The sequence below is a fragment of the Acinonyx jubatus genome, chromosome C1 (genome assembly GCF_027475565.1).
Source record: "Acinonyx jubatus isolate Ajub_Pintada_27869175 chromosome C1, VMU_Ajub_asm_v1.0, whole genome shotgun sequence".
Taxonomy (NCBI): Eukaryota; Metazoa; Chordata; class Mammalia; order Carnivora; family Felidae; genus Acinonyx; species Acinonyx jubatus.
The window spans coordinates 184,078,945-184,133,298 of record NC_069381.1 but is presented as its reverse complement, the minus strand read 5'-3'; the positions used below and the strand labels follow the sequence as shown (position 1 = coordinate 184,133,298).

The following is a 54,354-nucleotide window of genomic DNA, read 5'->3' as shown; positions in this document are numbered from 1 at the left end:
GCTACTCTGTCCCTCCCTAGTACCAACTTGAATAAAGGTACACCTCAACTACATTTGAAGTCTCTCCCTTTCATCTCCCTTGCCTGAAGCAATAATGTGACTAAACTATCATTAATTTGGAGTATGTTATTTCTTTATTGGCTTATTAAGAGATATTATCCTGTATGCTATTATTGGCTTGTGAAATTCCCATAGTGAACCTGTGTTAAATAAACTATTGGCAAAGATAATCTCAGTCTCTGATATTAATTTGTCCCCAAACTAAAACAGGGAACAATGTACTTGGTGGAAAAAGTGAACTCTAGATTTGGAGAAGAAAAGAAAGTGAAAAAAAATACGCTTAAAAATCAAAATGATTTAAGCTATACATTTATGACTCTTGTGCATCTTCAGTATTTATGTAATATTTCAATGAAAAGTTTACTTTTAGGGACACCTGACTGGCTCAGTCGGTAGAGCACGTGACTCTCGATCTCAGGGTCATGACTTCAAGAGCCACATTGGGGGTGAAGCCCACTTAAGAAAGAAAGAAAGAAAGAAAGAAGACGGAAAGGAAAGGAAAGGAAAGGAAAGGAAAGGAAAGGAAAGGAAAAAGTAAAGAAAAGAAAACTTTACATTTAAAAAAACCAACATGGAGAGGAATTAAGATGGCAGAGGAATACAGAGACCCTAGGTTTGCCTCATCATTCAAACACAGCTAGATAAATATCAAATCATTTTGAACACTCAAGAAATCAATCTGAGGACTGAGAGAGCAAAAATGCACACCTAGAGGTGAAAAAACTGCCACATTGTGGAAGGTAGGAGCTGTGGAGAGTTGATTTGGGGGAGAGAAGAGCAGTGGATACTGCAATGTGGAGGGAGCCCTAATCACAGAGAGAGGAGCAAGAGGGAAAGAGAGAGAGAGAAAGAGTGAAAGTGCATACAGGGAATTGCACAAGAAAAACTCTTCCCCAAAACCACTGACTGGGAGAAGGAGAAGGGTTGGATACTGCAAGTTTTTATGAACAGCAGAGTACAAACCCTGAAGTTTTGGAGGTCTGCACCATCACCAGAGTTACACCTGGTGGTCTTAGCAATGCTCCATTGGGGAAGAAGGGCTGAGGGAGACCCAGGATCAGGCAGCATGGTCTGAGGATCCCCTAGGTTGTACCGGGAGAAGCAGTTTCCCTGCTTGGGCTGCATTTGGGAGATGTAAAATGGCCTTTCTGGGAGCAAAAGACCCAGTGGGCACCAATGAGCTGCCTCAGTCACTAACATAGGAATGGGGATGTTGGCTGGGGGCAGCGAGCCTTGGTGCCAGCATTCTGCAGTGCTTTACCATAAACTCTAAAGCTCTGTGCAGTCACACAACCAATTTCTGGGACAAGCCAAAACCAGCCACAGTACAGCAAGTCGCTCCCCCAGAGGATCTGCTCGGCTCTGTGTTGCGCAAATTTCTAAAATTTGGACTTTTGAAACCTAGCCACATGCCTGAGACAAAACACAGGAGTACTGTGCAACTTGGCAGACAGAACTGAGATGCAGAAAGGTGAAGGCAGGGATCTGGCAGATGCTGGGGACACAAAAGAGGTGATTATTTGCTCTTCTGCCAGGGCTTCCTGAAGAGTTGCAGGTGCAACCTCCCTGCTCCAGGAGGAGAGAGCAGGGCAACACAATTTTCACCATGCTCATCAGCACTGACAGACTTTGTGACCAAAACAGTGCCACCAAGTGGAAGCTGGAGCCACTTACACCAAGCTCTGCCCACCCCCATGCACCTTACAGGTTCATCTCCATTAGAGCAAGTCCACCCAAGAATCAGCACAGCAGGCCTCACCTCCAGAAGACCCCCACAAACCTCTTGCACACACCAACTCTTTTGATCATAGAGTGCTACAAAGCTTCAGCTCTAAGGTAAATGGGATGTAGCTTCTTTTGTGTTTCTTTTTTTCCCTCTTGGGATGCAGAAAAAGCAATTTTTAAAAATTTATTTTTAATATTTTTTAAATTATATATATCTGATCTAGTTTCTTTTAACAAGCAGACAAAAACACACCTAGGACCTAGCTTCCTTTTTTTTTCTCTTGACAAATGACAAGATGGAGGAATTCACCCCAAAAGAAAGAACAGAATGAAGTACGGCCAGAGCTTTAATCAATACATTCATAAATAAGGAGTGCCTGGGTGGCTCAGTTGGTTCAATGTCCCACGTCAGCTCAAGTCGTGATCTCGTGGTTCTGTCAATTTGAGCTGTCTATGGTGACAGCTCAGAGCCTGGAGCCTGCTTTGGATTCTGTGTCTCCCTCTCTCTCTGCCGCCCTCACTTGCACTCTTTTTCTCTCTCTCAAAAATGAATAAACATTTAAAAAAAATTTTAAATACATAAATAAGATGTCTGAACTAGAATTTAAAACTACAATTATAAAGATACTAGCTGAGGGGGAAGGAGCCAAGATGGCAGAACAGCATAGAAGTTTTTTGTGCATCTTGCGTCCATGAAATACAGCCAGACCAACACTAAACCATCCTGCACACCTAGAAAAGTGATCTGAGAATTAACACAACAATCTCTACAACCTGAACCACACAATTCAGCAGGTATGCAGTGCGGAGAGGTAAACTGGGGAAGAGAGCAGCCACAGAGGGCAGGGAGCCGCTTTTGCATGCAGAGAGAGGATGGAGACGGGGGCGGGGGGGGTGGAATATGGGAAAAGCTTCCCCCCCTCCTCCCACCGCAAAAGCAGCTGGAGAGAAAGTGGAAAAGTGGAAACAGCCGCAGGGACTGAACTAAAAAGGGAGAAAGGAGATGGTTTAAATTCCATAAAGACTATAAACAGTGAGAAGGCAGAGACTGAAACTCCACAACTCGATACCTGGTGGTGCTCTGGTGGGAAGGGTGAATCCCCAGGAGCAGAGTGGAGTCCAGAGTTCTTCAGGCCACACAGGGAGAGGCGGTTCCCTGCTAGGAGGACACTTGGTATAGTCTGTGTGGGTCCCCCAAAAGCAAGGCCCCGGTGGACCTGGGAGAACAACCATATTTGCTGGTGCTGGAACAAGGTCATTAAGGGTGAAGCCTGGTGCCAGATGTGGGTTGTAATTTTCCATAATCCCTGAAATGCTGCTGCTACACTATCTCGCGAACTTTTTCTGGGACAGGCTGGCACCCAGCGGCAGTCTCTGGGCATTGGCAGCAACGTGGTCCCACAAACATTCCTGGGTGTGGCCGGCACCCAGCCATTGCTCTGTGAGACCCTCCTGCAAAGGGGCAGAACAGGTCAAAGCCACAGTCCCTCAGAGGTAAGGGGTCAGGAAAAACAGCCACATCTGAGACAAAACTCAGGACGGAGGTGCTTCCTGGGACTTGGTCACGGACTGTGTAAGAGCGGGGGGTGGACGGAAGCTGAAGACAAAGGACAGGTGCATGATTGCTAAGCAGGGAGAACAGAGTTCTGATACTAGAGACTGGGTAGCTGGGTGATGCCATTTTCACTGCTCCCGCGCATGCACATATGGACCTACAAGCGCCACAACGATCCACCCAGTAAGCCAAGCAGCGCCATCTAGTGGAGAACAGAGCCGTTACACTAAGCCCTGCCCAACTGGGCCAACCTCGCTCTTCAGGAACACAAGTCTCTCCGCCTGCTTAGTTTATGGACTATAAAGCGCTTCATAGTTTGACTTCTAGGGGAAAACAAAGTAATTTCAGTCGTATTTCAGTATGTTCACCAGTCCATGTATTCAATTTTCTTTCTTTCTGTTTCCTTTTTCCTTTTTTCTTTTTTATTTCTTTTCTTTTTCTTGAACAGAAAGAGAAAAAATTCATTTTTATTTTGAATCCTTATTAAAAATATTTTTCTTTAATTTTTTGTACTACATTTTTTAATTTTGTGTAAGTTTTTTCAAATTCTTTTTTACTTTCATCATTTCATTTTAGTTTACTTCAGTGTATTCATTTTTTCAAATTTTCAAAATACTTCCTTGTTTTCTTCTTTACACCATTTTCTCTAATCTATCAAGCCCCTTTCAACACCCAGACCAAAAAACACTTAGGATCTAGCATCATTTATTCGATTTTGTGTGTGTGTCTGTGTGTGTGTGTGTTTAATTTTTAAATTTTAATATTTTTAATTGTAATTTTTTTACCTCATTAATTCCTTTTCTTCATTCAAAATGATGAAACAAAGGAATTTACCCCAAAAGAAAGAGCAGAAGAAACAACAGCCAGGGACTTAACCAAAACAGATACAAGCAAGATGTCTGAACCAGAATTTAGAATCAAGATAATAAGAATACTAGCTGGAATCAAAAATAGATTAGAATCCCTTTCTGTGCAGATAAAAGAAGTAAAAGCTAGTCGGGATGAAATAAAAAATGCTGTAACTGAGCTGCAATCTCAAATGGATGCCGTGGCAGCAAGGATGGATGAGGCAGAACAGAGAATCAGTGATATAGAGGACAAACTTACGGAGAATAACAAAGCATAAAAAAAGAGGGGGATTAAGGCAAAAGAGCACGATTTAAGAATTTGAGAAATCAGTGACTCATTAAAAAGGCAACAACATCATAATCATAGGGGTCCCAGAAGAGGAAGGCAGAGAAATAGGGATAAAAGGGTTATGTAAGCAAATCATAGTGGAAAACCTCCCTAGCCTGGGGAAAGACACAGACATTGAAATCCAGGAAGCACAGAGGACCCCAATGGGATTCAACAAACACCAACCATCAACAAGGCATATCATAGTCAAATTCCCAAAATACTCAGGGAAGGAGAGAATCATGAAAGCAGCAAAGGAAAAAAAGTCCTTAACCTACAAGGAAAGACAGATCAAGTTTGCAGCAGACCTATCCACAGAAACTTGGCAGGCCAGAAAGGAGTGGCAGGATATATTCAATGTGCTGAATCAGAAAAAATATGCAGCCAAGAATTCTTTATCCAGTAAGGCTATCATTCAAACTAGAAGGAAAGATGAAAAGTTTCCCAGACAAACAAAAATTAAAGGACTTTGTGATTACTAAACCAGCCCTGCAAGAAATTTTAAGGGGGATTCTCTGAGGGGAGAAAACATAATAAATAGACAGATAGATAGATAGATAGCAAGCAAAAGCAACAAAGATTAGAAAGGACCAGAGAACACCACCAGAAATTCCAACTCTACAAGCAACATAATGGCAATAAATTCATATCTTTCAGTAGTCACTCTAAACGTCAATGGACTCAATGCTCCAATCAAAAGACATAGGGTAACAGAATGGATAAGAAAACAAAATCCATCTATATGCTGTTTACAAGAGACCCACATTAGACCTAATGACACTTTCAGATTGAAATTAAGGGGATGGAGAACCATCTATCATGCTAATGGTCAACAAAGAAAGCCAGAGTAGCCATACTTGTTTCAGACTTTAAATCTAGACTTTAAAATAAAGACTGTATCAAGAGATGCAGAAGGGTATTATATCATAACTAAAGGGTCTATCCACCAAGAAGACCTAACAATTGTAAACATTTATGCGCCAAATGTGAAAACACCCAAATATATAAATCAATTAATCACAAACATAAAGAAACTCATCCATAGTAATACCATAATAGTAGGAGACTTCAACACCCCACTCACAGCAATGGACAGATCATCTAATCAAAAAATCAACAAGAAAACAAGGGCTTTGAATGACACATCGGACCGGATGGACTTAACAGATATATTCAGAACATTTCACCCTAAAGCACCAGAATATACATTCTTCTCCAGTGCACATGGAACGTTCTCCAGAATAGACCATATACTGGGACACAAATCAGCCCTAAGTAAGTACAAAAAGATCGAGATCATACCATGCATATTTTCAGACCACAACGCTATGAAACTCAAAATCAACCACAAGAAAAAATTTGGAAAGGTAACAAATACTTGGAGACTGAAGAACATCCTACTAAAGAATGAATGGGCTAAACAAGCAGTTAAAGGGGAAATTAAAAAGTATATGGAAGTCAATGAAAATGATAGCACCACAACCCAAAACCTCTGGGACACAGCAAAGGCAGTCATAAGAGGAAAGTATATAGCAATCCAGGCCTTCCTAAAGAAGGAAGAAAGATCTCAGATACACAACTTAACCTTACACCTTAATGAGCTGGGAAAAGAACAGCAAATAAATCCCAAAACCAGCAGAAGACAGGAAATAATAAAGATTAGAGCAGAAATCAATGCTATCAAAACCAAAAAACAGTAGAACACATCAATGAAACCAGAAGCTGGTTCTTTGAAAGAATTAACAAAATTGATAAACCACTAGCCAGTTTGATCAAGAAGAAAAAGGAAAGGACCCAAATAAGTAAAATCAAGAATGAAAGAGAAGAAATCACAACCAACACAACAGAAATAAAAACAATAATAAGAGAATATTATGAGCAATTACATGCCAACAAAATGGGCAATCTGGAAGAAATTGACAAATTCCTAGAAACATATACACTACCAAAACTGAAAACAGGAAGAAATGGGAAAATTTGAACAGACCCATAACCAGTAAGGAAATTGAATTAGTAATCAAAAATCTGCCAAAAAACAAGAGTCCAGGGCCAGATGGCTTCCCAGGGGAATTCTATCAAATATTTAAGGAAGAGTGAACACCTATTCTATTGAAACTGTTCCAAAAAATAGAAATGGAAGGAAAACTTCCAAACTCTTTCTATGAAGCCAGCATTACCTTGATTCCAAAACTAGACAGAGACCCCACTAAAAAGGAGAACTATAGACCAATTTCCCGGATGAACATGGCTACAAAAATCCTCAACAAGATATTAGCCAACCAGATCAACAATATATTAAAAAAATTATTCACCACGACCAAGTGGGATTTATACCTGGGATGCAGGGCTGGTTCAGTATCTGCAAAACAATTAATGTGATTCATTGCATCAATAAAGGAAAGGACAAGAACCATATGATCCTTTCAATAGATGCAGAGAAAACATTTGACAAAATACAGCATCCTTTCTTGATAAAAAACCCTCAGGAAAGTAGGAATAGAAGGAGCATACTTCGACATGATAAAAGCCATATATGAATGACCCAACACTAATATCATCCTCAATGGGGAAAAACTGAGAGCTTTCCCCTTAAGGTCAGGGACAAGACAGGGATGTCCACTATTGCCACTGTTATTCAACAAAGTATTGGAAGTCTTAGCCTCTGCAATCAGACAACACAAAGAAATAAAAGGCATCCAAATCAGCCAGGAGGAGGTCAAACTTTCACTCTTTGCAGATGACATGATACTCTATATGGAAAATTCAAAAGATTCCACCAAAAAACTGCTAGAACTGATCCATGAATTCAGCAAAGTGGCAGGATATAAAATCAATGCACAGAAACCGGTTGCATTCCTATACACCAACAATGAAGCAACAGAAAGAGAAATCAAGGAATTGATCCCGTTTACAGTTGCACCAAAAACCATAAAATACCTAGGAATAAATCTAACCACAGAGGTGAAAAATATATACACTGAAAACTATAGAAAGCTTATGAAAGAAATTGAAGAAGACACAAAGAAATGGAAAAAGATTCCATGCTCCTGGATAGGAAGAACAAATATTGTTAAAATGTCATACTACCCAAAGCAATCTACATATTCAATGTGATCCCTATCAAAGTAACACCAGCATTCTTCACAGAGCTAGAACAAATAATCCTAAAATATGTATGGAACCAGAAAAGATCCTGAATAGCCAAAGCGATCTTGAAAAAGAAAACCAAAGCAGGAAGCATCACAATCCCAGACTTCAAGCTACACTACAAAGTTATAATCATCAAGACAGTATGATACTGGCACAAGAACAGACACTCAGATCAATGGAACAGAATAGAGAACCCAGAAATGGACCCACAAAAGTGTGGCCAACTAATCTTTGACAAAACAGCAAAGAATATCCAATGGAATAAAGAGAGTCTCTTCAGCAAGTGGTGCTGGGAAAACTGGACAGCGACATGCAGAAGAGTGAACCTGGACCACTTTCTTACACCATACACAAAAATAAACTCAAAATGGATGAAAGACCTCAATGTAAGTAAGACAGGAAGCCATCAAAATCCTCGAAGAGAAAGCAGGTAAAAACCTCTTTGATCTTGCCTGTAGCAATTTCTTACTCAACACGTCTCCAGAGAGAAGGGAAACCAAAGCAAAAATGAACTACTGGCACCTCATCAAAATAAAAACCTTCTGCACAGAGAAGGAAACAATCAGCAAAACTAGAAGGCAACCGACAGAATGGGAGAAGATATTTGCAAATGATATATCAGATAAAGTGTTAGTATCCAAAATCTACAAAGAACTTACCAAACTCAACACCCAAAAAACAAATAATCCAGTGAAGAAATGGGCAAAAGACATGAATAGACACTTCTCCAAAGAAGACATCCAGATGGCCAACTGACACATGAAAAAATACTCAACATCACTCCTCATCAGGGAAATACAAATCAAAACCACAATGAGATACCACCTTACACCTGTCAGAATGGCTAACATGAACAGCTCAGGCAACAACAGATGTTGGCAAGGGTGTGGAGAAAAAGGATCTCTTTTGCATTGTTGGTGGGAATGCAAGCTGCTGTAGCCACTCTGGAAAACAGTATGAAGGTTCCTCAAAAAACTAAAAATAGAACTACCTTACGACCCAGGAAATGCACTACTAGGCATTTATCCAAGGGATACAGGTGTGTTGTTTCAAAGGGACACATGCATCCCCATGTTTATAGCAGCACTATCTACAATAGCCAAAGTATGGAAAGAGCCCAAATGTCCATCGACGGATGAATGGATAAAGAAGAAGTGGTGTATATATACAATGGAGTATTACCCAGCAATCAAAAAGAATTAAATCTTGCCATTTGCAACCACATGGATGGAACTGGAGGGTATTATGCTAAGTGAAATTAGTCAGAGAAAGACAAAAATCATATGACTTCACTCATATGAGGACTTTAAGAGACAAAGCAGATGAACATAAGGGAAGGGAAACAAAAATAATATAAATACAGAGAGGGGGACAAAACAGAAGAGACTCATAAATATGGAGAACAAACTGAGGGTTTCTGGAGGGGTTGTGGGAGGGGGATGGGCTAAATGGGTAAGGGGCATTAAGGAATCTACTGAAATCATGGCTTCACTATATACTAACTAATTTGGATGTAAATTTTAAAAAATAAAAAATAAATTTAAATCAAAAAAAAAAGAAAAGAAAGGATAGAAACCATGTGATCCTCTCAATAGAGGCAGAAAAAGCATTTGACAAAATACAGCCTCCATTCTTGATATAAACCCTCAACAAAGTAGGGATAGAAGGAACATACCTCAACATCATAAAGGCCATATACAGAAGACCCACAGCTAATATCATCCTTAATGGGGAAAACCTAATAGCCTTTCCCCTACAGTCAGGAAGAAGACAAGGATGTCCATTCTCACCATTATTATTTAACATAGTACTCGAAGTCTTAGCCTCACTAATTAGACAACAAGAAAAAATAAAAGGCATTGAAATCAGAAAGGAAGAAGTCAAACTTTCACTATTTGCAGACAACATGATACTCTATGTAGAAAACCCAAAAGAGTGAGCATGAGCCTTGCTTTGGGTAAGCACAAGCCCACCTTTGGGTGAGCCCCACTTCTCTCTCTCTCTCTCTCTCTCTGTCTTTCTCCCTCCCTCCCTCCCTCTTTCTTCTCCCCTCACGGGATTCTCTCTCTCTCTCCCAATCTGTGTCTGCCCTTTGCACACTTACACCCTCTTCCCTCAAAAAAAAAAATAAAAGAAAAGAAAAAGAAAAAAAGAAAAGGAAAGGAAAGAAAAAGAAAAAGAAAAGGAAAAAGAAAAAGAAAACCTGAAAGACTCCACCAAAACTAATACACAAATTCAGCAAAGTCACAGGACATAAAATCAAAATACAAAAATCTATTGCATTTCTATATACCAATAACGAAGCAGTAGAAAGAGAAATCAATGAATCAATCCCATTTACAATTGCATCAAAAACCATAAGTTACTCAGGAATAAACCTAATCAAGGAAGTAAAAGATCTATATACTCTGAAAACTATACAACCCCTATGAAAGAAATTAAAGAGGACACAAAGAAATGGATAAGCATTCTATGCTCATGGATTGGAAGAACAAACATTGTTAAATGTCTATACTACCCAAAGCAATCTACACATTTAAGGCAATCCCAATCAAAGTACCACCAACATTTTTCACAGAGCTAGAACAAACAATACTAAAATGTGTATGGCACCAGAAAAGACCCTGAATAGCCAAAGCAATCTTGAAAAAGAATAGCAAGGCTGGAGGCATCACAATTCTGGACATTAGGCTATATTACAAAGCTGTAGTCATCAACACAGTATGATACTGGCACAAAAACAGATACATAGATCAATGGAACAGAATAGAGAACCCAGAAATGGACCCACAACTATATGGCCAAATAATCTTTGACAAAGCAGGAAAGAATATCCAATGGAAAAAAGAGAGTCTCTTCAACAAATGGTGGTGGGAAAATTGGACAGCAACATGCAGAAGAATGAAACTGAACCACTTTCTTACACCATACACAAAAATAAGTTCAAACTGGATGAAAGACCTAAATGTGAGACAGGAAACCATCAAAATTCTAGAGGAGAACACAGGGAGCAACCTCTTTGACCTCAGCCATAGCAACTTCTTACTAGACATGTCTCTGGAGGCAAAGGAAACAAAAGCAAACATGAATGGTTGGGACTTCATCAAGATAAAAAGCTTCTGCAACGTGAAGGAAATGGTCAACACAACTTAAAGGCAACCTTCGCAATGGGAGAAGCTATTTTCAAATGACATATCCGATAAAGGGTTAGTATCTAAAATCCATAAAGAACTTAAACTCAACACCCAAAATACAAATAATCCACTGAAGAAATGGACAGAATGGGGCGCCTGGGTGGTGCAGTCGGTTAAGCGTCCGACTTCAGCCAGGTCACGATCTCACGGTCCGTGAGTTCGAGCCCCGCGTCGGGCTCTGGGCTGATGGCTCAGAGCCTGGAGCCTGTTTCTGATTCTGTGTCTCCCTCTCTCTCTGCCCCTCCCCCGTTCATGCTCTGTCTCTCTCTGTCCCAAAAATAAATAAACGTTGAAAAAAAATAAAAAAAAGAAATGGGCAGAAGACATGAATAGTCATTTTTCCAAAGAAGACATCCAGGTGGCTTACAGACACATGAAAAGATTCTCAACATCATTTATTATTAGGAAAATACAAATCAAACCATGATGAGATCCACCTCATTCTGTCAAAATGGCTAAAGTTAACAGCACAAGAAACAACAGGTGTTGGCGAGGATGCCAAGAAAGGGAAACCCTCTTGCACTGTTGGTGGGAATGCAAACTGGTGCAGCCACTCTGGAGAACAGTATGAAGGTTCCTCAAAAAGTTAAAAATGGAACTACCCTATGATCCAGCAATTGCACTACTAGGTATTTATCTAAAGGATACAAAAATACAGATTGAAGGGGTACCTGGACCCCAGTGTTTATAGTAGCATTATCAACAATAGCCAAACTATGGGAAAAGCCCAAATATCCATCAACTGATGAATGACTAAAGAAGATGTCTCTTTTGTCAAAACGGGAAGTTAGCATGTTTTGAGATGTATTAAAGATATATTAGCGTTGACAGTGGAATTTTTGCCCTGATGTTAGAGAAGTATAAAAAGAATAACTTTTCACTATATGATCCTCTGTTGTTTAGTGCATAATGACCATGCACTGCCCAGTATTGCCAGTGGGCCCCATGCTATAAGGGAACATTGCATTAGCTCGTTAGCACAGGTATCTATACTGCTGCCTCCATGCATACCCAGACTGCAGGTAAAAATAGTGGACTAATAATGAAAGAGAGGGTGGGTAGGTCCCAACTGACACACTTTTAAAGCCAGGCCATTGGGCACCAGTGCTCATCACTTCTCTTGTGCCCATCTTGGAAATTCCAGGCTCACCTCAGTGTTCCCAAAATTCAAGTGCCAACTACACTTAGGCTGTCCAGACCCAGCCTCACAGTCTGAAAATAGATGTAGCCCAGGGGCCACTCCTAAAAGGAAGGAGAGATGACCATGAGTTGAAAACCAGTATCAGCACCTCTGCTCAGCTCTCCCTCTACTGACGCTTTGACCTGCACCCCTTTATCTCAGAGAAGGATCTAAAGTTGCTGATCAGCCACAAGGGGCGCCTGGGTGGCTCAGTTGGTTAAGCGTTCCTGAAGTAGGCCTTTAGGGAAAGTGACCTAATCTTTCACCATCTGGAAAGCAGATGGGTGTGGTAGACTGAGCTTGGGCTTTGGAATCGGACAAATCTGGATTCAAACCCTAGCTCCTCCTCTTGCTGAGATCCAGATACCTTCCTTTGCTTCACTCAGCCTTGGTTTTCCATATGGGAAATGGCAATAATGACTTGCTTGATGAGGGTGCTTTGGAGGGCTGAATAAAGCAGTATCCGTGGTGCTTGCATGTATTATCTCACAGAGAGCAGGTGCTGCCCACGTGCTAATTCCCCCTCCCCCACCCGCATCCCTCAGGCAGCCACTAGCCACCTTTTCCTGGAAGCTGTTGAGACAGAGGAGGGCAGGCGGCTCAGGGTAGGTAACCAGCCACTGATCAGACCTGACACAACGTGAGCCAGAAACCAACCGCAGGGACTGTGTGACTCACCCTCTTCTAAACCTTCCCTCAGGCCCCTGACACACCCTCCAGATATGACTTCCTCCTGCTGAGAGTTCTCACCTGGTGCCCATGGAACACTTGATTCTTACCGCCTGGCACAGACAGTTGTCATTTTTCAGTTATTTCAGTTTCTTTGGAAAATAACCCCCTCCCCAAAGGAGCCCTCCCGCATATACAAAAACGAAATAAAAAACAGTAGTTTATTACTGTATTTATTTATTAAAGCACTGTTAAAAATAAATAAATAAAATCCACTTCCATGACCTCTTTAATCCTGTCTTGAGAGGTAACACTTATTTTGATTCTTTCCGTCTATTTTTATGCTTATAAAGCCATTATGATTCTTGCTCTGCCATTTACTAGTTGTGTGACCTTGGGCAAGTTACTTAAGAGCTGCGTGCTTCGATTTCCTCATTCATAGAATACAGATATTAATAACTCTTTTGAAGAGTTGGAGACTTAGTGTGAAAATCAAATGAGTTAATACATGTAAAAGAATTACAACACCTCCTGGTGTACTGAGTAAACACATAATAAGTGTGAATGTGCACATATATCATATATGCCACCTTGTATCAATCCATGTACTGCCTCTGAGCACCAAATCCACTCTCCTACTGCCTGCTTGATGACACTGTAGCTACATCCTATGAAAATGGCTCCTCCACCAGCTGGCACAATTTTAGGTTTTGATCCTAGAGGACACTGGAGAGACAGCACAAGGCCAAGCAGAGGAAGGGCTTCTCTTCCTAGTTCAGCGGGCTTTTCTTTCCTGCTTCTATGGCAGAGCTGCCAGCAGCTTGCAGGAGACCTAGTGGTGCTCACACTCCAGGAACTTTGTCAGCATGCCCACAGGAAGCCTCCTGCTCACCAGCCTCCACCTGCAGACTGCAGGTGAGCCTATGACACTCCCGTGAACTTCTCTACCTTCAGTGGGCACAGTCACAGCTTCTTCAACTGGGACCAACCTTTGTGGGGTGGGGAGGAGTCTTCCAAATCTCTTCCTTCCATGGGTACCTCCCTCAGCCCTAAAGGCATTTTACTTTCAGTAATTTTCTTTTACTAGTGAATAATTCTTCCTATTAAATTTTCCATTTTGAAGGACAGGTGTGGTTTCCACCTCTGACTGCACTCTGAATATATCAATTTATATAAGTATATATATGGTTTACAGCTTACTTTCTGTTTAGTTAACAAGATATAATGGGCATCTTTTCATCTTCCCAAACGTCATTGCCTGTCTTTTAATGCAATTTTTGTGTCTTCAATTACACAGAAAATTTTACATTTTTATGTGGACAAATGTACCTGGCTTTTTCTTTGTGACTTCTGGCTTCTACATGTTGCTTAGGGAGACTTTCTCTGGTCTTTCCTTTCCTATATATCTTTTAATGCCTTTATAGTTTTGTTTTAACATTTATATTTTTGGAGTTTTTGTGTATGTGTGCATAGTCTGAGATAGGAATCTAACTTTAATTTCTTGCAGATAGAGAACCAATTGTCCTAACACCATTTTTAAAATTTATCCATCCTTTCTTGATTATTTTGTTTTTGCCAACAAACACCTTTCTTCTCTCTCCAACCAGGTTATAATTTCCTAGAAGGCAGGGACATTTTTGCATCCATAAGTTTTCTAACTACTTGATACCTGGTAGAGCTGAGTACCTGTGGCTGATGAGAAAGCTGCATGAGAACTAGCACATTCTTACTTCAGCAAAGCAGCAGATATAAAGCTCAGAGCTGAGAATAAATAAGAGCTTTTCCCCAATTTTCATGAACGAATGTGTTTGTGGTTTGTATTTGTCTTTTAATTACTAAACAATTCTGGCAGAGCACTGTTTTAGATTGAAACATAGGAAACAAAGGATGCGTAAGGTCTGGTTTCTACCCATATGAACACTGCAATCCCTAAATGCCCATCAGTGGGGGGCTAGTTGGATCACTGATGACACATGCATATAATGGGATATTGGCGGCCATAAAGAAGATCAGGGAGACCTAGATGTTCTGATACAGGATAAGCTCTGAGATATGTTCAATTAAAAAACCCAAGTGCAGAATGGTCTGCCAGCATTTGGGAAGGGGAAAATCAGAGAAAGACACAGATATATATATGTTTATATAAAAATAACATACCTCTGAAGGGATATTCAAAATATTGGAAACAATAATTACCTCTGGGGGCACCTGGCTGGCTCAGTAGAAACAGCATGCAACTCTTGGTCTTGGGGTCGTGAGTTCAAGACCCACACTGGGTGTAGAAATTACTTAAATAAATAAAAAACAATAATTACCCCTGTGGAAGAACTGGGGACTTGGGGGTGGGGATCAGTGTGAAATTTACTTTTCCCTATGTATCCTTCTGTACTGTTTAAATGTTTTACCAGCTGCTTGTATTATATTCCCAAATAAATAAAGGAATTTTTAAAAGATGAAATGAGATAGACACATAGACACATGAAACAAAAGTGTGAGCAATAAGAGGTAAGAGTGATGAGTTCAGAATTCTAAACCCCATGGCTCGAAAATGGAAGGGTGGTGCTGGAAAGGGGCTGGGTTTAAGTCTTGCTCTAGGAGATAACGCAGCTGGTGGGTGGTTGGAGGAGCAAGACTCTGGAAAAGACTATCAATCACTGCCCTGTGAGGTGTCCAAGCAAAGGCAAACCTAGGAAAGGAAGTTGTTAAGATCTGTCTGTTCAGGCCCCCATGTATTCTCTGCCTGCCACTGAATTTGCTTCATTGTCCTTCCTAGAAATTGTAACCTCCTACTGAACACAGAGCAAAAAGGGGGAAGCCTGGCTGAGTAGATTTGTCATATATAGAGGTCCCAGACCTAAGGGTTCAGTTCCAGGGACCTGAGGAAGTTGGACTTGCCAAACTTCCACAAACAGCAGTGCTTTCGATTACTGGCAGAATGAACCATCTTTCTTATAAGTAATAGAACTTCCTGTTTTAATATTTTATCACAATATTTAACTTAGGCCAAGCCCATTTCTTACAGGGCTGAAACGGTTGATAAAATTGTCTTCTCCTTGATATTTCAGGCTGATACCTCCAGCAGAGAGGCCAGGTTCCCATCTCCAAGACCCGAGATGGGGTGCTAACTGCTCTGTATAAGCCTGCCCTCTGTCTCTTAGAAAATATTTTCACAAGAGCAGCATGGTAAAGACAGGAAGGACAGGTCCCTGTACTTGGAGGTCAGCCAGATAGAGTTCAAGTCTGGTCCTTCCCAATTTCTAGCAGTATGACCTTGTTTATTATTTAGCTTCTCTGAGCCTTGATTTTCTGATCCATAAAATGGGCACAGTAACACCTCTCTGTCACTCTCACAGAGTCATCATTTTCGGCATCAGCAAGTGACTAGAACCAAAGGCTAACGTTGCTAATTTGGCCGCAACAAGAAGCATCTAGCCAAAACTGGCTCACTGTCTCCTTGCAGGGTGGTGAGAGCTGGAGATCCAAGACGACATGAGTAGAGGGGCGAGGATGCTTGCAAGTGGCAAAATAAGCTGAAATGTAGGATGATCAGATGCAGTACGGGGCTTCTGATTATGCGTTCTGGGAATGGAAAACTGTCAGCAGCAGTGGAGTGCAAGTGGTGGTCACAGATGAGGAAAGTTGAGTCTGCATTTGAACCTGATTTATGAGAACAGGTTTGGGGAGCTCAGAGGCATCACAAGAGGGCTCTCGTCTTCAGGCTTCCTTCCTGTTCCAGACTAGAAACACAGAACAATGGCTCAGGGCAATAAAAAGCGAGTCATTGCCCCTTCTCCCCGCCTTGGCAACACTGGTTATATCACCACCACAGAAATCACCACCACCAAAAATACTGACAGGTACAGACTAAGAAACTTAGTCTTCCCCAACCAAGAGGGCAAAACCATCCTGTGTACCTTACCTGGCCAATATTCACAGTGCAGCAGGCTGAGATATCACCCTGTCTGATGACCAAATTACATTAATCAGCCTTGACATGCAAAAAGATTTTAGAAAAAAGGGAATACCCACAGATCCAGCATCCAACTGGATGGCAGAATGAACCCCTGCATCATTCCTCCCTCTTTCTCCAAATCCCAGCCCCATCCCAGGTAACCTCCATTCTAAAATTTGTTGATCACCCCATGTAGATTGTTATATTTGTACAACATGGAAATGAGTGCACAAGCAACATACAGAACTGTTATGTGGGTGGTGTTTGTTTTTTGTTTTTGTTTTCTTGAGACAGAGAGCGTGAGAGAGAGAGAATCCATAAGTAAGGGAGGGGCAGAGGCAGAGGGAGAGAGAATCCCAAGTAGGCTCCATGGTCAGTGCAGAGTCCAACACAAGGCTTGATCCCATGACCCTGGGATCAAGACCTGAGTTAAAATCAAGAGTCAGAAACTCAACCGACTGAGCCATCCAGAGGCACCTTGGGTTTTTAACATTGCATAAATTATACCATATTGCATATATTCACTTATTTGCTCAACATTTCTTTCTTTTTTAATAGACTTTTAATTTCATTTACCATCTTAACAATTTAAAGTGTTAGCCAATTTGACAATAAGTTATATTTAAAAAAATAAAAACGAGAAACAAGAAAAAAAAAACAAAAAATAAAGTGAATAGTTCTGTGGCATTTAGTACATTCACAATGTTCCCATCCACCATTACCCTGTTCCGGAAAGCATGGTGTTGTAGTATATATGACTGAACCAATCGAAATTGCCATATTTGTTTCTGACCTTTTTTTTCCCCCTTCTTACAAGCAATAATGCTCTGAAAGTTCTCCTCCACGTCTCCTGGTGCATGTGCAAGATTTCTTTTGGGGCATAGACCCAGAAATGGAAATGCTCGCTCACAGTGTATGGACATTTCAACGTTTACAGATACTGTCAAAGTGTTCTCTAAAGTGATTGTGTCAATTTACATTTCTCTAAGCAGTGTTAATAGAATTCCCTTTGCTCCATATCCTCACCCATACTTGCTACAGATAGGGGTTTTTTTCTTTTCCTTTTTCATTTCATATATTTTGCCCATCTAACTGGACTGTTTAATTATTTTATAGAATTGTAGAATATATATTTTATATACATTTATATATATTTGTATATCCCTCATCAGTTGTATATGTGGCACATAACATTTCCCAGTTTGTGGCTAATATTTTAGTTTTTCAATATTGTTTTTTTTATTTTTTTTAATGTTTTTATTTATTTTTGAGACAGAGGGAGACAGAGCATGAGCAGGGGAGGGGCAGAGAGAGAGGGAGACACAGAATCCGAAGCAGGCTCCAGGCTCTGAGCTGCCAGCACAGAGCCCGACGTGGGGCTTGAACTCACGGACTGTGAGATCATGACCTGAGCTGAAGTTGGACGCTTAACCGACCGAGCCACCAGGTGCCCCTTTCAATGTTGTTTTTGATGTTTATTTTAAATTGTTAAGAGGAGAAAGGGAGTTTCTGCTTAGACAAATTTACAAATAATAGATTTACAGGGAGGTAGTAAATAAAAAAGTGGGTTATCTAAGATACAGCTCCAACCTTTTAGCTTGAGATCACAGAAAATTCTTTCACAAAACCCTCAGCTTAAAGGTACACTGATCCGACTGTGTGTGACATTTTTCATGTTGTTTTGTATACATTAGGGCTTCAGGTAAGCTAGAAGGAGCTAGGAATGGGGAAAGAAAGGCACAGGCTGTGCCAGAGGCAGACACCCTGCACACCATAAAAATGATAAATCCTCAGCATCAGTAGGAGAATAGAACAGTTTGTCGGTATTTACATTTCTACGTATGGGTTACGGGCCTTAGATTTACTGTTGCCTGGGCCCTGCAAATGTTGGATCAGGCTTAGGATGGGAGAGGGGTGAAGGTAGGTCTTTTCTGATCCATTTTAATCCCCCTCTGCCTACCACCACCCCTTCCCCCATCCCCACCTTCCAGCCAGTTTAGCTGGCTTGCCAGATTGTAGGGGTTTTTGCTTCTAAAGACTCACACCTTGTGTGAGGAGACTATGCCCTCAGACCACAGGAAGTGCCTGGACGTTTAAGTTCTCCCACCTGGGGCAGCTCTTAGCAGAGGATGGAGGGACTAAGGGTTAAGGGAGGATGCAAAAACAGTTCTCTTGCTTCCCGTTGGGTGGGGAACTCTGAGGCATAATTTGCACTTTAAAGTGCTCCGTCCTGGCCACACTGAGATAAAATGTGTGGCCTGGACTGCCTTCTCCCCTTCTCTGTCCCACCTCCCACCCCCAGCAGGATTCTCTGGAGAGCAATTCCTGAACGAATCACTTGCATACACTCAGGGTCTGATTCTGAGCACGTGACAGAAGATCCACCTTTAGGTGTTTCAGTTCTGTTTTGGAAGGAAGAGAAATTACAGCATGTTTTTGTGCTCAGGGGAATGATCTGGGAGAGAGGGGACAGTTAATCAAGCAGGAGAGGGAGGAAGGGCTATGAGACTGGTGTCCTTGAGTGAGCAGGATGAGCTAATCCCTGCCCAAGAGGAGGCACTGACTCTTGGGAGAAGCACAGACAGGAAGGTGCACCCATTGTTGACAGGAGAGAAAGCAGCCAATAGGGTTAGGATGCAGGTGGATCAGGAGACTCGGTGGTGGATGGTGGAAATCTTTTCTGATTACCTCCCTTAGTGAAGTGAGACTATCAAATGAAAGTGAGGAGAATGGAGGATGATAGAGGTCTGAAAAGACAAAAGAAGATGTAACACCGGCTGAGAAAGCAAAGGGTGACATAACCAGGGAAACGTTACAGGATTCCTGAGAATCACTAAAAGCCTGTTTGAGGTTTGTGGTCATTGGTTTTGAATGAGACAAGTCTGCAACATTGTGTGTGTGTGTGTGTGTGTGTGTGTGTGTGTGTGTGTATTAAGCTTTTATATATTTAATATGAGAGAGACAGAGAGAAAGAGCAGGAGAGGGGCAGAGAGAAAGGGAGAAATCCCAAGCAGGCTCCGCACTGCTAGCACAGAGCCTGATGCAGGGCTCAAACCCACAAACTGTGAGATTATGATTGGAGCTGAAACCAAGATGCTTAACCAACTGAGCCAAACCGCCACAACCAGGAATTCTAGTACAAACCTGTGGTAAGCGGGCATGTGTGATTAACCACAGTTTAGATTCTGCCCTGTGATTAGGACCAAGGGAAAGGCAAGGGTATCGAGGGTGGGTGCAACAGAGTGAATTCAATGATGACAGTGTGGACTCCAGCTGGGTAAAGAAGGAGGGAAGAAGTAAAGGGTGTTGTTGGCATTGGAAAGATGGCAGATAGGGTCAATGGACTAACCAGAGGCCCCAGTGGCACTGCAGACTGTTGGGAGGCAGGGGCCTAGAGAAAATGAGATGGAATGGTAGGAGGTGGCTGTCATAGAGAGAAATGTTTGCAATTGAGACTTGGGTGGAAATATTGGCAAAGACAGAGTTTACTGGATGCATGACTAGGAGGATATGGTGGTTAAGCTGATTTGAAGGTGGTTGGGAAGCTCAGGGGCAAATGCAGAGTGAAAAAATGGGAAAGTGAATGCCAAAATGGAATTATAAATGAATTAACTCTTTTTCTTTGTGTGTTATTCTATTTCCCAAATATTCCACAATGTGCGTATATTACTATATAAGCAGAAAAAAAGTTAGGTAAAATCAAAGATATTACTCAAAGATAAAAAGGAAAAAAATCCCTTTATTTTATTGGAGTCAATTACTACTATGTACAAGTACCCAGTCCTCAAAGCTCATAAAGTTATTCCCGTTCTAGAGTTGTACCAGTACTTCCAAGCATCTAACAGAATCATTTAAAATGAGACCAAATGACAGATACGAGTTTCACAGTGTATGTACTCTGTTTCCAAAAAAGCCTACTTTAAAATACATATATATTTGTACTTGCTATATTTGCATTTGCATTAAGAAATCCTGAAATTATCTCTGGGATGCAAAGGTGGGAGGACTGGGCATTTAGTGGACAGAAATGCAGGCAACACTTATCTTGAATACCTCTTTGTATTTTCTTATCTTTGAACAATGTAAAGATAATACCTATTCAAAAATAGATTTAAAAAGTAAAAATTAATACAATTTAAAAATTTTAATAGAAAAATCCTCTTTTAAAAATTCATATATGCTAAAGTTATGTTATAAAATGCTTCTTTGTATTAGCAAATCAGTCTTTCTTTAAACAAAGAATTTCCCCTAGTACTTTTTTAAAAGCCTTCCATTTTTAGGAATTCAGCTACTGTTCAAAGATACAAATGTGATATTCACATCCTTAAAAGCAAACTGCAGACTTTTTTTTTCCCCTTTTTAATTTTAAAGTGAGCAGGGGAAAGGGGCAGAGAGAGAGAGACAGAGACAGAGAGAGAGAGAATCTCATGTAGGCTCCACGCTCAGTCAGAGCCCAGTGAGGGGCTGGATTCCACAACCCTGGGATCATGACCTGAGTTGAAATCAAGAGTCAGACGCTCAACCGACTGAGTCACCCAGGTGCCCCTGCAGACTTCTGAGGAGAGCCAGATCCTACCAGAAAGAAAGCTAAATAACTTGTCACATGAAACATGTACTTAACCAGAAGAGAGTTACATGTCTTTGGTATGGCTCCAGAGTTTAGAATGAGAGGCAATGGATTTAAGTATGTTCTAAGCAGGTAGATTCAAGTCACCACAGGGAAAAGAACAATTAAAGCTGTCCAAAAGTAAAACCAGGCGGCAAGATTGCAAATCAGGAAATACACAGGATTGCAAATGTTCCACTAACAGCTGTAAGACTTTAGTAAGCCTTTTTACACCCTGAAGGCTGGACCATGGGTTCTCTAGGGTCCTTCCAAGCTCCCCAGTCCATGGCTTTGTATGTAGTGTGAGTTCTCTCTGTTGAGAGTTAAGCAGTGGTTGAGGGATGATGGTCTAGGAGTCTATCATGGCTTAAGAGGATGAACTGGAGCAGGTTTCAAATAGATTAACCACTGGTGCCTGACAGTAAATCTGAGGACCTCTGGCCATGGACCCCAATCCATGCTACATTAAAAAGCTCAATGCAAAGTTCATCACTTTCTATGGGCACAGGATGTGAGCACAAAAGTTGCTCAAATATGATTATGCAGAAGAGCCAGGATGCATCCCTATTAATTTTTAAGATTATCACCAAAAAGGAATTACAACATTTCAAAGTGAAGGTGGAGAACTCATAGACCCTGAGAATAACTCCACAAACATCTAAGGACCCAAGAATTCCAAGGTTGAGAACAACTTCACTAAATCACTCATAAAGTATCTGACCTAGAAGATTTTGTGAATCAAATATGGCACAAAAGTTATCTACAAAATGAAGTAAACTTCTAATTTGGTCTACCTCAGTGGAGACTTGATCATTGATTGATAAGGGGCTGCTATTCAGCAGCATTCACCATAGTGTTATACATACTGGTCAATGTGTTTTGATTGGTCAGTAACCATATTGTACCAGCTGCTTGTATGTTTGAATTACCTGAGCACTGGTTAAGGGAAACCCTGGTGATATCACAACTGCCCACTGCCATGGTGAAACCTTGTAGCAGAGGCCACTAGGATGCTGTGGTGACTAATATCTCTAATAATAATCAACACCAAGAGTATCATTATTAAGTAACTAACATTTGTATAATATTCTATTAAAATTTTCCACGTCCTTCATTTTGTTTGGTATAAGCCCAACTTTTGAGAAAAAAAAAAGAAAACAAAGAAAAAATCTAACTACAGCTCTTGTAGGTTGAGCAAAACTAGGCAAAATATACAGAAACCTCACTGGGTCTGCACATTTCTTTCATAAATGTCTGCACAGACAGTGGCGGTAGTCTCTGCTGAATAGCTGTGACCAAATCACTTGCTGTGCTCCACTCTAAATTATCACACACGTGGGCGCGCACACACACACACACACATACACACACACAGACGAGGGAAAAGTGTGTAGATGCTCCATTTAGGAGAAATGACTGAAGGATGATTGTACTCCTACTGTCTGCATAGGTGTGTGACTTACAGTCATAAATGTCTAGTGACCCCTAAAGTGCCTGCTGGAGAACTCTGAAAAGAAAATTCATGGGAAAGTTTCCTGATCCTAGAACTTAACCTTGCACAACCACTAAGTTCCAGCAAAACAAAAATACAAAATAGACCACAGGACCGGGACTTATACATAAAACCCCAAATGTTGCTGAGGAAGGAGAGTTCATTAGCAGTGTTTTGTCCAGCTGGATTCAGAGCCAAGAGCTAGCCTGCTGCTGCCGGGACATTGTGAATCAGGCCGGGGAAAACCAACATTTCCCTAAGAGGACATTGGTGGGTATTAGTATTGATTTGTGGCTGAAATTCAGCTGGAATTAGACACAAAGGAACTCAAACTCTATTTCCGTTAGGTGACTGCCAGAGGTATCTGCCACGTAAAGGTCTTGTATATACCTCACAACAACTAGATTTAAATGGATTTATATATTAACCTATCCTTATCTTAAATAGGTAATTTTTCTCTACTTTATAGATAAGGCTCGAAAAACTAGCTTGACTTAGTGTCTCAGAGCCAGAAAGTCACAAGGCAAAACAGAAACCAAAGGCTTCTATCTCCAGATTCTTTGCTCTTTGCTTTGTACCACACCATCTTTCACTTGCAGAGAAGGACTATGAAGTGGCCAAAAGCTGTGTATATTCAACTGGGGAAGGACTGTAATCACCAGCTGTTCGCCTTGGCTTGTATATACAAAGGTTCTGGAAGATCATTTGACTTACACGTTAATAATTACAAAATCAGGCATCACTGAGAGTTATTCTTCTTCATTCCTGGATATCTTTCATGGATGTCTACATATCCAAGGAAATGTTCCTAAAAAGCCCTGTTATGTCCCATGACATTCCAGTTCACTCAAGTGGGAAATAAAACCCTGTAAACAATAACTGGCTGGGGGACTATAGCAAATCACTCTGCCTCCTTGGGCCTCAACCTCTTCACCAATAAATAAAGGCCTTAGGTACAGGACTTTCAATCTCCCTCCCTTAGAAAATAAAAAAGAAAAATTCCTCTTGAAATTGAAAAAAAAAAGTTCACATACATAAAGATATTCAAAACCTTAATGTAAAAAGTAGCAAGGCTTCCATACAGAACCACACTCCCCACCAAGGCACAGCCAGACAACTCTCTAAGGAGAGGACAACAACTTCTGTGAATAGCTTCATCCCTAAAGCTGTCTCTCTCCTCAATTCTTTGGGCCAGAGAAACAGAGCATGTTGGAGACAAGGCAGGGGCTGTTGGCTTTAGTCAGCACAGTGCAGCCACCAAAAGAACCTCTGACCAAGAGAGAGATGCTATAGTGCAGACTGAGTCCTGATTCAAGCTTCACCTGAAGCCAGCACTACCCAATTGTGTGTTTTCAGATGAACGAGGCAATAAATTCCTTTCTTTGCTTTGGTTGGTGTGATGTGGGTGTTCTGTCATCAGCACCTGAAAAGTTCTGATTGACACAGAATTTAACCTCAGCCTGTAAAGTCTCTGATCCCAGAGTGGCTGAGTTGTCTTCTTCATACTGAACTATCATCTTCCTAGAGCCAAACCTGTTCCCAACCCAAGATAAAGAGTTCCTGTGGGAACACCTTCGTTATACTAAAGCTGGAAATGGGCATCATATAGACAAAAATTTCACCCCAGCAGATGTGTAGATGAGAAGCCTTAGGAAGTGGAGAGCAGAGAAAGGGTCAATGAACCATGTGTGATCTCATCATTATCCAATGTCCAAAACAAGGCTATGCAAAAGGGACACCGAATGTTCACAAGGGGTGGTCATACAGAGAGGAAACCAAAGCTCAGTTGAGGTTAAGAATAGTGGTTCTTTAGAGCTCAAAGGAATCTTAAAATGTATCTGGTACTACCTTTTACCTCACAGATACACAAACCAAGGCCAATTGCTTTTTCTCAGGGCACAAAACTAATGCCAAGACTACAACCAAAGGCTTCAATAAAGAAAGTGTTCTAACAATTAGACTTGTCAAAAATAAAAAAAAATTTTTTTAAAGAATTTGTTGAATCAGAAAATAGGGCATTTCCTATTAGAATGACAGGCTCACCATCTATCAATGATTCCTATGGTGGGTGGGAGATTGGAAGAGATGACCAAAGTTTCCTTTGAAGTCAAAGAGTCATTGAGAACTCTCTACTACAATAAAAGTTTTTCCTGTGGCACAGGAAATACTAGTTTTTTCCGTAGTGTATAAGCAGGTTGGGGCATCTGTCTCTTTGTTCCTTCTTTGTTTGCTTGTTGACTCACATCATTGTTGACAGCAGTGAGGATGGATAAGATATCTTCATGTCTGCAGGCAGATAAGAAAAAATATTTTCAATCAGGAGACAGAAATCACATACCAGGTCATACAAAGAAACCCTAAAACATGTGGCTTCTTCCTAGTCTAACAGGGCAAAATTCTAACTGGAATCCTGTCAAATATAAAGAAATTCTTATTTTGAAATTAAAAAAAAGAAATGCTAAATTATACAAAAGTTTTCAATATCACATTTAATGTTTAAGAACACTATAATAGACACATCTTGCATTTTAACTTTTTTTAGTTTATTATTTATCTTGGGGAGGGTGTGGTGGGAAAGAAATTGAGAGACACAATCCCAAGCAGGCCCTGTGCTGAGAATGTGGAGCCTGGTGTAGGGCTCATACCCACAAACCTTGAGATCATGACCTGAGCCAAAACCAAGAGTCGGATGCTTAACCGATTGAGCCAGCCAGGTGGCCCTCTTTTTTCTTTTAAGCAATCTACACCCAACATGGGGCTTGAACCTGACCCTGAGATTAAGAGTGTCACGCTTTTCTGACTGAGCCAGACGGCTGCTCCACAACTTACATTTTAAGGTCATTGGTCCACAAAGGAAGGTTGCACATAATTATTTTTCCATGTTTCTCCTCCAAGCTGGTGGATATAGACAGACACACAGACAGATAGATGATAGATAGATAGATAGATAGATAGATAATAGAATAGATAGGTAGGTGATAAAGATAGAGAAGGACTCTACTATTTTTTTTTAAGTTTATTTTGAGAGAGAGTGCACATGTGCACAAGTTAGGGAGGAACAGAAAGAGAGAATCCCAAGCAGGCTCCGCCCTGTCAGCACAGAAAGCCTGACACAGGGCCCAAACCCACAAACCATGAGATCATGACCTGAGCTGAAGGCAAGAGTTGGACGCTTAACCGATTGAGCCACCCAGGTGCCCCAAGGGACCCTACTATTACTAATGCCCTCTCTATTCTTGGTTTGAGGAGGATACAAAGATAAACATGACACAAATTTCTAGGCACTTCAAATGCAGACATGAAGCATGTACCAAATATGGTATATACACAAAATGCATACTATAAGGCAGAATGTGATCAATACTATATGAAAAGTGGGCAAAGTTCCACTGCAAGTTCAGAGGAAAAAGAGCACTTCCTGGATTCCATACAGGAGGTAGCTTGTGAGCCTGGGCTTGTAGGACATTTAACATTTACCAAAATGTTCCAGGGATGGGCAATTCATACCACTGGGAAAAAAAAAAAAAAAAAAAAAGCAAGGCTCTGTTAATAGAACTCAGGTTTGAAGCATAGTTCCATCACTCGTGGACCCGTGTGGTCTTAGGCACAGTCACTTATTTCACACTAAATATGCCTCTGTTTTCTCAGCTGTAAAATAAGAACCATAAGAATACCCATTTTAGGGACTGCCATGAGAAGTAAATGAAGTAAATTTATGTAAAGCACATAGAAAACTGGCTATAATATTCCACTGACCATCATTTTTATTATTATTAATATTGCCACTACTTATCCTCATCATCATTGCTATGTTCAAGGGACAGCAGGCCTTGCCTGGTTCTTAGTTCTTACATCCTGTCTCACACCAGCTGTTCTGCCTCTGGATCTTCCTGTGGCTGACTCATCACCACTCAGTCTCACTTGAAATATCACCTCTACCAAGAAGCCTTCTCAGGTAGCTCCCTGCCCCATTCTCTACAATATCTTGTTTGCTTTCTTCACAGCAGGTATCACTTCCTGAAATTATCTTATTAATTTAAATATTTACCTTCTTACCTTTACTTACTCACTGGTCTATAAGCTCCATGGAGAAGGCATTCTGTCTCCCTTATTCATAACTTACTCCTAGCCCCTAGCTCGGTACCCAGGACAGTACGCACACGGTAAGTCCTTGATAAATCTGCCTTGTCCTCAAAGTCATAGGACATTGGTTTTTGATGGCTATGGTGGGGATGGAGGGATTAATGAAGAAGATGGAAAAGCTAAGGTTGACTCGAGGTTCCAATCCTGAATTCCTAGTTCCGAATTCCCAGAACACTTTGACCATTCCTTAAAATGTGAATTCAGGAGAAGAAGGCATATAGAGAGGGCTGGAAGATGAATTGAGGACTATGCATACTGAATATGAGCTCCAAGGGCAACAAGGAGGTGGGATGTCTGGTAGGCTGCAAGAAATGTATTGGACCGACCCTAAGAATGAGATTCACTCAGTCATTCATTGGTCCAGCAAATATTTATCAAGCTCAACAATATATCATCAGGTACTGTGTCAAGTGCTAAGGACATAAAGTTGAATGAAATAACTCTGCTCTCCAAAAACTCAGAGACTAATGGACCAGAGATGGCAACTTTGGAGACATTTTCATGGAGGTCAAGCGGCCTCCAGGGTATAGCTGAAGCTGCCCAGAGCTATAAAGAACATAGAATGGGGTACAGGGCAGAACTGCAATGAAGGCCCATTTCCAGGGTACCAGGTAAGGAGCACGTGATAGATACAGATGGAAAGTTGTCAGAGCAGTGGCAGGAGATCAAAGGTATAATGCCAAAGGCAATACATAGGCACTCAGTAAACATGAGTGACTGATAAATAAATGAACAAATAAAAGGCCCTCTTACCTTTATTTATACTGTTTCCTTCTGCCCAGCATTTCTTTCATCTCAATTATTTACCTAACATCTATTTGTCATCTCTAGAAGCTTTCCCTGATCCTTCAAATCTGGGTGAGGTACTAGTTCTATGTGTTTCCATAACACCTATGCTGTATAATGTGTATTTGCCACAGGGAATGCTCTTCCCCCCATCTATTTTTTCTATCTCTCTAGACTGTGAGCAACTCGAGGGCAGGGACTGTTTTTTTTTTTTTTTCATTCTGTATCTTCCTTTCCAGTTATATGCTAGTGCTCAACATAGGTTTATTGGATGGATAAATGTTTGGATGGATGGACAGATGTTTGGATGAATGGATAGATGGATGACGATGAATGGATGGATAGATGGGACAGATGGATGAGTAGACTGATGGATGGATGGACAGACAGATGCATGGGTGGGTATGTGAAGAGACAGACGAACAGGTAGGTAGATAGATGGATGGACAAACAGGTAGGTATATAGTACAACTCAAACATCTCACCTTGGGACCAAGTTCTTCAGATTATTATACAGAGACTGAATATACCAGCTGCCTTCCTCTACATGCCGAAAGGATACATAGCCAGGGACAGTGGCCAGGCCAAGAAGGAAATCTGCATCACTGGGAACACTGGCCAGAAGGGAAGGGGTAGGAGGTGAATGCTCGGAATTTACAGCATCTGCTTCAATGGATACAGAAGGTTGTATCTCTTCACCCTGACAGGCCTGGATAAAAAAGAGTTTGGGTTTATGAGCCAGGCCAGGGCACTGCTGGGCTGTGAAATGAGACATGATCTCCCGAATGGGAACAAGGGCCTCATCTGAGGAGTAGACAGCTCCAAATTTCCCATGGGTCAGAACACAGAACACAAAGCAATCGCCATCAGCATGGCCTGGATGACTCTTATATTCCTTCAGAACCTCATCTAGACGTCCTTTGGTCACATTATTATATATATGTACGCTGAACCCCAGCCACTGAAACACACGCTCCAAGCACTCTGTTAAAAAAAAAAAAGGAAAGAAAGGGGAAATAATAAAATGAGATAGAGTAAAATGAAACAAAATTAAGGGGTGGAACAATGTTAATAGTTATAAAACTTGCACAGCAAGTAGCCTGAAGCTTGGGTTTTTATTTTACTTTCATAACAATAAAATTTTATTATTTACCTACCTTCTTATAGTACCCACAGCACTATCACAATGGTCCTGAGAGTCAGCAGAGGCCACAGTTTAATCCTACTTCACAGATGAGGAAGCCAAGGCCCAGGACTCACCCACAGTCACAAACTACTTTGTGGTGGAGCCACAGCTCAAACCCAGTTTTTTTGTTGCTGATGCACCATGCTTTCCCCCAACCCACAGAGCTGTACATGGTCAGGGACTCCTTTTGCTCTTTCAGCAGATTGGTAATACCCCAAGTGCTATGGTCTTCATGTTTGTGTCCCCCTAAAATTCATATGTTGAAATCCTAACCCCCAAGGTGAGGGTATGAGGAAGTGGGGCCTTTGGGAGGTGATTAGGTCATGAGGGGAGAGCCCATAAAGAGACCCCAGGAAAAAAAAAAAAAAAAGAGACTCCAGAAAGCTCTTCTGCCATGTGAGGACACGGCACAAAGACTGCCACCTAGGAAGCGGGCTTTCACCAGGCATCAAAATGTCAGAGCCTTGATCTTGGACTTCCCAGCCTCCAGAACTATTAGAAATAAATGTGTGTCATTTATAAGCCATCTAGTTTATAGTATTTCATTACAGCAGCCCAGGTAGGCTAAGACACCTGGGATATACAAGAGGCTTAGAACATTTATATTATCCTTACATTTAAACTTTTTTAATGTTTATTTATTTTTGAGACAGAGAGAGAGGGAGAGAGAGACAGAGCATGAGTGGGGGAGTGGCAGCGAGAGAGGGAGACACAGAATCCAGGAAGGCTCCAGGCTCTGAGCTGTCAGCACAGAGCCAGATACAGGACTCCAACCCACAAACCCTGAGATCATGACCTGAGCTGTAGTCAGATGCTTAACCAACTGAGTCATCCAGGTGCCCCATATCATCCTTACATTTAAATGGAAGATAGGGGCGCCTGGGTGGCTCAGTCGGTTAAGCATCCGACTTCAGCTCAGGTCACGATCTCGCAGTCCGTGAGTTCGAGCCCTACATTGGGCTGTGGGCTGATGGCTCAGAGCCTGGAGCCTGCTTCTGATTCTGTGTCTCCCACTCTCTCTGCCCCTCCCCCGTTCATGCTCTGTCTCTCTCTGTCTCAAAAATAAATAAACGCTAAAAAAAAATAAAATAAATGGAAGATAAAAAATTACAGAAAGAAAATATGAAAATTAAAAAAAAATGATTTTAAGATCCCCAACTTGCATCTTATAGACTATTCAGACTTTCTTACCAGCATCTCTATGAGTCCCTGGTCGATCTGAGAGTGAGGTAAAGCTGTGGTTATTGACAACAACACAGTGGCCTCTGTGCTTCCGATCCATTCTGTACACAGTTGCTTCCTTGAAAGAAGAAGAAATAGAATGACTTATTAGGGAATCCTCATTTTAAGGGTTTAATGTTTCTAACCAATCACTTCATTTATCAGTACCAAAGGCTGAGAGTTCTCAAGGCTATGGTCCTGGTCTAGAATTACTCAATTAAGTCCAAGGTGAAATGCCAGGTATTGATTAAAATTCAGACTTCATTTGGTTTGACTGCAGAATGTCAATTAGCAGTGTTAAGTAACAGAATATGTAATTTGACTTCAGCAAATCAAGAGCTTATGCAAAAGCATCTTCCTTTCTGTTTTCTTTTTTGTTTCTGTGTTTTTTTAGAGAGAGAGCTAGCACAAGCCAGGTAGAGGGGCAGAGGGAGGGAGGAAGAGAGAGAAAGAGAGAGAATCTCATAAGCCAGGTAGAGGGGCAGAAGGAGGGAGGGAGAGAGAGAGAGAGAGAGAGAGAGAGAGAAAGAGGGGGAATCTCAAGTGGGCTCCACGCTCAGCACAGAACCCAACGCAGGGCTCGATGTCACAACCCTGGGATCGTGACCTGAGCCAAAATCAAGAGTCAGACTCTCAATTGACTGAGCCACCCAGGCACCCCACATCTTCCCTTTTGGATTAGCAAAGTGAAGGAAGTATAAGTAAGGATCTAACAAGACAATAAAGATATCAAATGTTTATTTCTTTTTCAGATGGTAAGATTCTGAAGTGATCTGACTCCCCCAAAAACAGAAAAGTCTCTTTTGTAGAGATCACAGTGAGAATTTTAAAATACGTGCAATTATTTCTGAAGGTTATTGTAAACAGCATGTAATTACAAGTGAGCTGAGTTGGCTCCAGTGGGACCTCTGTGTGGCTGAAGTGATCTCCTAAAAACACGGTATATCTTTGATCCAAGCAGAAAAGAAGTGGCTTCAGTCAATAGAAAAGAAACTCCCCTACCTGGAAATAATTCAAAGGCTGTGTGTGGCTGTAATGGCAACAGCATTGCCTCCATAGGCAAAGGTGAACACACTTCTGATTGTTTCAGAAAAAGGTGGGATAATCACAGAGACAGAAACAAGAACAATGACAGAAACAAACAGCTCTGAGCCCTCAAAGTCATTAAGGGATGGACCCTAGCTGGAGAAGACCTTTGTGCTGGTTTCAGAAGTTAAAGTCTCAGCAGATGCTCCCAACATCTCTATGGAGACCAGGGTTTCTCTGTCGCCTTAAAAGAGAAGTTCTCAGATTCTTCAAATAGCTTTCTCCAAACATTTAGATTTCCTTACTGAGGATGGGTTAAGAGTCAAAATCATGTGAATCAGCTAAAGTATTTCTGGCAGAAAGCTTGGCTGGGTTGAGGCAGTATCTATCTGTTACTGGATATAGACAGGCTGGACGGACACCAGGAAGAGGAGGGGGAAAAACAGAAAGCCCAGAGAACCCAGTCTGGGTAGGGCAAAAATCAGACCACAGCCCAGAATTCATTTAGTCATGTCTTTGGCATCGGCTAAAGATCGCATTGCTCTGAAGTGTTCCTGCAAATTTCTTGGTTCCTCTAAATATGAATCCACCACAGATGAAGCCAGTGATGCGTTGTCACGTAGCAATACAGGAAAATGAAACTTGAAACTTTTCTTCTCCCACATCCAGCAAGTTTTCAGTAGAATCCAGCAAGCTCTGCCCTCGTCTCTAAGGCTTGAGTTAGTTATTAACTATAGTTAAGGGTCACTCCTGGGTGCACAGCTCAGGCTGAGTGAATCCAGCATCCCCAGACCATAGAACACAGCCAAAAGGGGCCAAACTTCAGCTGTACACAGCACCTATAAATTCCTCCTCACCTTGGGAGAAGGTAATACTGCAAGAAAGCCATGTTCAAACTTCCAAACCAGAGAATTGCAAAACTGAAAGAAACTCACTTATTTTTCAGAGAAGTGAAGCAATCGCCTGAGCACCTGAAGCCACACTGTGTTAAAGCCACGTCTTCAGAGGGTGAGCTCTGGAGTCAGACTCCTGGGTTCAGATCCCAGTTTCACTAGTGTGTCCATTTAGGAAAGTACTACATCTGTTGAGTCTCCACTTCCTGGTCATTAAGTGAGAATAACAGTAGTACCTACCTCTGGATTGGAGGATTCAATGAGATAAACCCTAGAAAGCTCTTAGGACAGTGCCTGCCTAGCACATAACAAGTGCTCAGTAATGGTAACTCTAATCAACATTGTATCACGCACTTTCCTGCTTAGGCAGAAAGCAGAGATTCCTGGGAATGTGAAGTCCCAGATTCCTGGGACTCTGAAGTTTAAATTTCCAGGAAAAAAAAAAAAAAAAAAAAAAAGGAATGGCCTCTGATAAACTTTATATATCACAGGGAGACTACACCAAAAATGTGTTCATAAGCCGTTTAGCTCTGTAGCAGATTCTGTAATATTTTCCTAAGGTTATGATTTTGGGGCAAAGATCCAAGGCACTAAATACATCATTGCCAAGTCCCTCCCTCTGTCATCTCTCACTCTGAAAAATACAAGCAGTATCTGGAGCCACACTACACCAGATGTTCCCAGAGTCAACATTCTGCTCTGTCATGCTGGCCTGTGGGTTTCAGCCCTACCAAGTGTTCCTTCCCTCCTTACAGAGGGTGATCTAATTCTGAAGGGTAGAGGGAGAGCAGATGCCAGCATTCCCCAGATGCTGTGGTGCAAGGGTTTCAGAGTACAAACCACCCATTTCTCTCCATTCTCCCACAGAAAAGCCTGGTAGAATCCATGCCTGAAATGAGATAAGAAATGAATTCTCCACTAATTTGTTACCTTTCTCCCTCAAAACATCTCAAATTGCTTGGTAACTGTCATATGTTTCTATTCCTGCCATACTGATCCAAGTTATATAAAGTGTATTAGAAACATCTACCATAATTCCTCATGGGCTGATCTTGCCCAGAAACCCTCTGTTGAGGAAACAGGAAATGAATGAAATGCAGGAAATCCACACAGTTAGGATGAGAGTCAAAAAGCTGGACTTGATGCAAAGAACAGACACTTAATCCCCAGCAAGTTCAGCAGCAAGTGACAAAAAAGAGAATCATCTCTCTCCTTTCAGAGGAGGAGGCTCACAAAGACACAGTGGCAAAAATATAATATGACATATGCACAAAGATATTTATTCATTGCAGCATTATTTGAAATAACGAAAGACGAGAAATAACTCTAATGTCCACCACTAGGAAGTGGGCGAAAGAGCTGTGGAGCAGGATGCAGAAGATAATTTCTGTACAGAAGATCCCGTTACATGAAGGAAGTCAAGCGAAAAACAGTATTTTAATGGGGCACCTCATTTATAATAAAGGGGAGAGATGGCTGGGTTTTTTTCAAAAGTAACAACAGGATAAATAGAAAATAAACTAATGAAAAAAGGTAATCTACGGAGGAAAGGGAAGAGGGGTAAGAATGCAATGGAGCCTCCTCTGAGTATACTCTCTTGACAATTTTTACTTTGGGCCTACAGAAACATTTTATATTATTAAATGTAAGACTGAAACATAGCCTAGGGTCCTCATCTTTTGTGCATGCTCCACCACATTCACTCCACTCCCAAACCCCTTGCCCTCAGCCTGCAGCAGAAAGTCTCAAAGGGGTTCTGGGGAGGGGTCAACACTGCCACTTGGCCACATGGGGCGCAGCACCAGCCCTGTTTGAGGTGACCGGCAAGTCATCCCCAAGTTCCTGGGGGTGCCTCCCTGCTGGAGCCCACCAAGCTTCCGGCTGCAAGAGAGGGACTTATCTTCAAGCCAGACCAAAGCCGCACAGCCTCACTCCCAGGCTGCACAATACCAGAATTTCCCAACTTTGATGGAACAAATGAAAAAAAGAACTTTAGTTTCACTCTCCAAAACACTTCCGGCCTTTCTTTTTGCAAGCTGTATTTTCCTTCCTGCAAAATGCTAGTTTCTCTCAGCGACATCCAAGGACCAAGCAGGCTGTTTTCTGGGTTTATCCAGCTGGTTTTGAAAGCAGTTGAGTGAATTTTCTGGAATTAAGGGCAACACAGATACAGCAGCAGGCTCTGCCCAGCATCCCCAGGACCCAGGTTTCCTTAATTTGTCTCCTTCCTTGTGCTGATAAAATCAGCCAGAACAGAGACTAGAAATAAGCTTTAAGGTCAGCCTGGCTCTTTCTCTGAAAATGCTGCATCTTCTGTTGACACCCTCCCAAACCTCTGTGTCAGAGAGGAATGAATGAAGGAAGGAAGGAAGGAAGGAATGAACGAATGGATAACTGACCCACTGCCTGGACATGCTCAGTCTTCTTTCCACTGTTTTCAAATAATAAGGGTCCAATAAGGCCTTAAAAAGAAGCTGATATTACATCTCTTCAACAGAAGAGCATGAAGAGAAAATGCAGAATAACAGAAAGCATTAAGATAACAGAAAAGCATTAAGAAATCATATTCCACATTCAAATATATTGATTTGGTTTTTAATGTAAATCAATTTAAATAATTAGGGGTGTTACTTGAAATACAGTTTCTTCTCATTAAATGCAATGGTTTATGCTCTTTTATGTAAGAAAACCTCTAAGGTGCTAATGAAACATGATATGATTTACCAACTTTCATTTTATCCAGGGCCAGGATTGCCTAGATAACTTTTTTTTAACATCCCAAATACTCAAACTTTATTTTATTTTTTTATTTTTTCTTCCAAGATTTTATTTAAATTCAAGTTTGTTAGCATATAGTGTAGTATTAGTTTCAGGAGTAGAATTTAGTGATTCATCACTACATCTAACCCCCAGTGCTCATTACAACAAGTGCTCTCCTTAATCCCCATCACCCACTTAGCCCATCCCCCCTACCCACCCCCTCCAGTAATCCTCAGTTTGTTCTCTGTATTTAAGAGTCTCTTATGGTTTGCCTCCCCCTCTGTTTTTATCTTATTTTTCCTTCCCCTCCCCTATGTTCATCTGTTTTTTTATTTCTTAAACTCCACACATAAGTGAAATCATAGAGTATTTTTCCTTCTCTGACTTATTTCCCTTAGCATAATATACTCTAGCTCCATCTACATCATTGCAAATGGCAAGATTTCATTTTTTTTGGTATGTGTGTATCACATCTTCTTTAGCAATTCATCAGTTGATGAACATATGGGTTCTTGCCATAGTTTGGCTATTGCTGATAGTGGTGCTATAAATATTGGGGTGCAGGTACCCCTTTGAATCAGTATTTTTGTGTTATCCAGATAAATACCTAGTAGTGCAATTGCTGGGTTGTAAGATAATTCTATTTTTAACTTTCTGAGGAACCTCCATACCATTTTCCAGAATTGCTGCACCAGTTCGCATTCCCACCAACAGTGTAAGAGGGTTCCCCTTTCTTTGCATCTTTGCCAACAACTATTGTTTCCTGAGTTGTTCATTTTAGCCATTCTGATAGGTGTGAAGTGGTATCTCATCATGGTTTTGATTTGTACTTCCCTGATGATCAGTGATGTTGAGCATCTTTTCTTGTGTCTGTTAGCCATTTGCTTGTCTTCTTTGGAGAAATGTCTGTTCACGTCTTCTGTCCATTTCTTAACTGGATTATTTATTTTTGGGGTGCTGAGTTTGATAAGTTCTTCATAGAACTTATCCAATATGCCTTTTGCAAATATCTTCTCCCATTCCATAGGTTGCCTTTCAGTTTTGTTGATTGTTTCCTTCACTGTACAGAAGCATTTTATCTTGATGAAGCCAAAGAGTTCATTTTTGCTTCTGTTTTCCTTGCCTCTGGAGACATGTCTAGTAAGAAGTTGCTACAGCCAAGGCCAGAGAGGTTGCTGCCTGTGTTCTCCTCTAGGATTCTGATGGTTTCCTGCATAAGTAACTTTTAAGACACCTTCTGACCCTGAAAGTCTAGGAGAAGGCATGTAATATGAGGTGCTCCCTCCCAAAGCCTCCTATACTCTCAGCACCATGACAACTACTCCCATCTTCATCTGGCCATAGCCAGAATCCTCTGAGGTCAGCAAAATAGCAGCGCTCTACATGCCAAGGCTGAGCCACTCCCCTTAGAAACTATTGAATTTCTAAGAGGCAAAGAGCAAAGTCATGTGTGTGTGTGTGTGTGTGTGTGTGTGTGTGTATTTTCTACATGCACAGAAGTATCTGAGCACACACAAAATTAGTTGAAAAAGTAGGTGCAGAGAAGGATTAAGTTTAGTGGACAAAAAAACTTTTAAAGGAGAAAAGAGGGCTCTCGCATATAGCAGAATGCTGAGTGCTGACTTATAAAGGTAGAGAAAATACTGGAGTTTGAAAATCATTGCTTTTCAACCAACATAATAAAAATTGAATCACGCTAGAATCATTAATGGATACTAAATCTAGGGGAAATTCTTGATGCAGAGTGGGATATTTGTAAAGTCTCAAAATGTCTCTCTACCACTTGCTTACTAGTTGCAGGGGAGAAATAGTCACTATACAAAATTAACTGTATAGTGAAGAAATCAGACAACACCTTGACCAAACAATCAAAATTACCATCACAAAGAGGGAGCAGACGGACACCACTGCTTCCAGGTGTGATGCCCTGAGAAGAGTACATCATTTAGGTAATATTCCTGCCAGAATATATAAAGCTTGAAACAAATCACAGGCAATACCACGCACACCAAAAATGAGGACAATTCTATTTTTTTAATAAAAGGTGGTAGTGAGGGTGACTATATTCTTCAAAAATGTCAATGTCATAAAGAAAAGTTGTTCAAGATTAAGGGAGACTACAGACACATGACACCTAAATACAATAATGATCCCAGATAAATTATGTGTTGGAGGGGGAAAAAGCTATAAAGGATATTATTTGATCAACAGAAAAAATTGAAATGTGGAACTTCAATTTGGTGAAAGTATTGTATTAAGTAAACTTTACTGGCATCAATAACTGTACTATAGTTTTAAAAGAATATCCTTATTCTTAGGAAATACATAGTAAATATTCAGGGGTAAAGAGTCATGATGTGTGCAAGCTACTCTCAAAAAGTTTGGAAAAAAATTATGTGTGTTTAAATAGATAGATGATATATAGGTAAATAGATAGGTAGGTAGGTAGATAAAGACAGAGAAAGAAAGCAAAGGCTAACACAAATGGTGTAAAAGTCAACAACAGGTAAGTGAATCTGGTAAAACAGTACACAGTGTTCTTAGTATTACTCACATTCTGTCAACTTTTCCATAAGATTGAAATTATTTCCAAATTTAAAAATAAAAAATTGTAATTGTAAAAATATGAAACCATGAAAGTAGTAAAGAAGCTATGAATGAATTTTTAAGAATAAAAAATAAAACTTCCACAAACAATCCAATTAAAAAATGGGCAAAAGGACTTAAATAGACATTTCTCCAAGAAGGATAACACAAATCGCTAACAAGCACATGTAAAGATGCTCAACATCAGTAATCATTAGGGAAATGAAAATCAAAATTACAATGAGATACCACCTCATACCCATTAGGATGACTACTATCAAAAAATGAGAAAATAAAAAGTGTTAGCAAGGTTGTGGAAAAATTGGAACCCTTATGCTTTATTGGTGGAAATGAAAAATGATACAGCTGTCATGGAAAACAGTATGAAGGTTCCTCAATAAATGAAATACAGAATTACCATATGATCCAGCATTTCCCCTTCTGGGTAAATACCCAGAACTGAAAGCATGATCTTCTGGGTAAATACAAGAACTGAAACCATGATCTCAAAGAGATATTTGTATACCCATGTTCATAGCAGTATTAATTCACAATAGCCAAAAGGTGGACACAATCCATATGTCCATCAAACATATGTGCATTCGTTTATGAATGGATAAACAAAATATGGTACATACACACAATGAAATATTATTCAGCTTTAAAAAGGAAGAAAATTCTGACACGGTTGAACCTTGAGGACATTATATAAAGTGAAATAAGCCAGTCACAAAAAACAAATACTATATGAATCCACTTATATGAGGTACCTAGAGTAGTCAAATTCACAAAGATAGAAAGTGGAATGGTGTTTGCCAGGGGCTGGTGGGAGGGAGGAATGGGGAGTTACTGTTTAATAGATATTGAGTTTGAGTTTTGCAAGATAAAAAGAGTTCTGGAGATTGGTTATACAACAATATAAATGTACTTAACAGAACTGAACTGTACACTTAAAAATGATGAAGACAGTAAATTTTATGTTGTCTTTTATCACAATTTAAAAAAAGTTCCAAGGCCAAGATAACTGCATTGATACTGATAGATGTTAGCAAAATAAAACTGCCCAAGTCTGCTGGTAAGAAACAGTAATTCCAGGGAAGAATGTCATATGTGTCTTCCAAGGATCATGATCATGTTATAAGAAACACACTGCTCCTAGGTTTCAGCACCAAGAAGAAGAAGAAGGAGGAGGAGGAGGAGGAGGGGAGGAAGGAAGGGGAGGAGGAGAAAGAGGAGGAGGAGGAGGAGGAGAAAAAAAGGAAAAAAAAAGAAAATGAAACAGATTGCAAATTTCCCAATGTTTTCCCTCTATCCACCCTTCTATTGCTGGGCACTAAAGGAACCCAGTTCTTGTTCTCTGGAAAGGACAGGCTACATAATTTGTAGGGCTCCATGCAAGATAAAATGTGAGGCCCTTTGTTCATACATAAAGAACTGTTTAAAATTTTTTTTTATTTTATGGAAAGAGAGAGCAGAGGTGAGGGGCAAAGAGAGAAGGAGAGAGAGAGAGAGAGAGAGAGAGAGAGAGAGAGAGAATCCCAAGCAGGCTCCATGCTCAGCAAGGAGCCCGATATGGGGCTTCTATCCCAAGACTCTGGGATCATGACCTGAGTTGGAATCAAGAGTCAGATGCTCAAATGACTGAGCCACCCAGGAGCTCTCATTATTAAGAATTTAAAAAAAATTTTTTTTAACGTTTATTTATTTTTGAGACAGAGAGAGACACAGCATGAACGGGGGAGGGGCAGAGAGAGAGGGAGACACAGAATCGGAAGCAAGCTCCAGGCTCTGAGCCATCAGCCCAGAGCCCGACGCGGGGCTCGAACTCGCGGACCGCGAGATCGTGACCTGAGCTGAAGTCGGGCGCTTAACCGACTGAGCCACCCAGGCGCCCCTAAGAATTTTAAAACAGTGACAGCTGAGCATTAGAAAAGCATGGGCAATGTGGGACTGCACAGGCTGTACATTCAGGAAGCTGGCCTTGATCAAATTGCACAGATAAAACAATCCATTTCAAAGCAATCCAGTGGTGTACTGGAGTCAACTCAAACCAGCTAGTGAGAGCCATTTGTCAGATTTTCAGAAATTCTGCAATAACCTGAAATCAGCCATAATGGGAACACTTACCCCAAACACTACAAATCACGGTCTCTCTCCTCTCTCTCTTTTTTGTTCTTTCTTTTTGGGATAGGGAATTGAGGGTGGAGAGTAGAGCTGGTCATTAAACATTTGCCAACACATCATTGAACCTACCTGTAAGGCTCCAAAGAATTGGTTAACATCTGAACGGGAAAATAGTTCTTCCTCTCCTTGATGCAATGACTCAGTTTCCTGGTCAACAGGAGGTGTCACTACCTGGGAGGCTGGAAATAGAATCACAGACAGTAAAACAAATATCATCTTCTGACTAGTAGTAATCCAAGGTAACCAATCATCACAAGATATTATTTTATAGGGACCTGTAGATTTGTAGTGCCATTTGCTTAAAGAGGCCTACATATATACCTAGGAAAAAAATGTGAATTTATAAATTGTTTTTCTTTATCATTGTATTTTCATTCCTTGTATTATTATATTTCATTTCTTATTATGTTTGTGTTTTTATTCTTTTTATAATGTTACTAGTTCCTTAAAATTACCATATACTGTACTAAATACTATTTCAGAATGTATGGTACTTAATGTGTCAGATAATGGCCAAGAAGAGATAACAAAGGCATTACCTCAAAAAATAAAAGCAGAACTAAGACCATAGTAAAAAAGATAAAGAAGAAAAAAAGGAAGGGAGGAAAAGAAGAAAAATCAAGAAAAAACACTCAAAAGTGGTAATTAAATAAATATGGGGTTTTTTTAATAATAAACATGTTATGTATATAAAGTTATTTCTATGGAACCATTACTAAGAATGAGCTATGTCTGTATTATGTTCATAGGAAAATATCAGCTATATTAGGTGGGAATAAAGAAAGTTATATATGATTAGCATGATTTTATTTAAATATATATGTATTTATCTATCTACACACACACACACACACACTCACAAACTGTCTCCATATAGAAGAAAGGCTACAAAAATATACTCCAGTGATTAGGTCTGGGGACTGGCCAGCAGTAGATAAACTCTATTGTCATTATTTGAATTTTAATTTAATTTTATTATAATTATGATACATTACTTTTAATAAGAAATTTAAAATACTAAAGCAAACACCAAGACTCAAGAAAACTTAGAAAAGTATCCAGGCAGTCCTTAAATAGAGCTTGTGTCCTAATCAGATACAATGGACTTTGACGTGGGGCATCTGGGTAGCTCAGTCAGTTCAATGTCCGACTTTGGCCAGGTCATGATCTCGTGTTCATGAGTTCAAGCCCTGCATTGGGCTCTGTGCTGACAGCTCAGAGCATGAAGCCTGCTTCAGATTCTGTTTCTCCCTCTCTCTCTCTGCCCCTCCCCCACTCACGCGCGCGCGCGCGCGCGCGCGCGCGCGCTCTCTCTCTCTCTCTCAAAAAATGAATAAACATTTTTAAAAAGTGGACTTTGCCTTTGGATCACATTCATTTACAGAAAAGTCTAAAATCTGCAGACCTACTATTTTTTCAGTCCTTTAGTCCTTAATCCTAAATGGCAGAATTAAGCCCAAACTCTTAGGGCTACAGAAAGTCAACACTGAAATGTTAATTGATATCTATGATATAATAATAAATATGCATTTGGTCTCTGCCCTCTTTTTCCTGGCACACAGCTCCTAAAACCCTTGGAATCTCTGAAGTGCTAAGCATCTTTTGCTATAAGATGCTAATAAGATGATTGGTGACTGGGGGCTGCTGGACAGCCTCTAGAGGCCTGTGGTCAAAGGGTTAGAACTTTCAACCCCACACTCAGACCTCTGAGAAAGGGAGAAGGCCTAGAGGTTGAATAAATCATAATGGCCAATGATTCAATCAACCATGCCTACATATGAAGCCTCCATAAAAATCTCTAACTGAAGGAGCTTGGAGAGCTTCCAGGTTGGGAAATACGTGGAGATGCTGAGAGAGTGAGCTGCCTGGAGAGGGCCTGGAAGCTTTATCTCCCTTCCCCCATACCTTGCCCTATCCGTTTCCTCCTACACGTGGCTGTTCCTGAGTCAAATATTTTTATAATATATAAGTAATCTAGTAAACTGTTTTCCTGAGTTCTGTGAGCTTTTCTAGCCAATTACTGAACCTGAGGAGGGGCTCATGGGAACCATCAGTTTGTAGCCAAGTTGGATACAAGTCGTGAGTATTCTGGGGACCCACTAACTTGTGACTGGCATCAGAAGTAGGGGGCAGTCTTAGGGCACTGAGCCTTTAGCCTAATTTAGTTAAGGTGTGTACTAACTCTGGTTACTGTCAGAATTGAATTAAATCATAGGACACCAAGTTGGTGTCTACAGAGAATTAGAGAATTGGTTGGTATAAAAAAATCATACCCATCTAGGTCAGAAGTGTTCCAGAAGTGTTGGTGTGATAATAGTAGAGGAAAACTTTTTTTTTTTTATTTTGACACCCAAAAGAGATCACACAGCAGGTAGGTTGTAGAAAAGAAAAATCAAAATTAGAATTCTTCTTCTGATATAAAGCTCAGGCTTCAAGATTCACTGAGGCATTTACTACATAAACACTAGAGTGCCTTCTCCAGAGTTCAAATATCCAAAATAATTTGACCACCTACCCTGTTCATTTTGTGTGGGGTACTAGCTACAGGAAAATGGCAATGTAATTTTAAAAAAATCTCTGCATTCAGAATTCAGTAATGATTCCAAATGTATTTTCGATATCAACTCCCTGCTTTTTATTTCTCACTTGATAACTTTGGTTAGAAGAATCATTTTTATTTTTCATAACTTTTACTTAAATTATACATTTATTCATTGCCTTATTATTGTTTGAGATTTTATAAATTTAACAACAGTATATTTTGTCCCTCAACTCATTGTGTATTTATAGAATTCTTAGAAGTTTCCTTTTAGCTAGTTTCGTTTTCAACCAAAGACATTTGCACACCAGATTAACTCACTGAACTAAAATATGGGTGTGGCATTAAAGCTACTCATGCATTTTTATTTCAGCTCTTGTTTAACACTGGAGAAACAGACCTGGAAAAACACAAATATTTACCAACCAGCTTTGACTTCCACGCTGTGCTATTACCTCCATATAATACGACAGCAATACAACCTTTATAAGACAGGATTAAAGAAAAAAACAAGGAAATAAAATTCTTCTCTGTTAGTAATTTCTGAGAATATGAACGTTTTCATGACTTTCTGACAAACATATTCATAGCAACATGTTTTACGCTATGCCAGACATGCATTTTACAGGAATTACTTCATTCAGTTCTCAAAACACTCATGAGGTAGATAGTATTATTATCCCCACTTTACAGATGGGGAAAGTGAAACACAGAAAGGCTAAGAAAAGAACCACTGAATCATTAATAAGTGGAGTCCTGGCAATCTGACTCCATAGACCTCATTCTTCATCCTTATGCTATTCTGCCTCCTTCTTTTTTGTTATTTCATTCAAAATTATTTTCTCTACTCTCGCCCCACGGATGAATGAGAAAAAGACATTTATCTAAAACTTTTCTTCATTAGAATAGAAGATCCAAGACAGCAGAAGCTTTGCTGTATACACTACTGTGTCTCCAACTTCTAAAACTCTGCCTAGTACAGAGTTCAATAAATAGTTCGCATTCAATAAATATGTCTTAAATGAGCAGATGGGGAGAGAGTTCTGGCTTTTCTAAGACAGTATCATCAGAGTGATGAGTAAACATCATTAATGATCAGTTAGTTTAAGAATTCCCATGGTCTTGTGCAAAGAACCAAGTGTAAGTAAGCTAGTTACCTTTCTCTCTCTTATATTTTTCTATCTTTCTCATAAGGTTAGGTACAACTTTTCTGCAGAGATCCTCCAGTAACATCAGATTATCTTCATCTATTAGAGCTTGTTTCTCCAGATATGCCAGGAAACTTAGAGAGGTCTGCAAGAGAATCAATGGAGTCACATTTACTTGCCCTCTGAGGATCCATTCATTCTTTAAACATTACCTGCATGGCCTCTAGTCACTAGATTTTGCAATGATGAATAAGGCAGAGTGTTTGCCCCTGAGGGGTTCAATCGTATGGGGGAAGGTGGATTACCAAGTAAAATATACAATCTATATTAATACCAAATATATGTAACTCACTACATACCAGGCAGTGCTTGCTGTACATTAACCTCAGAAACAAGCCAATGAGCCTAGATCCTATTATAATCCACATTTTAAAGATGAAATAACTGAGGTTCAATCACTTGTCCAAGGTCACAGAGCCAATAAGTGGCAGGGCTGGTATCTGTACCTGGCAGTCTGATGTCAAAGTCTCTCTTATTAACTAACCATTGAGCTAGACTGCCCGTCACTTACAGCTGTAAATGATATAATTAGATTAGGGCAGCAGCAAAACAGAAGCACCAAAGAAACAAGAGGCAAATATTTGGTATTTGAAAAGAAAAAAAAAATTTCTTAAATACTGCTGGGAAAAAAAACACAAATCAGCTAGTATTATTTTAATATTGAAATACATGTGGGGTGGAAGGTATCATATTCTTTTCAGTAAATAAGGCTTCTCAATGTATTAAGCTGGTTACGAAACATATGCAGGGACAAAATTACATTAGAGCCCACAGAAAAGAATACCTGCTTAGAAAGGAACCTCTGGACACTATCCCACTGCATACATTAAGCATCAGCAGAGTGGGAACTGGGGAGAAGTCTCCAGATATATGGAACAGTTGAATGGTTAAAAAGGGACAGTGTGTTCAGGAACACTGAGAAGGAAGCTTGAGTACAAACACTGAGTGAGAGCTAGATCATGGCTAGAACTGCGGGCTGGTATCAGACCACGCAGGAACATACAGTATATGAGGAGTTTGGGCCAAGTGTCCCACGTGTCAAGGAGTGGCAGAAGTAGTTTTTAAGGAGGACAGTAACATGAATACGTTTATTTTTAGCAGAAGTTTTGAAATAGGTTGGAGAAGGAAGTGGATTAGAGAGAAAATATTGGCAAGAGGTACTGGACCTGAGAAACATTTCTGAAATAGAATTTGGTGAGTTGTGGAGATCAGTTGGGAATGGGTGAAAAAGATGACTTCAAATGGTGGTATCACTCATTTATTCATCATTCGTCTATTCCGCATAGCAGGCTTCACAAAAGCTGCACATGGGAGAGGACTCTTTTTTTTCATTTATTTTTTTTAATGTTTATTTTTGAGAGAGAGAGAGAGAGCATGAGCAGGGAAGGGGCAGAGAGAAGGGGAGACACAGAATCTGAAGCAGGCTCCAGGCTCCGAGCTGCCAGCACAGAGCCCAATGCGGGGCTCAAACTCACAAACTGTGAGATCAGGACCTGAGCCAAAGTCAGATGCTTAAATGACTGAGCCACCCAGGCACCCCTGGGAGGGGATTCTTGAAGGATGACTATGTCTTCACTGCCAGCGTGGAAAAGGACATTCCAGGCAAAGAAAACCACATGGGAAAAGTGATGTGAAACTACAAATCTGGTTATGAGGAGGTTCATGTTGGCTTCAGTACGAGCAGTTTCATTGGAGTGGTGGAAGTTGAAGTCATATTGAAATGCATTGATATGTGACCCAGAGTTGACTTAGTGGAGAAAGAGCACATACAAACTATTCTTTCAAGAAGCTTGGCAGTAGAGGGAGGCAGGGAGAAAGAGCAATAACATAAGGATGAGGAAGGGTTACTGAGTGTGTGTGTGTATGTGTGTGTGTGTTTTCAAATGAGGCACTCAAGATGTCAACAACCAAGGAAAAGAACAGAATTGATTACTTGATTTCTGTTCTCATCTGATCAAAGAGAGATTATAATTTTTTAAGACATTCCAGAGACAGGGCTCCTGGGTGGCTCAGTCAGTTAAGCATCTGACTCTTGATTTCAGCTCAGGTCATAATCTCACAGTTCATGAGTTCAAGCCCTATACTAGGCTCTGCACTGACAGTGTGGAGCCTGCTTGGAATTCTCTCTCTCTCCCTCTCTGCCCCTTGCTCACTTGCACCCTCTCTCTCAAAAACAAATAAATAAATAAAAGAAGTGTGTGTGTGCCCCCACCTGCAGCCCTAGCACACCAATAGCTTGGCCCAGGAATAAAGCAGGAGAGAGGAGCATGTGCAGGAAGATTCATCCAGAGCTGATCAGCTGGGCAAAGGGGTCAGAAGGAATCTACCACACAAGGGTCTGTGGTAGGTCACAGGCAGATGAGCTCTCTCTGAACCTCAAAACAGAAACCCCATTTTTTTTAAACTTTCTTTTTTTTTTAAGTTTATCTCTTTTTAAGAGAGAGAGCACAGAAGGGGCAGAGAGGGAGAGAGAATCCCATGCAGGCTCCACATCATCAGTTTGGAGCCCAATGTGGACTTAAACTCATGAACTGTGAGATCATGACCCAAGCTGAAGTTGGATGCTTAACCGACTGAGCCACACAGGCACCCCGAAACCCCATTTTTGACAGCATCCTACTAAGGGTGAAGAAAAGGGACTAAGACACGATTCCAGAAGCAATGATAGAAATTCATTATAACTTCGTGGAAAATTCATTGGATGTTTGGTAAATGACACCTTCTACACACACACACACACACACACACACCACGCAATTTAAATGGAGTCTGTACTTTAAGAACACCACTCTGGTTAATACTAGCAGGAAGTGTCTGAAACCTCTTTTGTTGTGCTCCTTTGCTAAGCTAGTAGATTTGGGTGTGGTTTCCTTTACATCCAACGTCCTAAGTTGATTGCTACTCTGAGAACGGATTTCCGGACTGTTGTTTGAGTCTTTCAGCATGTGTAAAGACAGCTATTCTGCTATGAACCTGTAGAAAGTTATCAAAAAGGAGCCCTAGAACACCCTACAAAGGTCATTTCTCTAACTCTGGAGAGACTGTGTGAATTTAAAACATTTCCTTTTTTGACTGAGGGAAGTTCAGGCCCCCCCCCCCCCACCCAGCTGCTAAATAATTTATTTCAGTAACAAAAGTTTTTGCAATGGCAACTGCAGATAATGGAGTCTTATTAAGCCCCCATATAGAAACTCATCTAGCTGCTTAGAGACTGTCCTTTACATACTTCAGAAGGCTAGCCTGATCTCAAAGTCCAGTTGAGATCAACCTGGATTATCTCAGGTATATAACTCACCCACAATTCTCACATGGCAAAATAGATCTCCTTCGAAATAAAGCTGAGCTCATTTGGAACCCAAGAAGGAAGTGTGCTTTTCCTGAATCTGACCGGGTATTTCCATAGTTCTATGCCACAGCGAAATACAGTGATTTCTCCCTTTACTCCTGTACTGAATAAGAAAAGCATAAAATCATTTGGCTGCCTGAACATGGGCCTTCAATGACTTAAAAGCTAATTTAGCAGGGGGCAAAATGTTTGGAATACTTCTGGCAACCAACCACAGATGCCTGCAAGCTAAGGTCTAAAACCCATGGAGAAAGTACAAGAAGAAATACATCCCCCAGTTTTTCCTAGTAGAAAATCACGGCTTGGTGTGGAGCATATCAGGGATTCCTGCCCATCTCCTCATCCCTCATCCTGCTGTGGGGAGAATGGACTTCTGTCCATGACGCAGAGAGAAGTGTAACCACAGAGAGTGGGTTCATTTTATTTATAAATCCAGACACTAGAGAAATCACAAGAGGATGTTCCAAGCTAGGAGAAAATATTATCAGAATAATCTGGAGCACTTTCAAACTACAGGAAATCAATGTGGAGACATTCAGACTCTGAATCCAGCTGCCGATTTGCAGGAAATACAGGGGACAGAGGAGCACATTGAACTGTACCAAGCACACGCAATCAGCAAAACTCAGACTGGGGGAAATTCTACTGGCCAGGTGTCCTGGGGTTCTTCAACAGACACATTTTAAGAAAAAGAAAGGGATTGGGGGAAGGGGGTTTAACCTACAGATTAAAAGACACTCAAAAGAAATAAACTGGCCAAGACTAAACTTGACATCTAGGGATGCACAGGTAAATGATAAAGTCGTAAAGACACCTAAGAACATTGTTACCATAAAAGCCAAAACAGTGGTTTCTTCTAGCGGGTGGTAAGTAAGGGGCTGTGATTGGAACGGGACAAGTGGAGGGGTTTCTAGAACAGCTGGCAAAATTCAAATTCTTGACCTGGGTAGTGGTTTCAAGAGGATTAGCCTTATAACAATTCTTTAATCTGTATGTGTATTTTATTCATTTTTCTACACTTGTGTTTTGTTGAGGGTTTTTTTAAGAATAAAAAGATAAAAGAAAAAAGTGTAAAAAAAAAAAAAAAAAAGAAAGATATCAGAACTTCCAGAGAGTATCTAAGGGAAAAAATTAGTAGATTGTGACAAGGGGCAACAAGTATAAGAATGTTATTAGTGTATCTTTGCACAACCCCATTAGGGTGGCTTAGTTCGTCCTGCTAATCTCTCCAGTCATTCATCATAAAATCACATAAAAGCAAGGGTCCAGGCCATTTTGTCAGAAAGAGAAGGGAAAGATTGTATCATCCCATTCATTCATGCTTTCATTCAGAGCACCATTTTGTAACAGATTCTACAAGGTTCTGGAGCTATAACAATGAGTAAGACTTGGTCACCAACTCCAAGGAACCCACACCCAGCTTTTAGAAGACAGGAGCCTCCATAAGTGACTAATCAAAAGACACAGAGGGTAAAATCCCTGAGGGGTATGAAAGAGGAAAAAAAAGATCTTAAAAAACTGTAGCCTAAACAAAATGAACCTGTTCGGGTCTACAGGTCTAACACCAGGAAATATATTTAATGAATTCCTTACATAGTCCTCATTTGACCTACCCCACCCACCCACCTCCTCATTTCCTTACTGTGCCCGACACATTTCTATATGGTAAAACACAGTGGGTGCCAATAGAAGTTAACAATTTACTACCTGATTACTATGTGCCAAATACAGGCCCCTAAAGTTTTACCCACATTATTTCATCCAATTCTCCCAACAGTCCTGGAAGGAAGTAGTGTAATTATCTACACTATGACACATGAGAAAATGGAGACTCAGAAAGGTTCAATCACTTGCCCCATATCGAGGCATTAGTCACAGAACCAGGACTAGAATCCAGGCCCATCCAACACCAAAGTCAATGTTCCTAAGCACTGTATGGTATCATCTCCTACAAATATAAACCCTTCTTGAAGACCCTTTCCAGCATATTCCCAACACTGATTAAGGCAGTGCTCACAGGGGCACATGGATGGGTCTGTCAGGAAAGCGTCTGACTTTTGATTTTGGCTCAGGCCATGATATCAGAGTTTGTTGAGTTCAATCCCCAACTCAGGCTCTGTGCTGACAGCATGGAACCTGCTTGGGATTCTCAGTCTTCCTCTCTCTCTCTCTGACCTTCTCCTATTCACAATCTCTTTCTCTCTCTCTCTCAAAAATAAATAAACATTTTTTTTAAAAGGCAGCGCTCACAAATACCCCACTCTTTATGACCCACTTACCATCTGGATTTTGGGAATCGATTCCCTCATAAGGAAGACCATGTCCTTTAAGTTCTCTGAGCCGATTCCCTCTGACAGTTCGTACAGCAGGTTTCTAAGACATACATCCAGAGAGACAAGTAAAGCCTCACACTTGCAAAGGACAGCACAGTAAATTGAGTGCTTTTTTATATACATTTTCTCTCATTTGAATGATCACACCCTGTGAGCAGATAATTTCAAATCCCATTGTATAGATTCAAAACTAAAACTCTAAGCTTTAAGTGGTCTATTACATAAAGATAACATAATAAGCAGTAGAGGCAGTCCTTCTGATTCCAAGTCCAGTGCTACTTTCCATCCCACTAGGAAGATGTAAAACTCAATGTTGGCATGCCTTCCCATCTCCTGACCGCATTCTAGGAATTCAGGCTTACTTTATAGGCCCTCGTCAGAGAGGACTTGATACCATTCTATAGAGAGTCCACGGTTGAAAAAAAAAGGAAACTATCCCAACTTCTGGAGAATCTGACCACCAGAAAAGCTGAACATTCCATTCACACACTAACACCTCTGTATGCTGGAGATCTTAACCAGCGGAGTGGAAATAATGACTTCCAGAATTCCCTCACTGACTCAACTATAGCTCAGATTCTGGGAGCCACTTCAAGGAGGGAGACCTGAAGGATTCTAGTCACCCCAGCCACAAAATAACACTTCAACTCTTCCTTGGGAAGTTCTCTAATGTAGATACATCAGTGGACAATTAAAAACCGTATTGACTAAGTCCTGGTGATGTATTGTACAACATGGTGACTACAGTTAAACAACACAGGTGACCCTTGAACAACACAGGTTTTAACTGCAAGGGTCCACTTGAACTTGGATAAATACAGTACAGTACTATAGATGTATTTACTCTTCCTTATGATTTTCTTAATAACATTTCTTTTACTCTAGCTTATTCTATTTTAAGAATGCAATATATAATACATGTGACATACACAATATGTGTTAACTGTTTATGTTATCTATGGGGCTTCTGGTCAACAGTAGTAGTGAAATTGGAGGGGACTCCAAAGTTTTGCTGGATTTTTGGCTGTGTGGGGATCAGCACCTTAACCCCCCATTGTTCAAGGGTCACTGTACTGTGTTATATATTTAAAAGTTGCTAAAAAAGAAGATTCTAAAAGTTCTCACCACAAGCAAAAAAACTTTGTAACTATGTGTGGTGATGGATGTCAAACTTACTGTGGTGATCATTTCACAATATATAAATATATCCCATCATTATGTGGTATACCTAAAACTATTACAATGTTATAGGTCAATTATATCTCAATTAAAATTTTTTTTTAATTAAATGAAAAAAAATAGTGTTATCTAAGGTCTGACCCATTATAAACTTGATCCCTATATTTCACCCCTTGTGTAAAACGTCTATATTTTACCCTTCTGGGTTTCATACAAAAAGGTATGAACATTTAAAACTGGACATGGCATAAATGGTGTCCTTCCCTACCTCAGAGACACATCCCCTTTTTCATTTTGCTTATTTGGCCCGACGCATGCATTATCTCCTCTCAAATCCCCGCAATGACTCACAGGAGGAAGGGCTGTCTGGGAGTACAGAGGGTAAAAGGAAAGCACGGGCCCTGCTATGCTGAGGCAGGCTTCATTTGGCGGTGAGAAGCAAACCAAGGGAAGCCACTACCAGGCCCAGAGTTTTGCTCACCTCCCAACTTTTCATCTCATTAGTGCTGGAAGCTGAGAGATCTCCTGGTTCGGAAGCATCCAAGGAGGTAGATAAGAAAAAGATCTTAATCCCAACCTCCTTTCAAAGCCCAGTGGCCCGAATGAACACTAGCTAGATGGAAAAACCCCCCTGTCTTGATCACAGACCCCTCCTCACCTGAACAGAGAGACCCTCCTTCGGGTGGGCAGCAAACTCTCCACTTGCTCTCTGCTTTGGCGGAGGTACCGCAGCAGCGAATTCTGTTTGAGTATATAGAGGAGTTCTGCTAGGAAGAAGGGGTCTTCCTCACTCAGCAGCTCCTCTGCCAACAGATGATCAAAAATATCCGAGGCTGAGCTGGACTTCTCCAGCTTCTTGTGGGAGATCCAGTCTCGGCAGAGAAACTTCAAGCCCTCCACATCTTGGGCCTCCAGGTTTGAATCAATAATCAGAAGCTTCTCACGGAAGTTCACTTGACAATTATCATCTGAACGGAACCTCAAACTTTGACCTTGAGATGTCATGGCCAGCCTGAAAGAGACAGAGAAGTGGGGCAGCACATAAGAGAAAAAGGATCCACAGAACCCCACTTCCCCGGCCTCCTCCATGCCAGGCATTAGAATTTCCTGGAAGTGCTGAAAAATAAAAATTCCTGTGAAATTATTTCAAAAACCAATAGGCAAAAAAAAAAAAAAAAACAACCAACCTTCAACCACAGCACTTCTATGTTAACCCTTCTGGAGGTCTGGAAGGAGCTCTTTTTGGAACTCAACCTACTTTTATTTCTCCCAAATCAAAATGCCCCTGGTGGGCGCTAGTCAAAAGTGAGAATGACAAAGCACAATTTCTCCCTGTTAGAGCTCTTAATTCACTTCCACCAAATGGCAGAAATAGTGCTCAGATTTATGCCTTTCATTTTAGAAATAAAGCAGTCTCGGGTTTTATATTTCATAAGTGTCTACCAATTGAAGGATGAGGTAACACTGCTAACCATAATGGGACAGGTTTGTATCTCACAAAAAAGAGAAGCCATAATCCTAGACTCCAAAGGGTGGTTTTAAACAAGAGTTGCTCAGATCAGTGAAGGAAGTCACAAATTACCTAAATCCATATTTCTACCGGATTAGTTCATAAAGTTCATATGGTATTTTCTATACCAAATTCCATTCGAATCAAAGGAGCAATGAAGTGATAAAATTTTTCAGTGTAATATAATTCGTACTATAAGACCTCAAGGTATATACTCTCTTCTCGAAACTGAGCTATTTAGAAACAAGAAACCACTTTCTAAAGGAAGAAGAACAAAACAAAACACAATATCGATAACAAAAAATGGTTATACCTAAGTGGTATAATTACAAATAACTTTTCTTCCAGGCTCCTCTCTGAGTTTCTCAGATTTTCTGCAACAAACACACATTACTTTTGTTGTTAGAAAAAGAAAACAGAGAGGTGCCTGTCTGGTTCAGTCAGAAGAGCATGCAACTCTTCATCTAAGGGCTGTGAGAACAAACCCCACATTGGGCATAGAGCTTATTTTTAGAAAGAGAGAGCAAGAAAATAGAAAATGCTATTTTTAATGTGATCATCCATGGGGTCTTTCCTTCTAGTAGCAGCCTGTGATACCAGAAACCAAATGAATGGCTTTTTGGAGATGTCTTCCTATTCCAAGGTAGCATACGTTTGCCTTGAAGTTTCCCGAAGATTCCAATCTAGAACTTTAGTGAGTCTAACAGACTTTGTTTCCATTTGTGGACTAGCATATTTCTGCCAGTAGAAGTCTGTGTTGGAGCTTTCCTGGGACTTTTTAAACCTTCATTTTCCCTGGCATGGCTAATAAATCCCGGCAGAAACAGTGCCATTGCTGACAACGAGAGCTTTTGCAAATTTCTAAAACTGAAGGAAGGAACAAGGCTAGCGTGTAAGACCTCAGCAGGGGAAAGGTGCTAATCACATACCTTCAGATCAAATTCCGCTCGTCCTCTGGAGGTAAATGGTTCCGGGGGAAACTGCCTGAAAACAAGTTTTTAAGAAATTAAAATTCTCTGTGTAATCCACGTTCCAGGGAAGCTCCCATTTGCGCGGGAAGAGAACTCAAGACTTTCTGCCTATGCAAGTGAAAACTGGATGTCCCGGTTCGGGTAACTTGATAATTAACTTCCTGCTCACGTCATAGCTCCCTTGACGGCCTCTCCCCCTCCCTTTTCCAGGTTTAGGATAACTCTGACAAACAGCGCCTCCTAAAGGCAAGAGTTACAACTTTCCTGCCGGACAGCTAGGGATTTTCCCAGGCTAAACCAAAGACTGCTGCAAATGAACTCTTGGAAGGCACTGTTTTTAGCCTTTCCCTTGGATCACTAAGATTGGAGAATCAAAAAAAGAAAGAGAGAGAATTGGAAAAGGAGAGAAGGAGAGGATACGAGAGAAGGAGGGAAAGAAAGAAAGAAAGAAAGAAAGAAAGAAAGAAAGAAAGAAAAGAAAAGAGGAAGCAGGGAAGGAGGAAGAGAGAGGAAGGAGGGAAGGATGGAAGGAGAAAGAAAGAAGGAAAGAAAGAAAGAAAGAGAGAGAGAGAGAAAGAAAGAAAGAAAGAAAGAAAGAAAAGGAAGGAAAGAAGGAGGAATATTTTCCTCACCATCTCCTCCCCCAAACTCATTTAACCTTTAAAATAAAACCCAAAAAGCTCAAGAAAGGGTGGTCAGCCATATTAACTTTTTCTCAAAAAATTGCATGTGCAAATAAAAACATTTTTAAGACAAAAAAAGAGGGAGAGCTAGACTATAAGCCCGTTTGGAGGTATTTTCAGGGAACTCAATTAACAGCAAAGTCGATGAAATCTTTGGCCTCATAGCACATTCAATGCAGCAGGAAAGAGACTTTGGAGACATTATTTCTAAGAATAAAAACAATACCTAATACTTATATGGCAACTACCATGTGCCAGGTACTATATTTTCATTCAATCATCTCAAGTCTCTAAGATAAATACTACTAGTATGAACGCTCTTTTAAGATGTGAAAACTAAGACACAGAAAGGTTAAGTAATTTGACACAGTGAGCTAGTGGGAAAGCCATAATTTAAACCAGAAAACCTGACTCTAATTCACTATACTATAATTCAACTAATTCAAACGTGCAGAGCTCTGGGAAGAAGCACAGAATCTTAGAAAGGTATTTTATCTCTGAAAAAGAAGTAAGATTTATGATGCTTTATTAACAAATATATTAAAGTGCCATTCTCATATCCTTGGCATCATCCAGAGAATTTCTGTGTTTAAGAAAGACGAGCCCTATTACTCAACTATAAAAATGAATGAAATCTTGCCATTTGCAACGTGGATAGACCTCAAGTGTATTATGCTAAGTGAAATAAGCCAATCAGAGAAAGACAAATACCATGTGATTTTACTTACATGCAGAATCTAAAAAACAAAACAAATGAACAAACAAACAAAACAGTAACAGACTCATAGATACAGGAAACTGTTGGTTACTAGAGTGAGGGTTGGGGGGCAACCAAAATACGTGAAGGAGATTAAGAGGTAGAAACTTGCAATTATAAAATAAGTAAGTGATGGGAATGTAACATAGAGCATAGGAAATATAGTCAGTAATTTTGTAACCACTCTGTGTAGTGATAGATGGTAACTATACTTAACATGGGAATCATTTCATAATGTATAAAAATATAGAATCACTATTAGGTATACTTGAAACTAATAGGAT

General features: G+C 40.5%; 1 protein-coding gene across 3 annotated transcripts; it reads right to left on the bottom strand.

The window, feature by feature from the left end:
* Positions 1 to 6,252: 6,252 nt before the first annotated feature.
* On the bottom strand, positions 6,253 to 53,074 carry CASP10 (caspase 10). 3 transcript variants are annotated; one of them, XM_053215558.1, is made up of 10 exons: positions 52,589 to 53,074; positions 50,808 to 51,161; positions 48,917 to 49,010; positions 43,241 to 43,376; positions 39,588 to 39,723; positions 37,779 to 37,798; positions 31,289 to 31,365; positions 30,066 to 30,174; positions 28,174 to 28,672; positions 20,381 to 25,045 (listed from the first exon to the last, which is right to left on the bottom strand). In XM_053215558.1, the coding sequence occupies exons 2-10, from the start codon at positions 51,152 to 51,154 to the stop codon at positions 24,892 to 24,894; spliced, it is 1,572 nt and encodes a 523-aa protein (XP_053071533.1). In that variant the 5' UTR covers positions 51,155 to 51,161; positions 52,589 to 53,074; the 3' UTR covers positions 20,381 to 24,891. The 3 variants fall into 3 exon arrangements, 2 of the variants coding, with proteins under 2 accessions (XP_053071533.1, XP_053071532.1); XR_008295524.1 differs by lacking the exons at positions 31,289 to 31,365; positions 37,779 to 37,798 and adding an exon at positions 6,253 to 6,875 and having other exon boundaries at positions 24,803 to 25,045; positions 39,614 to 39,723; positions 52,589 to 53,066; XM_053215557.1 differs by lacking the exons at positions 31,289 to 31,365; positions 37,779 to 37,798 and having other exon boundaries at positions 39,614 to 39,723; positions 52,589 to 52,643.
* Between the last annotated feature and the right edge of the window lie 1,280 nt (positions 53,075 to 54,354).

What these genes read in the sequence shown, in the direction of transcription:
- CASP10 (XM_053215558.1), bottom strand. Translation starts at nt 51,154, where the DNA reads ATGACATCTCAAGGTCAAAGTTTGAGGTTCCGTTCAGATGATAATTGT. An exon ending in AGGAGGGTCTCTCTGTTCAG is followed by an intron (nt 49,011 to 50,807) that starts GTGAGGAGGGGT and finishes TGTATGTCTTAG; the next exon opens with AAACCTGCTGTACGAACTGT. An exon ending in AGGGACTCATAGAGATGCTG is followed by an intron (nt 28,673 to 30,065) that starts GTAAGAAAGTCT and finishes TTTTTTTAACAG; the next exon opens with AGTGCTTGGAGCGTGTGTTT.